Source organism: Mytilus trossulus, chromosome 3, assembly GCF_036588685.1.
Source record: "Mytilus trossulus isolate FHL-02 chromosome 3, PNRI_Mtr1.1.1.hap1, whole genome shotgun sequence".
Lineage (NCBI taxonomy): Eukaryota > Metazoa > Mollusca > Bivalvia > Mytilida > Mytilidae > Mytilus > Mytilus trossulus.
Genome location: NC_086375.1, coordinates 72,507,356 through 72,579,444, shown reverse-complemented (window position 1 = coordinate 72,579,444; position 72,089 = coordinate 72,507,356). Strand labels below are relative to the sequence as shown.

General features: G+C 31.9%; 2 protein-coding genes across 2 annotated transcripts; one reads left to right on the top strand and one right to left on the bottom strand.

Moving 5' to 3' along the window:
- Positions 1-48,948: 48,948 nt before the first annotated feature.
- Positions 48,949-59,309, top strand: LOC134712330 (cobalamin binding intrinsic factor-like). Its single transcript, XM_063573772.1, has 11 exons — positions 48,949-49,088; positions 49,742-49,814; positions 50,499-50,534; positions 52,660-52,858; positions 53,498-53,772; positions 54,140-54,288; positions 55,901-55,976; positions 56,826-56,933; positions 57,893-58,052; positions 58,496-58,617; positions 59,124-59,309. Exons 1-11 carry the CDS (start codon positions 49,071-49,073, stop codon positions 59,183-59,185), a joined length of 1,278 nt encoding a protein of 425 aa, XP_063429842.1. The 5' UTR covers positions 48,949-49,070; the 3' UTR covers positions 59,186-59,309.
- A 2,181-nt stretch (positions 59,310-61,490) lies between these two features.
- LOC134712329 (uncharacterized) lies at positions 61,491-71,088 on the bottom strand. The gene is made up of 6 exons (XM_063573771.1): positions 70,969-71,088; positions 70,693-70,749; positions 65,665-65,715; positions 64,789-64,839; positions 64,458-64,523; positions 61,491-63,572 (listed from the first exon to the last, which is right to left on the bottom strand). Exons 2-6 carry the CDS (start codon positions 70,739-70,741, stop codon positions 61,579-61,581), a joined length of 2,211 nt encoding a protein of 736 aa, XP_063429841.1. The 5' UTR covers positions 70,742-70,749; positions 70,969-71,088; the 3' UTR covers positions 61,491-61,578.
- Between the last annotated feature and the right edge of the window lie 1,001 nt (positions 71,089-72,089).

Sequence of the window (72,089 nt, the reverse complement as noted above, 5' to 3'; positions counted from 1 at the left end):
AACTATATAGTTAAAATGAACCAGAATGACTCTATGAATTAAGCAAACATCCATAAAATATGATAGAGACATTAAAATTTAATATAAAAACACAAAAAAATGCATTTTATTCTGAGCGAGATTCGAACCCTATTATCAAAACCATCAGTTTATAGTAGTTCTGCGCTTTACGGAATGAGCTACGGCGATTCATACATATATTCCAGTTATTAAGAAGCTATATCGGTACAATCTATCGATGTTACAAATTTTTCTTTAAAAAGTTGTTTTTTATGTAATAAGGACACACTAAACCAATTTCATTTTAAAGTGAAAAAGTAGTATAAATAACAACAGTCTTAATAAACATAACTTTTTTTTGGTTTGAAATGACCTTCTGGGGGGATTCCCTGTTTTTCTTACCTAAAAACACCCGAAAATCCGTATATTGGACTTTCATTCTTTTTTAGGGTTAAATTAACTATTGATCACACATATCATAGTATATGTAAATCGATATATTGATCAAAAAGCATTATTATGTTTGGTTTTTATTGTAAATTTTATTCTGTCGCCACTTTTTGAAATTGGCCCTTCTGTGAAAAAAATCCTTACCTCTTTCGTTAAATTAATTTAGATATATATCACTGACTACATATTTATATTCACCGTATATATTCTTTACGGTTACATTCAAATCAGAGCGAGTAAGATTCAATTTTTTTCCGAAGATTAAAAGAGATTGCATTTTCATTTTCAAATTAGCACACCGAAAGTTATTTTTGTGTAAACGATAGATGCAGTCTATACGCTTTTGAATTGACCTTGTTTAACCGACCACTTTTCTTTGTAAGAATTCTCTTCCTGAACACTGTTTTCTTATTATGAGATCTCCTTCGCTACCGTATTAGAAAGCGACAAATTTATTTTCTACAAATTGTTTTTGACCGAAGTTATGCGGAGACTCCACATGAGAGTTATGTTTCCCCATTTGTATTTAAAATATTAAAGTAAAATGTAATTGTAACTGGTAAACCATAAGTGATAGAGAACGATCGTCTGCAAGATTAAGTTACGTTTATCTTTACAAAATAATAATAGTCGCTATCATCATGCTAAATTTATGAATTTAGCTTCTTTTTTTTTTATATACGAGTCCTCAATTCATTGACAATGAAGCAAATAATCCAATTACATTTTATCCGTTACATTAAATTAAGAAAATACTATAATGGTTTACTTTTATAAATTTTGACTTGGATGGAGAGTTGTCTCATTGGCACTCATACCTCGTCTTCTTATATCTATATAGTCAACACATTTCTTCGTCTTCCAGGTTTAGTTGCTGATAATTTGTAAGTAAATCGCATCTGATTCCCAACAGAAACCATTGCAATCAAGAAATCAAGAAAATATTCTTTCTTCTTTAGCTAGATTATTTTAATATGATTTCTCAACTCACAGGTTATATATATAGATATATTAAAATGTATAAATTGAAAAAAGTGTTCATTTTGTAATAAAAAATGATAATTAAATATAAGTTCGACCATTTACTTTTTTTTTTTTTTATCACTGACGTTCTGAAATAACCAGCTGCTAAATACATTCATCAGATGAATCAAAAAATTATAAACTCAGAGTGAAATGATCTGACAATATCCAAAATTAAAACCGATATTAGAATCACAGTGCATCTGGAGATATTCATCCCATTTACATTGGAAATATTAAAATATTCGCAAAATGGTGTCTTCTTTTTGCATACATTAATAAAAAATTCACTCTGTTCAAATGTCTTTGGAGATTTACTTTATTTTTAGAAAGGATACTACACAGACATTAATTGATGAAGTTACTACAGCATTATAATTTTACGTTTGAAAACATAATTCTTGAGGGAAGCAAGTCTTTGATTCTTGAATATGTATACAGAGATAGCAGAAGTAACATCTAATCGCTTACACTATTATTTCTTAATTAATTGACCACTTAACTTTATAAAGATGACAACACCTTTAACAAGTGTTATGCACGATTCAGTATAATTCAGATGATGAGGTACATGCTATTTAGTCTTTAGTGTTTTTGTAGTGTTTGTCGTTATAATTTTTTGCCATATCTTTCTTCAAATTATGATTGTTTATAGTCACCTCGTTTTTTCTGCTTTATCTTATGAATTCATTGTTTCAAAAATTGGCATGCAATAGTTAATTCGTCACGTCATGAAGCAGTATAGAAAAAGAAGTATGGAAAATCTTAATAAATAAAAAAAAAAAAAGAAAAAGAAGAATGAAAACCAATATATAAAAAGGAAAAAAACCATATTACATGCTTTATTATTTGTCTATCGCCTCTTTCCGTTGTACAATATTCTTGAGTTATTTACAACTTTGATGTGATTTCAGTTTATGTTGAAACGTATAATTTTCACAATAATGAAATGAACGTCTACCATAGATAAAAGCATACAGTCAACACGTCAATCATTGATACATCAACAGACTAGACTTCAGTAAAATTAGGTTGTCCATTGATGTAAAGAACAATTACAGAACGCGTTGAAATGATTAAGAAGGACATTGAAACTAATAAATGGGCTTTTATTCATCAGCATATATGAATAATACGGGATGAATAAGAACGAGATTTTCTAGGTTAAGTACCACTCCCAACTTCATAAGAAATATTATAGGTAAAGTACAAAATACCAATCTGAAAGTAGGTTAAATACCACTCCCGACAACTTCAGAATCAAACAATATGTATAAAAAACAATGCAACTGATATGCGCAAAAGTGAAACAATTGAATTAACTACAACATTCTAGGGGGAAACGTTAGCAAAACTTCGGGGCAAAAAAAGGTCATATGCACTTAAAGCGAGTTGTTAAAAACGGTAATTTACATATATTGTTAAGTTGAATTCAAACAGACATAGAAAAGTCAATTGCACGTGTTCGTTATCTAATTATATCTAATTGTATCTATGTTTACATATTTAGCGGGTTATATCACCGTTGCCAGTCTTCGGAAGACACTTGGATGGTTATTTAGATGGAATCTAGACAAAAATACACACCAAACGCTTTGACACATTTAATTTAAACATATTTATTTGAAGAGGATTGATGAATAATTTTTGAAACTTATGTCACACATTATTTTGATACTAAATTTTATATTTCAAACTATTTATTTATATTGATTTCTATGATGTACATTTCGTATACAGCATGCATATTTTATTTATTCAATACTAAGGATGATCTCGAAAGTCGCTTTGAATTTACATGTCCGAAATATTTGTTTACATCTGAAACATGTAAGATTATAAATTTCTGTTTGTCAATAACCTTTTAAACTTTAAGCTAATGCAAACATATTACAAGTTTGTTATGCAACTTTTATACGGTCATATCAAATACATGTATACACATAATTTAATTCACCGATAGATTGATCACCTATCGTAATTCTCTTTGATAAACGTAATCAGTCTATAATTATATAATTTCTGTTGACGAAATGACCATTACAAACTTTGTTATTAGCAATGCTATTTGGTATTTAAGGAAAGATAAATTTATATACTAGGACTCCGTTTGGATATGCCAACGAGAGCACATGGACTGCGTTCGGATTTTCCATCGCATTCATATACATTGTTTTTGATTTAAAATAACTAAGTTGTAACACTGATACTTTATATTTGGACTTAATTAAATGAATTTGGACTTTACCAATTTGTTTATGTTAACTGTATTGAACTGCCGACTTGTGTGTGAATAAAGAGCTAGTACCCCGCATTGTGGATCGTTCCCAAAGACGGAATCCCACCCGAAGCCGATCTGGCAATATTTATCTAGAAAGACATCAAAACCTTTCTTCATAATTTGGTGGAGAATCAAACCGATCAAAGGAACCTCTTGTAATACAACAAGCGAGTAGCATAATAGGTTCGGGCGCCTACTCATTGTAATAATGGACTATCTATATCAGTTTTCAAGACCAATATGTTCACATTACATGCACACGTCGGCGTGCAACTGGATGCATATTCCATTGCAACAACACTACCAGGGAATTCACAACCGAATACCTTCGGAATACAGTGTAAATCATATCAATCAAGTTACATTGAACCGTTCAGCTAGAGTAAGGAGACACAATCTCAAAAACGATTACACTCCGGAAAAAGACATATTTACTATACGCAAACGACGGAAACGACAACTTAAATCGAGTTCTACAAAACGGAGAGACATGCAACGACTGCATTGCTTTAAAGAGAGAAAACATTTTGTGTCAGTTTTACCTTTCAACGAAATTAGTAACGATGAGCTTAGAAACGTTTATCCCTCAAAATTTTACCAGACCTTGGAAATTCAAAGGATCAAACAAGAAAATATCAACTTAAAACAACTGATTAAAGACAAGAAAAAGGATTCAGACTTACAAGACTTGGAAGTAAAACGAATTACGAATGAGCTGCAGCATTATAAAGATAACGTAAATCAATACAATGTTTATGCTTCGGACATGGACAAATTTACTTCCAGCTTACAGGATCAAAATCAAGAACTATTTTTATTTTCGGAACATTCTCCATACCAAAATCAGCAGATTCAAAATGAACTAGAGACTTTAAAAATGGAACTTGATGATTCAAATCGTATGAAAAACTATTGGGAAGATCAAACACACAGAAATTTTAGAGAATGCAATGAAAAGTACGCTGAAATAGATGGATTAGAACAACAAATCAAACAATTACAGAGTGATAATTTTGGATTGATCAATACTATCAGGGAAATTGAAAACAACCAAAACCAGATGGTATTACAACAGCAAAGACGCACCAATCACAGAACTTTTTACACAAGAAACAGACATTCTCGGCGATATTGAACATTTATTATTAATTGTTGTTTTAACTTCAATTCAATGCTGTTGTATTTTTTTAAATTCGGGACGAATTTTTCTTAAAAAGGGAATAGTTGTCACACATTATTTTGATACTAAATTTTATATTTCAAACTATTTATTTATATTGATTTCTATGATGTACATTTCGTATACAGCATGCATATTTTATTTATTCAATACTAAGGATGATCTCGAAAGTCGCTTTGAATTTACATGTCCGAAATATTTGTTTACATCTGAAACATGTAAGATTATAAATTTCTGTTTGTCAATAACCTTTTAAACTTTAAGCTAATGCAAACATGTTACAAGTTTGTTATGCAACTTTTATACGGTCATATCAAATACATGTATACACATAATTTAATTCACCGATAGATTGATCACCTATCGTAATTCTCTTTGATAAACGTAATCAGTCTATAATTATATAATTTCTGTTGACGAAATGACCATTACAAACTTTGTTATTAGCAATGCTATTTGGTATTTAAGGAAAGATAAATTTATATACTAGGACTCCGTTTGGATATGCCAACGAGAGCACATGGACTGCGTTCGGATTTTCCATCGCATTCATATACATTGTTTTTGATTTAAAATAACTAAGTTGTAACACTGATACTTTATATTTGGACTTAATTAAATGAATTTGGACTTTACCAATTTGTTTATGTTAACTGTATTGAACTGCCGACTTGTGTGTGAATAAAGAGCTAGTACCCCGCATTGTGGATCGTTCCCAAAGACGGAATCCCACCCGAAGCCGATCTGGCAATATTTATCTAGAAAGACATCAAAACCTTTCTTCATACTTATATTCATCCCTTTCCACTTTGCGGGTGTCTTTTACGTGCAAGAGATATGACTCTCTCTTAACACGGATCAGCCATTTATCGTACCCATCCGACGGACTATCATCGTTTCCTCGAGATCATACTCGCAAATGGTGTCAAGGGAGAGCCAAAAATTCAGTCCCTGAAATTTTCATCCCAGAACAGGAATCGAATCAGGAATCTTTGTGTTAGTAGTTCGATGCAACATTTTCGAGACCATGCACTGTAAATTGTTTATATTAGACTTTTTTATCATTTGAATACGTTGTATCATGTTACGAAGCAAATATGAGAATTTGAGTTAAGTCGGTGAACATGAATATGACAGCTAATACCCATTCAAAATACCACCCCTTTTCTAAAATGATATATACAATAGACTTATTAAGAAGGGATACAATTACGATACTGTTGTCAAGTCATTAAAGATTGCATATTTTGGCGTTAATATTGAGTCACTGATAAGGTCTTTGCGTCGGAACTAAACACATTTATTCTAAAAACAGTTGTTGGCATGACACGGGTTATGTTCTTCTCATATATGTTATGATGGTATGATACTAAACCCCTAACGGGAAGGATTGTGTCTGATGTTCATATGATGAAATCATAATCTTTCAGTCAGTTTAATTGAAGTCTGGAGCTGGCATGTCAGTTAACTGCTAGTAGTCTGTTGTTATTTATGTTTTATTGTCATTTTGTTTATTTTCTTTGGTTATATCTTCTGACATCAGACTCGGACTTCTCTTGAACTGAATTTTAATGAGCGTATTGTTATGCGTTTACTTTTCTACATTGGTTAGAGGTATAGGGGGAGGGTTGAGATCTCACAAACATGTTTAATCCCGCCGCATTTTTGCGCCTGTCCCAAGTCAGGAGCCTCTGGCCTTTGTTAGTCTTGTATTATTTTAATTTTAGTTTCTTGTGTACAATTTGGAAATTAGTATGGCGTTCATTATCACTGAACTAGTATATATTTGTTTAGGGGCCAGCTGAAGGACGCCTCCGGGTGCGGGAATTTCTCGCTACATTGAAGACCTGTTGGTGACCTTCTGCTGTTGTTTTTTTATTTGGTCGGGTTGTTGTCTCTTTGACACATTCCCCATTTCCATTCTCAATTTTAAGTTTCATGTAAATTTCAGACAAATACAACTGGCGGATCTAGAAATTTTCATAAGAGAGTGCCCACTGACTGCCCAAGAGAGGGCCCGCTCCAGTCCAGCTCCAGTGATTCCCTATATAAGCAACCAATATAAGCCCCCCTCTAAATCCGCCTTTGAAGACTGCATTTAAAGTTAAATTAAATTTTATGTTACCTTTTACTTGTCATTGTAAAAATCATAGGGCCCAACAGCTGTAAGAAGTATCCTAAATACAAAATTGTTGAAGAAGAAACGCAAACTTATGCATTCATATTGGAATAGGACATACGCATACCAACCCTTATTTCAATATGCAAAAACAATCTAAGAGAATTGTTGCAAACAAGGATGGCAACAATAGAGAGTAAACGGATAATTTTATATTTGCTTCAGGTATTTTTGATATAAAATATAATTAAAATTCTTTGTATTATCTTTATTTTAAATAATGACGATGATTTGCAATAAGAAATCTACAAAATGTCGTTTGGTCTTTTTAGGTAATAATGTTTTTCTTTCAAGACCTGTTTTGGGCTATTATAATAATTTGATTTTAAACAATATAAAAGAGAAAGGCGATACAATATAACGAAGTATAAGTATCACAAACACCCATCCAAAACACTGATATACTAAGTAAGCGTAAAAGTGTTAAGATAGAAAGTAAACTAATCATAATCACCAAAATAAAGAAATAATTAAGAAATTCAGTAATACAGGATCCTGATCTGGTATCGGCTGGTGTTCAATGCATAACTCAAAGACAACATAATGCATCTTTATCTCTCATTAGATTATTCTGAGAATAGCATAATTGGTGCATGGGTTTAAAGGACGTGCTCTAAATCGTTTTTGGACTCTGAGGCCAGGTTTCACATCGCGGTTAGCCGACAATAAATTCTTGTCTATTTCAGGTAGTATGTGGTTCTGCGTTTGCTGAAGGGAGATCTGATAAAAAAATAGAGAAATACAAAAAGAACCGGGCATTATACTAATATTTAGATAACAACCTGGAACAAGAAATAGCATGTATGGATTTCCGTAAAACTGTCAATGAGAAAATAAATACTGCAAAGGTGACATCCAATGTGAAAGAAAATGTATCTACCGAAGTGGTCGGAAAGACCAATTTTTTTTCTGCAAAAAGATGAGATAAACGAACACGAATTCAGAGAGAAGAAAATAATTCTTTATGATGTAAAAGAAGCAAACTTAAAAGATAACAGATATGGTCGTGACTTTTAAAAGTTGAATTTTTAAGCTAGTTTTTCAAATTTTAAGTTGAAGAAAACGATACACATAAAGTAATCAGAGTGGGCAAATTCGACATAGATAAAAAGAAAAGACAATATCAAGTGAAATTTGAGTCAGCCGAAAAAAGGAATAAAGAAAGGAGGGACGAAAGATACCAAAGGGACAGTCAAACTCGTAAATCTAAAACAAACTGACAACGCCATGGCTAAAAATGAAAAAGACAAACAGAAAAACAATAGCACACATCACACAACATAGAAAACTAAAGAACAAACAACAAGAACCCTTCACAGTTAAAAGACTGAGAAAACGTGAAGAATGTGCAAGTCAGCAGCGACTTGACAAAAGAAGAAAGAAAAATGAAAATAAAATGTAAATGTCCAAAAAGGAAGTAAAGAAAGCTAAGAAAGCAAGCTGTATATAATTCTGATAAGGTTAAGGACCAAAATACACACTAACGCAGATCAAATTAGGATTACACAACGTTAATTAAGGGTTCGAGCTAAAATGGTATCAATTACAGAATTTAAACCAAAGAACAGTACATACAAACCAAGCACAGTGGAATATTCACTGGAATAAGTATCAGACAACAACACGTCTTTGCTAAACATAGACAATGGTATTATTTGGTCATAAATGTCTTTCAGCAGTTTAAATCAAATTACATACAAAATATGACGAGAATATATTTGTTAAAATTGAATTAGACAAAAAGAAAAAAAACCCTGTTGATTGGCCTTGTACAAAGATCACCGATTGTTAGTGGAAACAACATCAATAACGAAAATTAACCGAATACACTTTGAAAAAAATCAATAATATTGACTAATCACATATAGATGGTATGGAAAAACATATTGGAAAGAAGAACACTGAAGCTGAACTCTATCGTATATCTCTCAGACAAGTGGTGAGAGGTTTCGCTAGCTATAAAATCAGGTTGGATGCATAATGTTCTACTTATGAAAATGCATATACCAAGTCAGGAATATTGCTGTTGTTATCCATTCGTTTGAACTGTTTGAGCTTTTAATTTTGCCATTTGAATACGAACTTGTCGTTTTCAATTTTCAACGGACTTCAGTGTTTTTGTTATTATACTTTTAGATAAAGTAACTGACGAGAAGAACATTGAAGTTGTTATAGTCTCATACCTATCCTTTGACAACCACATTAACGAGAATGAGAATACAGCTTACAGGATGTTTGCAATTTTCAGGATAAGGATACTTTTATTCCTTTATTTAAGACACATATAATGATTTAGCTAGACTATACAAACTCTAGCTACACTTCTCACTTGTATGGCGGTCACATTAAATTCCATTATATTGACAACGATGCGTGAACAAAACAAATAGACACAATAGACAACGATGTGTGAACAAAACAAATAGACACAATAGGTAAAAGTGTCAAAAAAGGGGAACAGCAGTCAACATAGTGTTATCATCTAAATCACTATGCGCATAAAAAAATTTGACAAAGAAGCACACAAAGACATACATCTAATTTAACATCTTCATTTTGCTTTTTTATTATACGATTCAATTTATCTATGTAAAATCCACCCATAAAGGATAGAATGATTTTAATTACTGGCGTAAAATCGCGCGTTTGACGTCACACAGGAAGATAGAAAATAATTGTGTCGTTCAAAAAAGGACAGGATACATAAACACAGAGTTACGTCAAATGGATATCACCAAAACAGAATTAACAGTATCACTAATATTAATAAAATAAAATAATTTTGTCGTTCAAAGTATGAAGGGATACATCAGAACAGAATCACGTATAATGAATATCACAAATCTAACAGTAAAAGTAATATTAATAGAGAAAAATCAAATACTTTAACACGTTATTAAGTTATAAACAAAGTCAGTAACTAAAGGTTACTCTAAAATTTTCTACATTTGATTATGGAATGTCCATTTTGAATTTTCCTCCAAGTTCGGTATTTTTGTGATTTTACTTTTTTCGATGATTAATTATTACACAATTGAAAATTAGACTTGTAATAAGGAGCACTACTTCTGTATTTGACAGTTTCATTATCTTGTCAAACTTTTTTAAAATAACATTGCATGCATGAAAATCTGAAATGACTACTGCGTTTAAAACAGTTAATTACAAGACAATCGTCAAGTTGTCAATTAAACAAGCAATGACGATTAATTCACCAATCATCACCACTATATTGTTTGATTAAAACAGGATATTGAGTTACATGTATGTTTCATAAGAATTCGCACTTTTGATTTGCAGAAAACAATCGCGAGGCATTTCAAAATCAAATTGTGGTTCTTAATACAATCGAACATTTATGACCAATGCATAGCTAAACAAAGGGAACATTTGCTATGACTCCTAATTTTATGGTAAGAGCATATAAATGTAAAATGTAAAAACTGAATGCTCCTTTTCATGTCTTTAAGTCATGAGTATGACAGTTGTCATCTAAAAGTTCTTGTCTATGTATGTTGCATTTCTGTTTTATTTTTGTTGCACTTTTGTTCTGTGTTTTTTTTTATTTCGTTGTTTTCTTCTTAAAGTTGACGTGTTCCCCTCGGTTTTAGTTTGTAACCCGGGTTTGTTTTTTCTCAATTGATTTATGACATTTGCACACTACTGTTACCTTCATTTCAAGGGCTGTTAAAGCTGAATTTGACTGTTTAAGGATGTTTGCGTGTATTGTTTTGGAATTTTTGTCAGATTTTCGGAATCCTCTGGTTTTATCCATTTGAATGCCTTAATAATTTTGCCTATTGACCACCATTTTCTTTTTATAATCTTTTACATGGCTTATTATAAGCCATCTGTAAAAGTCTTATAAAATCCTTGTTTTTTTATTAGTTTTTGAGCACTTTTAGAACATGTCAATGGTAAAGCTATTAAATTGGAAAAATAGTATTTTCCCGCCAAAATTTCAATGGCTAATATCTCAAAAACAAGCACATTGACCTATATTTTGTTTTGCCCTTTTGGTTCCTATTATAATCCCTTATCAATGTATACTGGTCTTATGAAAAGCTTGCTAATTTGAAACTGAGTAGCAAACCTCCTTAACCCTCTTGCTGCCGGAGGGACACATATGTCCAAACCGGCAGTGCCGGAGGGACACATATGTCCATAGCTAAATTTTTGCAAGCTTCTCATCAATGCTGTATCTCTTCCAATTAAAAGACCGAATATTAAACAGTGTTATGTTTTTCTCTGTTTAGTCCCAAATGTAACGGTCATTATGTCGTGACGTCATATATCGAGTGACGTCGTTGTTTGGCATGTTACGTCACAGACGTTGAGCTGTCGTATTTTCCGGCATATGAAATGCAACCTTGAAAAACGGTCGGCAGCAAGAGGGTTAAGATATAAATCTTAAATGTTGTCATTGAATCCAAAAACTGTGTTAACAAGATATTGACATCAGTATTTAATTCAGAATTTTTTTAACGTAGAGAACTTTGAATTTAAATGTATCTGTACGACCATTTGTTTGAAATGAACAGCAACAAGATGGCATCTGTCACATCATGTGAAGTTATCCGTCGTAGACGCCTTCTTTCGTTACATCACAATCGCAAGATAAGAAGAAAGACGTCATCATCAAATTGTAGTGTAAACAATATTTTTATCATAAAATTGAACACATCTTTTATTAGATAAATTCACACAATGGCAAATAGGATTCAGAAACAAGCAAAAAATGCTTATATCAATCTGCTTCCTACTAGTTGAATAGGATACAACATTCACAAATAATCAAAATTTCGTGCAAAATCAAAATGACCAATGAATAAATGATGAAACGAATCATATGTTGTGTTGTATAAACAAAATAATATAAAAAGTATAAATCGGGTTAGAAATTAAAGAATTTTTAGAATCGATACAACACAAGGTGACAAAGGGACAGTCAAACTCATAAATCTAAAATAAACTGACAACGCCATGGCTAAAAATGAAAAAAAAACAGACAAACAATAGTACACATGACACAACATAGAAAACTAAAGAGTAAACAACACGAACCCCACCAAAAACTATGGGTGATCTCAGGTGCTACGGAAGGGTAAGCAGATCCTGCTCCACATGTGGCACCCGTCGTGTTGCTTATGTGATAATATTCGGTAAATAGTCTAATTCGATAGGTCACATTCATGAAAGGGAAGGGGATTGTAGTTACGACGTAAGGAACATATCCAATATCATTTGTGAAACGGTTATTCCATAACGGTCAACCAACTCGTGATGGCGTCCGTAAAATTTACGAAGGGGTGAACTTCGAGACAAAAATTGCCGAGGGATAATTTACGCGAAACCATTAGGAGCTATATGAACCATAATTTTACTGCGTAAACCAGAGCGACAAATGAGATAAATAGCTACTAATGCATTCAACAATAAGTAAAACCCATACCATAGTCAGCTATAAAAGACCCGACATGACAAATGTAAAACAATACGAACGAGATAACTAAAAACTTGATTAACGCTAAAACCATGAACGAAAGACAAATATGACGAACAGCAACAAACGACAACCACTTAATTACAGGCTCCTTTTTTATGCATTGCTATATTAGATATAAGTATTTCATATCTTTATATCTACATGAAATGAAAATATATATATTGCCGGACAACGAATGACATGATGTGTAGGCAGTGCTGTGCTTTTACATTTATTGCTTAACCAATTTTCTTTAAACTGTATTGTACCACCGTAGAGGAAAAACAGAATAAATCATAAGTTGAGTTTAATGCTTCCTGATTAATACGTTATTGTCGTAGAAAGTTCTTTGTTCGGTGATTTTTGAAGGAAGACGACGTCAAATCTTAAGCTTCATTAAGCTTATGATCAATGAACGCGTAGTTCTCGTTTATTTTCACATAAACTTGGTAAAGAAAGTCTTTTGTTTTAATTATTTCTTCTGATGCAATTCAGTAAAGCTCATTGTTTGATTTATTATAATTCATTGTTGTTACGAATTATTACATACAAATCTGTTATGTCGAAAATATACAGTTTTATTGCTTTCTTTACAAAATGAATAATATTCTTGATTGTAATGTTCTTTGTTCATTATATGTCTAAGTCACAGTGTTTTGCTCAATTGGAGTTATACTCAATCAATGTTATAGATAATGAACATATATCTCGTTTTAATAGATTTTGAATGTGCACATATATCATAACACTAATAATATTATTTATAAAACTGGTTTTCTTTTCAATTTAGGTGTCACCTTTTTCCCTTTTCCCAAATACGAAAACAAAGTAAGGAGTTCTATATGTAATGGGGAAAAAGAATTAAAAAGTAGGTCACGTCTTATTCATAGATCAATCCAGAAACTTTTTAGACTCAATTAACGTTATTTAAATGTCTCATTCTCATAAAATTTAGAAGAGTACTTTCTGTAATATTTCATAGTGAAAATGTTCACCATTACAGAGGACCAACATACATAATAGAAGATTTTTACTTTGATGAAGTCATTTGAAAAAGGAATCTCTAATTAGTTATCAAAAGTACCAGGATTACAATTTTATACGCCAGACGCGCGTTTCGTCTACATAAGACTCATCAGTGACGCTCATATCAAAATAGTTGAAAAGCCAAATAAATACAAAGTTGAAGAGCATTGAGGACCAAAAATTCCAAAAAGTTGTGCCAAATACGGCTAAGGTAATCTACTCCTGGGGTAAGAAAATCCTTAGTTTTTCGAAAAATTCTAAGTTTTGTAAACAGAAAATTTATAAAATGACCATATAATTGATATTCATGCCAACACCGAAGTGCTGACTACTTGGCTGGTGATACCCTCGGGGACGAAACGTCCACCAGCAGTGGCATCGACCCAGTGGTGTAAATAGTTATCAAAAGTACCAGGATTACAATTTTATACGCCAGACGCGCGTTTCGTCTACATAAGACTCATCAGTGACGCTCATATCAAAATAGTTGAAAAGCCAAATAAATACAAAGTTGAAGAGCATTGAGGACCAAAAATTCCAAACAGTTGTGCCAAATACGGCTAAGGTAATCTACTCCATCTAAGTGGCTATATGTAAGAAAGTATCTAATGACCAAGGACAGTAAATATGAACAATAGTATAATATGCAATCAACACGAACGTGCTAAACTAGGACTGCGTAGTGCCAAATCAGATAAAATAGTACATTATAAAGCTTATCAAGAGTCTGTTATAATGGATTCAGAAAGTAAAGAGAACTGGAAGAGAAATATAAGTAAAACTAATTCTATTCGATTTATTAACTTGATTATTTATTCCAAACGTCATGTTCATTTTATTATATTATCACAAAAACTCTCAATATAAATAAGAAGTTGTCTCTAACCTATGTTTAACAAATTTTCTTTTTGTTGTTTTTAATAATGATATAAAAAAGGACCCCAAAGTTGAAACTAGGTCGGGACATTCTAAAGATTGTAAAACATTCTAAATATGAAAAAAGTCATTTTCAGTAATATAGGTTAAATTCAGGCATAAGTGAAACTGAATTTTTTAATTCCATATGACTATTTCATTTTATACAATTATAAAAAAAACTCTCTTCCCTATATCTAACAAAATTTGGCTGAAAACGATTGGTAACAAACAGTTCTTCTAAGTTTAAACCAAGTTAAGGAAACATAGATTTTTTTTTGTATTATTAAAAAACGTACTAATTTTTAATAAGAAAGTTTGTGATCGAAGTGGAATTCATATTGCTGGTTGTATTTGGTTTTTTCTCTCTCTCCAGTATAGTATATGCAGTTCTCTTTTTTATATATATATATATATAATAAGAAGAAAATTTTTTCCATAATAAAAAGTAAAATCACAAAAATACTGAACTTAGAGGAAAATCAATTCGGAAAGTCTATAATCATATGGCAAAATCAAATACCAAAACGCATAAAAAACGAATGGACAAGAACTGTCATATCCCTGACTTGGTACAGACATTTTCAAATGTAGAAAATGGTGGATTAAACCTGGGTTCATAGCGCTAACCCTCTCACTTTGATGACAGTCTCAACAAATTCCGTTATATTTACATTGATGCGTTAACTAAACAGACACAATAAAAAAAAATAGTCAAATATGGGTACATCAGTCATCATCGTATAACAATTTTAAAAGGAACAATTTAAAAGAACAAAAAACATATCTACACACATTTGATTCATTGTTCATTTATTAATTTGATTTTCTGTCCATTTATTAATTTAATAAAAGTTGTCATGTTGTTTTATTATTCCATGCCTTATTAGAAAGTTAATGTATTTTGTTTGGATTGACTCCTTACTTTTCATTGCAGTAGAGTTTGATGTGATTATTATTTGTTCTGAGACAGAATTAACTAATTGTGCAAAGGCTTCGTGTTGAAGACCGTATTTTGACTTATTGATTGATTGTTGGTTGCTTAACGTCCAGTGGAATATTTTGACTTATAATGGTTTAATTGTACAAATTGTGCCTTCAACAAATGGAAATTTTTAAGAATTTTTCGATCATTGATGACAAAGAAGTTGATATAATATGCTTTATAGAGAAAAAATCCCAAATTTACAAAATTGACAGCATGGTAAATGTGACACTGAAAAGCAACAACATTTTATAAAACTTTTTTAATTGAACACCATCAATAGTTTTTTTAATTGAATTTATTAAGATTAGTCCACTTCATCTTTTGTTGAAACTGTCTGTTTAATACGAAATGGTATTTTAAAAATTCTGCATCTATTTATACTTGAAATAAACAAAGTTCGAAATAATTAATTTAATATGCGACAGATAATATATGTTGTATATCACATTGTTGTTCATATATTACCTAATAGTATACATAATCGAAAAATTTCCGCAATACAGAGCAAATACCGAAATGTGCATGACCTTTTACGTTTTTCAGTGTCAGGCATGGAATAACATGAACATGAATAAGTTTTACCAAAGCTAAGCTCCGCCTTCTTGCCTTTGGAATCTAATATCTATATCTATATCTAATTATCAAAGTATGGTACAACATCAAATTGCAGATCATATTCCATGGTTTCTCTGAACACTCTTTTTGAGCAAATTATTATTTTTAAAACATAAAAAAAAAAAAAAATGGAATTTATATAAAAATTTTTTTTTTAATTCAAAATGGCAAATGAAGCAAAGTATTCTTGTTTCCTGCAGGCTCCAGATAGTCTTTTTCTTACTTTTTATTTTTAATCCCAAACAACTTCGTGTCTTCTGGGTTGATCACGTCGTTTAAACAACCAGTTATGTTTCATTTAATTTTGGTCAGTGCTTACATTTAACAGATATTAAAAGGAATACTCATTATTTTTTATGATAGATTCAGGAATTTGTTTATCAATGAAATCTTTTATACCATTTTCTAAATAAGAAAATGTCTATTCCAAGTAAAGAATATGACAGTTGTTTTGATTCGTTTGATATACTTGACCTTTTTATTTTGCTTTTGAATAAATTTTCCTTCGAGTTTGGTATTTTCTCGCTTGAACAATTTCTTTTATATGCAGCGAGACAGCGATAAATCTTTTTCCATTATTTTGAAAATTAAAACTGAACAGAGTGAAATTCTAAAGAATAAGATATGTATATTTTTCAATTTAATCATTTTTGTTGTTAATATATGATACAACATTTGTTGAACTTCTCTCTCCTTTGAAAAAGCTTATAATCGTCCTTATGGTCTAGTGAATAAATATTTAAAATGTTGAAAGAATTCTGGAGTTTTGTCTGAAAATATTTTTACAGATATTAAAATTCTGTAGACATGTTTAACCAGGCGATTTCAACTTGATAATGCCATTCACTGACTGGTTTAATATCTAGCCTTTTTTTTTTTTACAGATTTTGGGGCGAGCTTTTTGTACACCACTGTTTATAACGTTAGCAAAATAAATATGTTTAGAAAGATGGATCCATAGCTATCAAAGGTACCAGGATTATAATTTAATACGCCACACGCGCGTTTCGTCTACATAAAACTCACCAGTGACGTTTAGATCTAAATATTATAAAGCCAAAAAAGTAAAAAGTTGAAGAGCATTGAGGATCCAAACTAGGTTTAAAATATATTTAAACTAAATGAATTTTGAATGGGTTTGAGTATTTTCACTACAGGGTAGAAGTGTTATGGGGACAGTGACGGAATTTAGCGCAAATTTAAAGTTATTTTTTTTTAAACCAAGACTATTTAATGGACAGTTTTTGAAAACAAGGTTGTGTGAGTGACCAAAAATGCCGCATGACCCTAGATTGTTAGAATTGCAAAACATGTAGCAATATTTGTACTTTAATGAAGGATATACTAAAGCTTCTGATTTGTAAAGGTTTAATATGTATACAATTAGAAAAGGTTTGCACTAAATTCAATGGGAGATTAATTACTAAATTTACCGATACAACAGTTGTGAAAATATACCAGAGGAACATTCAAACTCATAGATCGAAAATAAAATGACAATGCCATAGCTAAAAAAAGATAGACAAACAGACAAATAATAGTACACAAGACACAACATAGAAAATTAACGAAGGGATGAGTTTTTCACCAATGGATCTCTTAATTTCATAGCGTCCTTGCGAGAAGCAACCCTCTATCAAGGAAATCATGATAGGGAATATCGTATTGATTTGGAGATTTATACATGTACTCTCTATGCAAGCGCTGCTGGATTGTTGCCACATAGAAATGGAAAATACACAATTCGGCAGCTGAAATCATCTTTTTTGTTGAAATGTTTTATTTTCTACCTTCCCTCATGGTCTACTGCCAGATGTAGATCAAGATATGAGGCAGACACATCTTCCTATATCTATTAGCTGTATCTTTTGTATCCTTTATCTCTAGTTATATGGTATAGATGCGTTCAAAATAGTCACCAATTTTGAATTATTTAGTGAGAGATCATCATCTATATAGCAGAAAGTAAAGTTAACGGATATTGCTAACTTCTCATTTTTTTTCATAAAAAGTTCCAGTATGAAGTCAGCCTCGTAACAAAAAAAGTCGACAAGAAGATGGGCACTGGAATGTCGACAGAGATGTTTTGTTTGAATCAGAGCGATGCAACTGTTTGTATGCATTCTTTTATAGATTTTTAACCCTTACATCATTCATTGTTTGTTCTTTCGCAATTTCTAAACTCACCATAGGACAAAAGCCCTTTATATCAATATCGATTTAATTTTTACCTGTCATTTTCGAATACGTTGATTTGCGACACGCATAACAATTATCTGAATTTCCTACAGTATTGTTTTTTTTATATTATTGTGATGATTAAAACAACTAAAATGTTCTTAAATTTCTAGTTTTAGTTTGTTTCATACCGACTTAAAAAAATATTAGAACGACCAAATCGAATGAGATAAAAACATCCTTATTATCAATTTACGAAGCTGATTGCTTGCACTGTCAATTTTGTTTACTTTATATGACGCTTGATGAATATAAGGTCATTTCATTTCGATGCTGTAATGATTGAGTTGCTACAATGGAAACTTTAACGTTATCTTGGAAAAATCAAGAAATTTAATAAGTAATTTTTGCGCTGAAATAGACACATTTGGTATTAAAACCTATATTAAATTCGGAGTGTTATCTTCCTTATTATTTTTGTGGTTTGATGAACATGATGAATGAAATATTTTGATATGCGAACTTGAGAATAATTCTCATTAAAAAATACTCGAATCGCCGGTTTGTCTACTCACTAGATAGATTAATCAGAAATTGTAATTAAGGAAAGGCAAAGAGGATAAAAACTTACCTAATTATTTGTCCTTCGAAATTGCAGAAATAGGTATGTTTATTATATTGTTATTGATATTTTCTCATGGACAACAATTCAATATTTTTTAGTCTTTGTAAATATGGTAACAACTTTTAAGTTAGTCATCGCCTTTTTGTAGCCATTTTATATAAAAGTGTTGTAAGGTGAACTCGACTTAGATACTTCAAATGTTACGGTATTTTCATAACCATCTCCATCATCAGTTCATAAATGATGATCTAGTGTCCTACTTTTTTCTGATTTCTAAATGTATCTATTGTATTTTCTTCTAAGTTATCCATGCAAACCTCCCTCCAGCTACTTCAGTGAAGAATATTAAGTATTAATAAGGGCTTAAAACTCTGATTTATGAATTATGTTTAGAAAATATGATATCATTTTGCCAGAGTTAAAAAAAAATAAAAATTTAAATTTAAAATATTTTCGTTTTTATTCTTAAGCTAGTCTCCACTTCACTTTAATCTATCTATTAAATAGTCATTTTATAAAATTTACTGTTTGCAAAGGTATGTATTATTCTGAATAATAATGATGTTTTTGTCCAAGTCGGATAACACTGGCCTCACAACTTTTTGGAACTTTTGGTCACGGCGATCTTCAACTTTGTAGTTGTTATGGCTTTCAAACTTTTTTCATCTGAGCATAGTTTTGGGTGGATGTAGCGAGCGTCAGGCGTATAAAATATATTTTTAACCTGTTAGCTTTTGATGGCTATTATTCGTTTGATTCTCTGTCCTATATTTTCTCCCATTTATTAATTGTAGCCTGTCGTGTAATGTTGTCATTTTAATATCATAATTAACACTACGGGAGGTTTGGCATGTCACAAAACCAGGTTCAACCCACCCTTTTTTCATAAAATGCCCTTTACCAAGTCAGGAAAATGGTCATTGCTACATTATATATATAGTTCGTTTGTGTGTGTTTTACATTTCGGTGTTGTGTTTCTGTTGTGTCGTAGTTCTCTTATAGTTGATACGTTTCCATTGGTTGTGGTTTGTAACCCGGATTTTTTTTTCCTCTATCGATTAATGAGTTTTGAACAGCTGTATATTACTGTTGCCATTATTTATTCAACCAAGACCAGCTTTTCAACTCTTGACATATATTTTCATTTGTTCCACTCTCTTTTGAATTGAACATTGACAATTCTCTATTAAATTGAACATCGATATCTCTCTATTAAATTGAACATCGATAATTCTATATTAATTTGAACATCGAAATCTCTCTATTTAATTAAACATCGATAACTTTTTAGTCAAGAAAAATATTAGTTCTTATGAAATTGTAATAAAAAAAATTGCTCTGATATGTACAAGGAAAGTTCTAAGAGCAGGTTTTGAAACATGACTCAAACAAAACTAGTTCACAGAAAATACGGTTCTCTGCAAAACAAATAGCAGTAATTAATGATGGCTTTATTGTTGCATTTAACAACTACTGCCTTCCTGATATAAACTCATATCACGTATGAGATGGAGTCATTGCAAAATCAAAACATATGGAAATATTTAGTGAAAACATGTTAAACTGTTAAATATGATACAAATTTCATACAGTTAATTTTCTAAATCTTATCACTGTTTCAGACAAGGTATGGTTGTTACTCATGTGCATCTTATATTGGAAATCACTTTTAGACTACAAACATATAATTATGTTCGTTATTATGTGGTTATTATAATTAAAGAAACAGTAGTTTACCGATGTTCAAATCTTATCAATCAATTAAAAAGATACAATTTAAGATAAAACTATAAATTCAGAATTATTGAGAGATTTTTTATTACGGCGAAAACACCACCGGTTGTGTATTGTTATTAAGAACTTGTATAATGATTTCTGATTCATTTATCTGTGTGCATTGTGTCCTTAAATTGTAAAAAAAGTAAAAGCACAAAAATACTGAACTCAGAGGAAAATTCAAAAAGGAAAGTCCCAAATCAATTGGCAAAATCAAAAGTTCAAACACATCAAACGAATAGATAATTCTTCAAAATCTCAACAACTTCTGAAATTACAGTTAACAAAAAATAGAAACTAAAAGAAACAGAATACACGAAAAGGACAAGCTTCTGATGAGCAATGATCACCAGTTATGTGAATAAAAACACACAATTAAAGTTACGTTATAGAAAATAGGTCATAAACAGTAACAAAAGTATAAACCGGACGACTCTTCACTGGTATCTACCATTCGCAAATACAATTAAAGTCTGCTATTTACGACTTTGAAACTTTGAATTTTGATTTGTAATGCGATAGATTATATTAAGAATGTGCTGGTTTTCTGTAAATGAATACAAAATGATCTCTTTTAGTGTTGGATAGACTATTCTAGTATCTAGATAGACTCTTCTAGTATTTAAGATAATGTACACTGTTGTATCACTAGTGGATATGAGTCTTGTGCAAACAATGTTGTTCTAGTACAAGAATAAACGAGATGATATTATATTCTTGCTATATTTTATAATTTCAATTCAATCTAAAAAAATACTTTTGTTCTAAATAAATCTAATGAATTAAATGAAAAACATTTTAATGAGTGAGAAAATACGAAAACAACACTACTTGAATTTCATGCGTCCGAAGAGCTATTCTAGGTTTACCTTGATCTCAATCCGAATATTTGTAAGGCAAGGATGTAAACGAATTTAAACAGTTGTAAGGCTGAGAAATTGCAAATCTTTCTGTGCGGTTGTCCAATTAGTTTTAATTGATTAAGCATCATCATGTTTTACATCGTTGCTTGAACATTTTTAAAAGCAGATATTCTAGATTCTCATTGCGTTGCAATGTTCATCAAACTTTCTTTTCTCCAATTCTTGTCAATGATTAATCATACTATTGTTTAATAGTGATATTTGATGAAAATTTCCAACAATGTTGACGTTATGAAAGAAACGAATTAATGTTAAACAAGTGAAACGTTTTAGGTATTACATGCACAAATAGCAACAAAGAAGGACTCGTTATTTCAGTTAATGTTATTAAACAAAATACAATATAAGAAAACATACGTGTAATAAAAAAATCAATTTGAGAAAAATATTTTATTACAGATATGGCACAACTTTTTGGAATTTTAGATGTACTTTTGATAACTATATTCATCATGATAGATAAATATCATTTTAGACACAAAAAAAGGAAAAAGAAAACAAGATTGATTGTTGGTGTTTGGACGCCACTTCATAAGCGCAACTTTTAAGCTTTTTCGTTGCTATAAGTTTTTATGGCTGGAGAAAACCCGGAGTGCGGAAAAAATGACCGACCTTCGATTGGAAAACTGACAATCCTAATTAATTTTCATAAAAGAAAACAATATCAATGTCGGCTGTGGCTTTGGTAGCAATACTATATTTGAAAAAGAAGTGAAACATGCAGGTCTTTGAATATTGAATCAGCAATAACCATTCAACATGTTTTGTAATTGTCAATGTAGCTGTCTGTAAAATGAAAACAAACTAGGATTACAACATCTAGCCAGAGACATCAGTTATCCTTTTGTTTGCACCCCTTGGTTCTTCTTTAAAAATATTCGAAAAATTAAAATTGACAAAGTATCAAATAAAAATGTTGTTACTATTAATTTAATGAAATTTGTTTAGCCAGAAATATATGTGTACATCGAAGGATACTTGGTGAATATCGGGACATTCCATGTGGCTACGTATATGACGACAGTGGCGTGATTTAAACTTATGAATAACATATTGATGATATGTTCCTGTTTACCAAACTTTGAATTTTTGAAAAACTAAGGATTTTCTTATCCCAGGCATAGATTACCTTAGTCGTATTTGGCACAACTTTTTGAAATTTTGGATCCTCATTGCTCTTCAACTTTTTACCTGTTTGGCTTTATAAATATTTTGATATAAGCGTCACTGATGAGTCTTATGTAGACGAAACGCGCGTCTGGCGTCCTAAATTATAAATCTGGTACATTTGATAACTAATTAAAGTCTACAAAAACCATTTTGAATATATCTATACTCACAATATTTTACCCATTCTTAATGTTTGTTTTGTTTTCATCTAAATGCAAAATTTAATAAGATGCACCAATTTTCATTTACGATGTATGTGCATACAACTTTTTTTTAATAGAAAACTAAACTATTTGATGGAAGATAAGAAAAACTGCATGATTGAGTGAAATGATTCCAGACATTTGAATAAAGGAGTAAGTTCGGTAAGGGCCATATTTGGCCCCAATTATAAAGTTCATAGTTACAAGACAATAAATGTTTTAAGTTGCCTTAAAGACATGTTAGGAAGTTAAACCGAACTGTTTTTGTCAAAGTTTAATTCTAACATGTTAATTTTTACATCTAAAAAAGGTCAAGATAAGGGATTTTGGTGAAATTTGACAAAATCAGCTAGGTTTTAACCAAATAAAGGACCAGGAAACATAGAGCGCAGGCGTCGACAAGCTTTAGATTCAAATAAGACATGTGAAACGTCTGCACAAACATTTTTTTTAAAAGATCTTTGTTGTCGACGTATGCGCTCTATGTTTCTTGTCCAATAATCTATGGAAATTTACCCATTTTCATTGATTTTTTTCGTGAAAAATCAATATGAGTACAACTTGTGACGTCAAAATGAAACGCAGAAATGTAAAATTATCAACAAAATGGTTTATATCGTAGCTAGTCAATGTATTAGCTATACTTTATCGTGATATTGGTCGATAAATCCGAATTTGACATTTACTCTAAAAAGGGGGGCAATTTTAGGACCTTATCGAACTTACTCCTTTCGGAAACAAGTTTTCGGATAAACATCTTACTCCTAAAACCTATAATTGCTTGATCCGTGGATGTTTTTTAACGATAGTACCATATATTTCTTTAATTAAACAAAAGAAGTAAAGTTTCTGCGAACTGAGACGATAGAAATATTAGAAGACATAGGTGAAAGAAGAATTTAATGTAGCCTTGAATAGAGTCAACATAAATTACTCAAAGAGTTGTAACTTGATGCTAACACAAAACAGACGTTTTAAACAAGGTTGTGATACTGACACAAACACGAACAACACTTCACAGATATAGTTATGTCATATATTTGAAGGTCAACAACCTTAGTCGGTTGACCGATTATATCTCATAACACTAGCAGCCTGTGTTCGCCGTCTAAGATAATTTAATAACAGAATAGTTGTATGATCGGATTCTTTTTTAAAACTAAATAAGTTCCATCACGATTGTGACATTTTGATATTGAGTGTAGATTTTGATGATGCGTTCATGACATGAAACGTTTACTAAGTAGACGCATCCGCTCTGTCCCACAGTTTTTTGATTTAACTACTGGATTTGAACATTCTTTATTGATTTCTAAGATTTGAACATAGGTAAACAACTGTTGCCTATGGACACATGAGCAGTTTTTTTAACAAACTATAATGAAAATATCAGATAATAATGTAAGATACGAATTTATACCCGATCTTATTCTTAATTAGCAAATGCAACGTTGAAGCCACTTTCTTTCAATTTAAATAAATAAAATAGAGTTGGTACACCCATACAGGTAGTAAAATAATAGCTGTTTTAATCTATAGACAGATGAACCAAAATAAACTAAATTTGCGTTCAATATCACAAGCGTTACGTCATTCACAGATTGACGTCTATGTGTGTAATTTACCAAACTCTTGCAGTCGTTTCGTTCACCGTTTACGTGGCATCCAAAATGATATATTTACTAAACATAACTACTAATGATCGCCATAATAAGATAAAATCGTTATTGGATGGTACCTATTTAATGATAGACATGAAGGATAATATACAGTATTTCATGCGCTTGGAGTTATCTGGGGGTTATAGGTAACAAAGACCGGATAGAAGAACTAATTCTCCACTAAACTGTGCCGGAGGTTATAGGTAATTAAGACAGGATAGAAGAACTAATTCTCCACTAAACTGTGCCGGGGGTTATAGGTAACAAAGACCGGATAGAAGAACTAATTTCCCCCTTAACTGTGCCGGGGGTTATAGGTTACAAAGACCGGATAGAAGAACTAATTCTCCCCTAATTTATACCGTTAAATGAGACAAAAGAGGTGAACAAAAACAGAGTATATGTTGCATAGATTGATCATAAATGAAAGTTTAGAGGCAGTTTTTCGATAATATAATGTTATTATAGAACAATGTTAAACAATTTAGATATAGTAAACACATTTTTTCGTCGTCCGAGGCAGCAGAAGATACAAATAGGCTATTCAAACTCAAAGTCGAAAGGAAACTGACAACGCCTTGATAACAAGTGAAAACCGACGAAAAGACAACATCAGTATACAGCTTTATAAATATAAAAAAATGTACGACAAATGAGTTCAAACAAAAACTGCGTCCTCCGAATTCAATATTCTCCATGGGTCAACAAATAATATGTATCGATTTTGGAAGGTCGGTACAACAGAATCCAAGACTTTCTTTGAAATAGAAAGCAGACCTTGGCATTGTCAGATTCTTATAAGGGAAGAAGGATATCAGTGTCTGTATTTCGTTCATTTCAGCACTTAATAAAAGCTTCAAACTCGAAGCACTTAACATGTATTAAGAGTTTGATTTTTATTATAGAAATATGAGTCATACTAACCTTTATGTTCTTATTAAAGTAAATTTTACATGCGATAATCCACGATATCCAGATATTTAAGGAAAAAAAGGAACTGAGTAACCCATTTGAAGAATACGTGATGTCTACAATTTTAATTAAACATACATGAAAAGTGTAAAATAAGTACGATGAATAACTTGTTGATTGCGGTTCACCAAAGGTACCACCAGCCAAGTTGTCAGCACTGTGTTGACATGGTCATATGATTATTGTTGCCTATGGAAGATTTAATACTACCGTTTACTTATACATTTACTGTGTACAAATTTTTTAATTATTTGAAATACTATGGCTTTTCTGCCTTAGGTATAGATTACGTTAGTTGTATTTGGCAAAACTTTTATGAATTTTGGTACTCAATGCTCTTCAACGTCGTACTTAATTTGTCCTTTTCAACCTTTTTTGGATTCGAGCGTCACTAATGAGTTTTTTGTAGACGAAACGCGCGTCTGGCGTATATACCAAATTTAGTCATGGTATCTATGATGAGTTAATTAACAACCACGGGGTCGATTCCACTGCTGGTGGAGATTTATTTCCCCGATGTTATCACAACCCCAGTAGTCAGCACTTGTTGTGCTGACATGAAATGTCATGGATATGGTTATATTTATAAATTTACTGTTATAAATTTTTGAATTTTTTGAAATACTTAGGCTTTTCTGCCTTAGGCATAGATTACGTTAGTTATATTTGGCAAAACTTTTATGAATTTTGGTCCTCAATGCTCTTCATCGTCGTACTTTATTTGGTCTTTTTAACTTTTGTGGATTCGAGCATCACCGATGAGTCTTTTGTAGACGAAGCGCGCGTCTGGCGTATATACTAAATTTAGTCCTGGTATCTATGATGAGTTTATTTACAACCACTGGGTTGATGCCACTGCTGGTGGAGATTTATTTCCCCCGAGGGTATCACAACCCCAGTAGTCAGCACTTGTTGTGCTGACATGAATTGTCGTTGATATGGTTATATTTATCAATTTACTGTTAACAAATTTTTGAATTATTTGAATACTAAATTTAGTCCTGGTATCTATGATGAGTTTATTCACCCTTTAAGTATCTATTAGAAGCTTGTTGCAGGGGAAACGGGCGTCTGTAATACAAAATTTCAATTATGATGTCTATGATGAGTTAATTGGTAATATAATTGTACCAAATTCAAAATAATGCGCTCCAAGCTCACATTTCAGTTTATATTCTTTATATTACAACAAATTAACAAAATGAAATAAAAACTCTATAAGATTTATCATTAATATAGATGCAGCTATGTTTTTCAATAATAAACACCTAATCATTAATGATGAGTCTCGATGAAACACCTGTATCCCATTATAGTAACATTAACCTTTGTAGTTATGATTTAATGACATTACTCGAGACTTGAATATTACACTAGTTACGTATCATTTCATACAATGAATGAGGCATGTAATGTTTAAAAGCTTAAAGACGCAAAACAACCGAGTGACTGCTTTGAAGATTTTTTATATCTAGGAAGTGCACTGCATGTAGTATGTATAATACATATAATAATAGCAGATTTATGTAATTGTTCTCAGTCTACATGTACTTTTGCTAAATGTGACTTGGATGAACAGAGAAGAAAGACGCCTGTAAATCGGTCATACAGTATATGTGAGTCTGAAACACCTTATTACGTCAGTATATTTATGACATACACGTCACTGTTATTACAAGTTATGCTACAAGACAAGGATTCCTAGATTAAAATAGATTCTAACATGCTGACTACTTATCAGGTGTTTTTGAAATTGAAATGATTAAATTGTATCTTTTGAAAGTAACACAACTTTACATTTATTCAAATTTAATACATCTGAATTAAAGACGGAATTAAAAGACAGAAATTGAATCGGAATTTAACCCCTCACAGATATATCAGGATTAAAATTATTATTTGCACCAGATGCCAGCCGAAAAGGGGTAAATCGGGTGTGCGACAGGATAAACATTTCCTGCTATGCAGGTTTCACCCGTTGTGTACATCCATGCTCTGTCCGAATATCTCAATAAGGAATAGGACACTCCAATTAATTTAACTATAAGACACAAAGAACTAGTCGTTTCGATCAACTAATTCCTAATTCTGACTTAAATCTTAACAGGTGACGGTTTCAGTAAATTTTCATATACCATAAAAACCGTGTGCATTGCTTTTACACGAACCAGCAATATGCGCTTATATTAACATATGTATTGTAACATGAAGAAATATACAATCAATAAGGAAAACGGTACTATTTATTCTGCCATAGGCGACAACATTAACATTTTCTAAATTTACCACTTTTTAAGATAAAAACCTGGATTAAACAGTTATATGTTGTGTTAGTACTTTATTATTCTGTTTCAAAAATTAAAGCCAAATAGTATCATGACCAACTTCCTACAGAGCTTGTTTAGGTTATCCCATGCCAACCTACATTTTTCATTTTCTACATTTGAAAATGCCTGTACCAAGTCAGGAAGATGACAGTTCTTGTCCATTCGTTTTTGATGCTTTTTGTTATTTGATTTTGCCATTTGATTGTGGACTTTCCAAATTGATTTTCCTCTGAGTTCAGTATTTTTGTGATTTTACTTTTTGCGCCAAATTAATGAAATTTTGTAAGTCTTTTCATATAGTTCTCTAGAAAATACTTCAATAGGTTTCAAAATTTATATTGTAAATATACACACTGCAGTTATTCATAGATAAATAAAAAAAAATATTGTACCCTTACATCTTATCACAGCGCTCCTAATTAGACTTCCTTCACCTGCCTTGGGTACACAAAAGTCCAACCTAATTCTGGGAAAATTTAATACTACCGTTTTCCTAACATATACTATCTTTGTTTGACTTTATTCAATCAAAATCTAGTTAAACAAAAATAGACAAATAGAAATAAACTTTTTGCCAAAAAAAAATTTGTATAGCTTAGTTAAAATAAAATTAAAGTCACAAGAAACCTCAAATTAAAAAAAAAATATGCATATATTTTTTATCACTAAATGGATCGTTTTCATTATACAACTCATGTACACATACTTTTTTTCTGAGGAAAATTCTTTTATTTGTCCACATTTAGAAGAAGTTTACTTATTTTTAATTGCTTGCTTGCAGGAAGCAAGTCGCCGACATATTTTCCGTATGCATAGTGACCCGAGCGTAACCCTCCTCGTAAAAATCCGGTGATCGCAATACGCATGGATCTGTCATTGAAATAAACAAATATCTGATTATACATGTTTAACACGTGCTCAATACCCATGCTTTTTGTGATTTGTTTACTATAAAGTGACAATCGGTAAAACTCGGCTTTAAAACACGGCATTTAATGAGCAGCCATATTTGTTAAATCATAACAAACAGAGAGAAAAAAAAATGACTACCATATGATATATTTGCGAAAATAATGATAAAATCGTGCACAGAGGACTAATTTTATGATGTATACATGCATTGGTTTAAGAATAGGATAAACATTATTTTTCACCAATCACTCGTTTCATATGACTTTAATTAAGAAAGTGTTGCAGTTTACCGATGGAACAAATCTGTAATTCTAATACGTTTTAATATGTTTCATTTTAATATGCACTGATAACTTACTCTACTATTAATCAGATTTGCAACTGTTAAATGCCTGTTAAAAGTCTTGCCATGAAACACGAGAAAGTGTTATATTCAAGCGGCACATCCTTGTCATGTATTCTATTTAAGAAACGAAATGTACCCTTCACTTGAGGGTGGTGTTCATTAGCCAATATAAAATGTAAACATTTTTCATGCTCGTATCTTTCATACTTTTTGCGTTTAAAGCAATATATATTCAGATGGAAAAGAAAATATACAATCATTGTAAGGTGTATTAAACATGCATTTTTGAAACGGTTTTACATGAAATGCTCTAAACAGATTTTTGTTTACCATTTTATCCAAGTTCGGAACTAAAACAATATACATATTATGTTCACCAGACTGAAAAGCCATCAGACTGTTTATATATAGTTTGATGCTGCATCATTATTTGTATGACATATTGAATAGACTATTACTTAACACATTAAACATCAAAAAGGTAATAATGGGATAACCAGAAACGGCTTTAGGCTTCACATATGTGAATCACTGCATCTAGTATTTTTTCAGATGATCAATCAATTAAACTATAAAATGTAAATTTCAGTCTTACACTAATGTATTCCTATATTTGCCTTGACTAATATTTAAAAAAAAAGTTCAGTATTTTTGTGGTTTTACTTTTTACAGAATCCTAAATAAAGAACAATTTAACTTGCTGCTACATGTAGCTAGAACACGTTTCTGGTTAATAGATATAAGACGTGGTAAGAGTGCTAATGAGACAACTCTAAGTAAAGTTAACCATTATAGGTCAAAGTACGGTCTTCCCTTGGCTCACAACGAACAGGAAGATATGAAGGACCCCCTTCCCCCAAAAAAAACCCCAAAACAACGGTCTAATCTATATAAAAAAACAAGAAACGAGAAAGATTTATGCACCACATCAACAAACAAAAACCACTGAACAAAAGGTTCCAAGCTGGTTTCCTGTAGATCATTTTAGACTCTTTACCGGATTTTTTTCACATAAGCAACACGACGGGTGCCACATGTGGAGCGGGATCTGCTTACCCTCCCGGAGCACCTGACTTCAAACCAAGTTTTCAGTGGGGTTTGTGTTGCTTATTCTTTATTTTTCTATGTTTTGTCATGTGTACTATTGTTTGTCTGTTTGACTTTTTCATTTATTGCCATGGCGTTGTCAGTTTATTTTCGATTTATGAGTTTGACTGTCCCTCTGGTATCTTTCGTCCCTCTTTTATGTCCAGCATTAACGGTAGATTCAAAGTGTTTACAGAAGTCTAAATAAAGTACACATAAAACTTGCAGAAATAAAGGAAAATGATTCAAATGTACATCTTAAAAAACGGAACAAACATAGAAAAAATATTAAAAAAAACCCAACTGTTACTAGTATACTAAAATAAAAAAAGATTATAATTACATATTAGAACTCATCAAAGATACAAAGCTTAGTTAAGTACGCTAGACATGTGTTTTAAAGACTAAACATTAATATTAAAAGTAAAGTTGGACTATCCTTGTAGAAAGCAACATGCATTGTAACAAATATGTCTAACCCTTCCCTAGCATTAAATCGTATCTTTATATATAAAGTCTATAGTAAATACAAAACACCTAGAAGAATATTTAACATTAATTTAACCCCTTGTTGTAACTATTTTGCATCGTGATACGGGAGTTCCTCGAAGATTGCTATTGATATAACATGAAACGTTGCCGCCTTGAGCTTTCTATATTGTAAAATTATATCGTGATCAATGTAGAATATGATTTCAGATTTAGGATTTTTTTTTTCTAATGGAATAATGAGAGTGATTCAAAATGAAAAGAAAACATCGTAAAATATAGCTCAGAGATACGAAACGAAGGACATATTCACAAAGAAGATTTACAATACAATAGTTAGCTACAGACATGTAGATTCTTTTCATTCTTTGAAATAATGGAAAGTTTTATCATGTGTTTCGAATAGAAAATAAGAAAATGTCTTTTACAAAAAAAAGAAAATAACGCTCCTAAAACTATCATGATATTAACAATGTTATAGTATTTTGACCTCCGCAAAGAAAAATATGTCTATAAAATGCAAACGTGGACAACAAATAGACTATATAATTGTCAAGATTTTCTATCACAAATTATTTAGAAATTATTTAGAAATTCATGTGTTCAAACTATTATTTGTATTGGATATAATACATATCGTGCATTTCGATTTTGTAGATATCACTAGATAGATAGTATTGTATAGAACCAAGGAGCAGTTGTTATTCCTGTGACCTTAAAACTATATAAGTCTACACATGAACCTGTTATAAAATACCAGTAAATATTTTTGAATTCATTTAAAAATATTGTCTTGATAAAAAAAAAGGCCTAAATGCCCCTTACTGTTATAAGTGATTATAATTCAAAGAAAATAGTTTATAGATATAGGAAGATGTGGTGTGAGTGCCAATGAGACAACTCTCCATCCAAATAACAATTTAAAAATTAAACCATTATAGGTTAAAGTACGGCCTTCAACACGGAGCCTTGGCTCACACCGAACAACAAGCTATAAAGGGCCCCAGAATTACTAGTGTAAAACCATTCAAACGGGAAAACCAACGGTCTAATCTATATAAACAAATAGAGAAACGAGAAACACGTATATATTACATAAACAAACGACAACTACTGTACATCAGATTCCTGACTTAGGACAGGTGCAAACATTTGCAGCGGGATTAAACGTTTTAATGGGCCCGAACCTTCTCCCTTTTTCTGAAACAATAGCATAACATCACAACATATAAAAACATACGATAAAATATCAATTGGCAGACTTAACTCAATCAAAAAACGTATGATTACACAATGAACGAATAAATTTGATCTGCGATATCTGAATACAAATGCACAGTTAATTAAATATTAGAGACAAACATTCATGACCAAAAGGCTAACAAACAAATTCAAACACACTGAGAAATATTTAACCAATCAATGTTCACTTTAGAAAAAAACCGGTTTTTTATAATCTTGAAGTTTAAATGTTGTATGAATAAGTGAAAAATTGAAGATATTACAAATAATCAAAGCTGGTATACAACCAAGATCCATATAAATAAAAAATGACAAAAAAGCATTATAAACAGTATCAACAGGTCCAATTAACAAATTATACCTACATAGACTTGTACTTCCTAATAATTACATTAGATGTAAGTTTCATTATAATACGTTATTCTGATTGGCTAACATGTTATTCCGTAAACAATTGCATCAGACAATAACATTTATCATGCATGATGACACGAGGTCCCACAAAAAAGTCCACAGGTGAATTAAATAAAACTGGATAAAAATCGTGTTTTCATGATTTTAGCTAAAAAAATGTAATTATAAGTATTGAATACTTCTTTTTGAAACTTTATAGGGTTGAAAAAGCGTTGACCGTGCGTACATTTTTAGAATGAAGCGCTTCCGCGCTTCATACAAAATGTACTTCGGTCAACGCTTTTACCACCCAATAAATTTACAAAAAGAAGCATTCAATTCTTAAATAAGTACTGAATTATATACCCTAACTACTGTCAAATTTGGCACCTGTCGTAACCTATGTAAGAGATAAGGTATTCCTGATTTTTTTTAAAAGTAAAGTCTTGTAATTGTGTACACTATTTGTCTAGATTATACTTATTATTGAAGAATATATACCAAGCTCGTTTAACAGCATCGATAAGTTCAAACATTGTTTGTAATTGATAGAAATAAACTATATTGATATTGCTTTATCAGCCTAAGGAAGACGAACTATTAAAAGTGTTTAATTTTAGTTTCATGTGAACTATCCTGAATAAAATAAAGTAGAAGGCTTCGCATTAGAATGACACATTTATCAAAATTATGCTATATATTAGTATTTAAGCAGTAATTCGAACCAAAATAAAGTCTACAATTGTAAAAAGTAAATCACAAAAATACTGAAAAGTCCCTTATCAAATCAAAAGCTGAAAAATATCAAATGAATGGATAACAACTGTAATATTCTTACTTGGTACAGTCATTTTCCTTTTTCCCTCTGGCGTATCAAACTATAAGCCTGGTACCTTTGATAATTTTTTGCATCACTGGGTAGATGCCACTGAGGGTTCTACCAGTTCTACTTCAGTGTTGACATGAATGTTAATTATATGGTAATTTAATTTTTTTTTAAAATGTTTTGCAAAGTATAAATTATTCGAAATACTAAGGATTTTCTTATCCCAGGAATAGATTACCTTAGCTGTATATGGCTTAGCTTTTTGGAATTAAAGGTCCGCAAAGCTCATCAGCTCATAAAGGTTAAAAAGAAATAACTTGGGATAACACTAAGCGTCTGTTATTTTTCTTCAAAGTGTGAATGCAATCATACAATTTCTCCTAAAATAACATTTAAACAAGCTTGTAAATGCACTTTTACAGCAGCTGCTAATTCCTTTTATTTTCTGTATATAGTATAAATTCGATAGAACTTTGCATTTTATTTTCGTCTTCACCACCTGCCTTTATTTAATCAACATATCAACACTTTAAAGATACCAGTCAGTACGAAATATGTTTCGCGTGTTGTCTTATTAATAACAAATAGCATTCGTGCACTAAAATACAATTTAAACTGTATAATTTCATTTGATTGATTTAGAAAGGACCTTGTTATAAGATATACATCACGAATCGTTAAGGAATGATTCATGTGACAAGTAATGAATATGCATGAGCTGAATCATAGAATAAATTCACTGTAAATTCTCTTTAACTGAATTGTTCATAAGAAGATCGGCATTAAAACATTAGTGTAGCATAAATGGTAAAATAGTATGACCACTCTGCTGTGCTAATTTTCAGTATATATTTAATTACAAATATATTGAAACCGAATGAAACTATGCAAACGACAGTGTTTACAAATGGGTAATAATTTGGGACCTTTTATAGCTGACTATGCGGTATGGTTTTGCTCATTGTTGAAGGCCGTACAGTGACCTAAAGATGTTAATGTCTGTGTCATTTTGTTTTATTGTGGATAGTTGTCTCATTGGCAATCATATCACATATTCTTTTTTATAATACCAAGATATCTACTGTGTATCATCATTGTTTATATATAGGCAATACACAAATATCTACTGTTTATAGTCATAGTTTAAACATGGGCTATACCAAGATATCTACTGTATAAAGTCATAGTTTAAACAAGAGCTATACAGATATATCTACTGTTTACAGTCATAGTTTAAACATGGGCTATACCAAGATATCTACTGTATAAAGTCATAGTTTAAAAATGGGCTATTCAAAGATATTTACTGCATTGTTTAAACGCCTCACCTCACAAATACATTTTATATTTTTTTGCTGGTATTGTTGCTATGATAAGGCCTTGTTTCTATGTGACCAAGTATAACATACGCTTAATCAGACTCCTCTGTGCAATAGAAGCATTTGAGGATTGTTCTTGACTTCGATTTCTTGAACAATAAAGCATATTATCAAGAATAAAAAGTAACAGAACAAATAGTGTTGGATATTTGCCTAGTTTTTTCGTGTTTTTTTTTTAAATGGTCTTGGGTTTTTTTAAGAATAAGAATAAGAAAGAAGACAATCTTGGAATAAAAACTTATTTGTTTAGTTTGTATCTGTTATTTAGCGACGAATATTATTTTATGTGTGTAAAATATAACCCAAACTCACAAAAATAATAATCTAGAAATTTCTGCTGGAAATGAAGCTACCGGTATTTTGTTTCTATGTGACCAAGTGTAACACACGCTTGATCCACAATACACAGTACATATTTACTGTATAAAATGCATACAGGTACACTAAAATGAAGATATCTAAAAAAACAAATGAACGATGTCTGTTTATGAAATTCAAAAATTTATACTAAATTATCAAACTGGTTTAACGTATTGTTTGGTGCTTTTTTGAACTTTTCTATTGTCTTTCAAACGTGACAGCTTGGAATAATTCATTTAAAACAAATGATTTTTTCGAAAAAAAACTAAGGATTTTCTTATCTCAGGCATGGTTTACCTTAGCCGTATTTGGCACCACTTTTTGAAAGTTAGGGTGCTAAATGCTTTTCAAGTTTGTTTTTATCTGAGCGTCACTGATGAGGCTTATATAGACGAAACGCGCGTCTGGCGTAATAAATTATAATCCTGGCATCTTTGATAACTAATTAAGTCTAAGGAATACATCTTCGCCCCTTAAATAAAGACAACAGTAGTAAACGCCTGTTCGAAATTCATAACTCGATTGACAAAAAATATAAGGGTTACAAACTAAAACTGAGGGAAACACATCAAGTATAAGAGATCTACGACACAACAGAAATACGACACTAAAAGGTAACACGTACAGAAACGAACTATAATAAACCATTGACGATTTTCCTGATTTAATACTTGACATTTTAAGAAAAGCATGGTGGGTTGAACCTGGTTTTGTAGCTAGACAAACCTCCCGCTTTTATGGCAATGTAAAAAACATTAAAATGACAACATTACATAATAAGACTGCAATACAAATGAATGGGAGAATGTATAGGACAGAGAACCACACACATAAAAGCTTACCAAGTTTATAATGTGGAACGCCAGACGCGCGTTTTGTCCACACAAGACTTGTCAGTGACGCTTAGAACAAAATAGTTAGAAAGCCTAAACAGGCTTAAGAAGGCACTCGGAAAAAAACCGGACTGCTCTCGAAAAACACAGACACATAAAAATAAATTTACTATCCCAAATATCCTTTTCAACGTAAAAACCAGATTTGTTTGCAAAATGTCTGTATATCTTAGTATGTATAGATTCTATTTATATATTTCCGTTGACATTATCGTTTGTAAATCCATAAAAATGGCTATAATTCATATTTTGAAATAAAGCATTGTAAGGCTAATTTAACGCTTATAATACAAAACATTTTAAGTTTGATAATTTATTTTGATCACAAATTCAAATCTATCTTCTATGATACTCAGTATAAGGTTATTGCATCTCTTGTTTGACGTCATACAGGAAAGTAAGTATGTTTGTTATAAATTTTTATCATATAACTCGAAAAATTGCGATTCAGCAAAACACTATAGCTATCGTGTCTATAATATCAGTGTATTTCTATTATCCGTTCTATATTTTATTGCCAAATAACAATTAGTATATTTTTACAAGTAAGAATTAAACAACTAGATATTGAAAGTTCAAAATGTTTGTCTACTATAGAGCCTAATAATATGTTACGTTTAACGTTATACAAGAGATGGTAGGACATTTTGGAATCTCTTAATTTTGAAATTAAAGTTCAATTTTAAAGCGGCATTAACTGTCAAATTCATGTTAACCGAGTTGACCAAAAGACTGCCGACTGTTATATATGCGATATAAAAATAAATAAAGATATAAATGGAGAACGAACTTGTGCCGTTGGACTTTTGTAGATCTGTTAAATTTCATATTGTAGTTTGAAAATATAAGTTATTAGTATTAGTATTAGTCCCCGAGGGTATCACCAGCCCAGTAGCCAGTACTTCGGTACTGGCATGAAAATACGGATTTTTTTGTGTTATTAAAATTTGCTGATACAAAATATTAGAAATTATTATAAATTAAGGAATGTATCTCCCTCATGCAAAGCTCTGATTCCTTTCACGAATTTGGTTATACTTTTTGGACCTTTTGGATTATAGCTCTTCATCTTTTATATATGCTTTGGATTTCAATATATTTTGGCCACGAGCATCACTGAAGAGACATGTATTGTCGAAATGCGCATCTGGTGCAACAAAATTGGTACCGTTGATTTTATTAATCATGGTTTTTACTTATATAAGGAGTGTTCTTGTGGATTTCAGTCTATTAAATGATTTACCTTTGTTTAACTTTCAATGTTTACATTCTTTCACTTTCAATAACTAAAAACACATAAATCATGCTTAATCCATCTCTAGCGTAGGGGTTAAATTATAGGTCACCTGGATACGGATTCAAAAGGTGGAATAATTACTTGCAAGTGAATAATCCGTCAACGATGTGTTTTTTTACAGAATTGAAGCAAAAACGCTAAAAGCGATTTATAATTTAAGTATTTCACTTTCATTAATGATTTTACGTGTATCATATACAAAGTTGTTAACAGAACATACTAAATTTGGACAAGTTTATAACACATAAATAATGTTTGAAAATTCCAATGAAATACTATGACTTTTGTTTTACGAGAGAAATATTAGATACAATTACACACTTTAAAAATAATCTTCATACACATTTTTTTTTTAAAGTTCCAAATCAAAATGTTAGGAGCTTAAAATCATTATGGAACTCAGTTAGTGGTGAATAGTAAGCATCGAAAAAAACCAATTAACGATAAAGTGACATTTGTTTAATTACAGTCCTTGAATTTTGGTTCAATTGCATTTCATGTCAAAACAATTCTTCTGAAATTGACAGTATTTTAATTCAACTTTATTATCTCTTTGATTTGTTCACTGATTTGAATTCAATGTGAACATTTAATTGGATAAAGTGTTGTTAGATTTTAGTCAATAGTAATGCATTTTAAGGAAAATGTCTTTTCATCTTTAAAATATATATGGACGTAATCAAAGGAGTCGTAGGATTAGGACAAGTCTTAAGACCATCACGGGACATATATTTGTCTTAATTTGGATCATCAAACGTATCGTAATTTAGGATTTTATCCTATGAATTGTCCTAACAACATTAACGGTATCAATTTGACTTGATCAGATATGAATTTCGACAATTCGTGTTGTTACGGCCAGAAATCGCCTTTAAATTGTAGCCAACAAAAGACACAAATCAATAGTAAAATTTAACAATATTTATTATACAAAAGTTTACAAGAAGTATTTTACAAATATAACTGTTAACTTAACTGTCAAAATATGAGTCCACTCTTTTATCTGTATCCGGAAATCTTTCGGAATCCAATCTGAATATTATGTTCACTACTAAGGTCACAATCTAGTATGATGTTGTTTGCAGAATAAAAGTGTCAATCCAAAGGCTGTGTATACTAATGTCTATCAATGTCTATGTCCAAGTTTAATTCTGAGACTTTAACTTTAGTGTCTGTATATATATAGTGTTGTCATGTAAAATTCTAGAACACTCTATAATGGAACATTGTGGAAAATCCTGGAAAGTTACAACGGAAGTTTCTGGAATAACGTAGAAGTTTAAATTACGCATCTTTTATAAGGATCATTCTAGAAAGTTCCAATCATTCTGTGAATGTTCCAGTGATTCCTAAACTGCACAGTTATAAGATTATTTGGTAAACAACTATCAGGCCACACAACACAAATTAGGCCAACATAAATAAATATAATAATTACAATATCATAACACCTCCCCCCTTAAAAGAAGTTTTAGTGTAACAAAAACTTATCATGAATGATATGAACAAAAAAACATAATATATACAAAGTGATTTAATAAGCTCTAGATAAAGCATCTGCTATTACATTATCTTTACCCTTAATATGTTTTACAATTACATCATATTCTTGTAACAATAAACTCCACATAGTCAACCTCTGATTCTTGTTTCTCATTTTATGCATGAAGGTGAGAGGAGTATGATCAATATAAACAAGAATATGCACAGTTGGATTCAAATATACATCAAAATGCTGAAGTGCTGACAACATTGCAAAACACTCTTTTTCAATAGTTGAATAATTTTTCTGATGTTTATCTAATTTCTTAGAAAAGTATGATATAGGTTTCTCAACATTGTCATCTGTCTCTTGATATAAAACAGCTCCAATTCCTACATCGCTTGCATCAACTGCAAGTTTAAATTGTTTTTCAAAGTCTGGAGTAATCAGAACTGGGCTATTAATTAAAAGTGATTTGCTATTTTCAAAAGCTTTTTGACAATTTTCACTCCAGATAAACTTAGAATCTTTTCGTAAAAGATGAGTCAATGGTTGAACAACAGTAGCAAAATTTGAACAAAATTTTCTGTAAAATCCAATCATGCCTAAATATCTCATAAGTTGTTTTCTATTTGTAGGAGGTGGAAATTTGGAAATAGCTTCCACTTTAGCCATTATAGGTTTTACTTGACCTTGGCCAACTGTATGCCCTAAATTATCAACAGTGGCCTGACAAAATTCACTTTTACCAAGATTAACAGTCAAATTTGATTTTGACAATCTATCAAAAGTATCATACAAATGTGTTAAATGCTGTTCCAAGCTATCACTACATACAATTAGATCATCAATATAAGCATAACAACAGTCTAAATCTTTTATAACATTATTGATCATTCTTTGAAATGTAGCTGGAGCACTTTTCATACCAAACGGCATTACAGTATATTGAAATAAGCCATCTGGTGTAACAAAAGCTGATATTTCACGAGCTCTCTGTGTCAATGGAACTTGCCAATAACCTTTCAATAAATCAAATTTGCTCACAAATTTTGCTTGACCAATATTGTCAATACAATCGTCTATCCTTGGAATCGGACAGGAATCAGATTTTGAGACTGAATTTACTTTTCTGAAATCAGTCACGAAACGAAAGGTTTTATCTGGTTTTGGCACAAGGAGACAAGGAGAGCTCCATTCACGGTTACTCGCCTCAATAATATCATTGTCAAGCATATATTTAATTTCTTTTCTCATAACTTCAAGTTTGAGTGGATTGAGCCGGTAAGGATGTTGCTTAATTGGAGAAGCATCTCCTACATCAACATCATGACAAACAGCAGTTGTTTTGTTAGGCACATCTGGAAACAGATTTTTAAAGGAAAATACCAAAGCTTTTATTTCTTCTCTACGATCGAAAGACAGATGTGCAAGTTTTGAATCTAAATTTGACAAAATTTCTGAATTTTTCAATCTAACTGTCTCGTCCATAGTTTTACAACTAAAAGGTGGTTCAGTTACATCTGGTTTGTCATGATTGTTCTCAAATTTAACCATGCCTAAAGTGGCAACTGGTTAACTCTCACATACATTAGTACGCTCAAAATATGGTTTTAACATATTTTAAATAAAATGTGACACACTCTATTTTGTTTGCGCCGACCTGGAGTCTTTACAATATAATTCAAATCATTAATTTTACTCTCTATTGCATAAGGACCACAATATTTAGCCTGTAAAGGATGTCCAGGGACTGGCAAAAATACAAGTACCTTATCACCAGGCTCAAAAACTCTGTCCCTGGCATCTTTATCATACCATATTTTCATCTTGTTCTGTACATTTTTTAAGTTTTTCTGAGCAATTTGACAGCAGTAAACAATTTTTCTTTAAATCTAGATACATAGTCTAAAAGATTCAAGTCAGTATGTTCAGTAAGCCACTTTTCCTTAATCAATTTTAACGGTCCCCTTACAGTATGACCAAATACCAACTCAAATGGACTAAATCCAAGGGATTCTTGAACAGCCTCTCGGACTGCAAAAAGTAGAAAGTGAACTCCATCATCCCAGTCTCTGTCAAATTGAAGACAAAAAGGTCTAATCATGTTCTTCAATGTTTGATGAAAACGTACTAAGGCACCTTGAGATTCTGGATGATAAGCACTTGATCTGTACTGAGCAATCCCTAACTGGTATACGATTTGCTGAAATAAACCTGACATGAAATTTGATCCCTGGTCTGACTGTATAGACTTAGCAAGTCCTACTAATGTGAAAAATTTGATCAAAGCTTTGACGATAGTAGGTGTCTTGATATTTCTGAGCGGAATAGCTTCAGGAAAGCGAGTAGATGTACACATGATTGTCAATAAATACGCATTTCCAGTCTTGGTCTTTGGTAAAGGTCCAACGCAGTCAATTAGAACTCTGCTGAAAGGTTCGTCGAAGGCTGGAATAGGCAGAAGTGGTGCTGGTGGTATTTTCTGGTTAGGCTTACCAACAACCTGGCATATATGGCATGATTTGCAGTATTCTGCAACATCGTTTCTAAGTCTGGGCCAGTAGAAATGTTGCAATATTTTTAGGCAAGTCTTCCTTATACCTAAGTGCCCAGCCAAGGGGGTGTCATGGGCAAGACCAATAATTTCTTGCCGATAAACTTTAGGCACCACCACTTGGTATACCACTCTCCATTCCTCCTCTGGGGTAGCATCAGGAGGCCTCCACTTCCTCATTAAAATGCCGTCCTGATGGAAATAGCATTCAGACACTTTTTCTGCTTCCTCCTGTGGTTGAGCCCTCTTGCGGAGCTGAAGAACTTCAATGTCTTTATTTTGTTCTTCGAAAAGGTTCTTTCTGTTTAATGAATGGCTGTTTACGTCCGGCCATGGCATAATAACATTCTTGTTATCACTAGGTGGTCTTACTAGGGCCTTTTCTGAGCTACCAGGACCTTCAATGTCAGCTATGAAAGTGTCAGAAAGGTCCATGTAATCAAACTTGTCTGTTTGCAAAATCTCATCTTGTTGTTTTCTAGCCGTCGCCCTAGTAACAACACAAGCTGGATATAATTCAGCATCATCTTCAAGTGATTTAACATCCACCACCGGTTCACTGGTAACAATTGGTTCAGCAACCACTTTGTTCCTAGCTAGATCATTTCCTAGAAATAACGTAACACCCTCAACAGGGAGATTAGGACGAACACCTACAACAACTGGTCCAGTTATTAAATCTGACTTCAGATAAATACGATGGAGAGGAACATCTATACAACCCAACTCTAAACCTTGTAACAAAACGGAGGCACCAACAGAAGTCTTCTCGGACAAAGGCAACACACCTTCTAACAATAAAGACTGAGAAGCTCCAGTGTCCCGTAAAATCTTAATAGGCTGAAGAGTGGTATCATCAACAATAGAAACAAACCCATCAGACATATAGGGTTTGTATTCCTCCATGTAATCACAAAAACTGGACTTAAAAGCCTGACGCGCAGGGCATTCCAATGTGCTGGTAATATAAGGTGTCGTACAAGCACTGGTCTTCGGCTTATTATCTCGTTCATTCTTCTTCTGGAGTCTAAAACAATCAGCCATCAGCTGACCAATCTTCTTACAATAAGCACAAGTCAGTGACCTCTTCTCAAAAGTATCAAATTTTGGACTAGACATATTATAACTGGACTGACTCTTATTCTGTGGAACAGGCTTACTATCAGTATGCTCAGTGCTTTGATTCTTGTAATTTCCACTGGAAGTATTAACATTTTGACCCTTGAAACTTCTTTTATGTGAAAGAGTATAATTATCTGAAATAACAGCTGCATCATGTATTGACTCAACAGTTTTGTCGTCTAAATGTGTTTTTAAGTCTAAATGAACACATTGTTTGAACTCTTCTAATAACATCAATTGTCTTAGGTTATCAAAATTGTTATCTGTTTTCTTTTACGTAAGCCATTTATCAAATAGATCTTCTTTTTCCCGAGCAAATTCCACATATGTTTGTGAATCAAACTTTTTATAAGATCTAAATTTCTGTCTATATGCTTCTGGTACTAGTTCATAAGCTTTTAAAACTTCCTGTTTTACCATATCATAATCAGAACTTTTTTCTGATGGAAGTGCGGAATAAATTTCAGCGGCCTTACCCTCAAAAACACTTTGTAGCATTGTAGTCCAATACGGCTTTGGCCATTTCAAATTGTTAGCAATTTTCTCAAACTGTGGAAAATATTTATCAACTGTTTTTTCACAAAATTTTGGAACCAAACGTATGTTTTTTGCTGCATCAAAATAATCTGATTGTGACTGGACGTTAGTGTTGCTTTCTTCTTTAACCATTTCAATTTTCAATTTTTCCATCTCTAACCTTTCTCTCATTTCAAGTTCTTTTAATTTAAATTCATATTCTTTTTCTTTTTTCTCCATTTCTAACCTTTCCTTCATTTCCAGTTCTGCCTGTTTTAATTTAAATTCATCTTCTTTTCTTTTCTCCATCTCCTTCATTTCCATTTCTTTTAATTTAAGTTCATGTTCTAATTCAAGCTGTTTTAACTTAAAGGCGTCAACATTTTCAACCTTAAGATCAAGAGCCTCTTCACCTAAAATTTCTGCGTCAACTATTTTGTCTATAACCAAATTTTTTATAATTTGTTTTCTCATAGATACTTTAAAAACTAATTTCAGTTGTTTAGCAAGCAACACTAGTTCCTCTTTCTTTAAATTATCAAAACTCTCCAGGTCTGGCGTTTTCAAAAATTTACCAGCATCAAATGCCATTTTGTAGAATTTTGTTGGCTAGTTATAATAAAAATATTAAACAAATTTTGAATAAAATATGTTCAGTTTCCCGGACGAGCCCCCAATTTCTGTTACGGCCAGAAATCGCCTTTAAATTGTAGCCAACAAAAGACACAAATCAATAGTAAAATTTAACAATATTTATTATACAAAAGTTTACAATAAGTATTTTACAAATATAACTGTTAACTTAACTGTCAAAATATGAGTCCACTCTTTTATCTGTATCCGGAAATCTTTCTCATTAGAGTTATTTGAATATCTGACAGTTGATAGCTGATAAAACTAAAATGGAAAGGTGTATACCCAACGTCAGGATAGGAATGAGAACTTTGCACGAGGATGATACATTTCTTAATTCAAGATTATTTTCAAAATTTTGTAACATTAAATTTAAATAATTTCTCATTTTTTCCATATTTTCATGCAAGTGCTTTACTGGGATGGTGATACCCTCTGGAACTAAAAGTATTTAGACAGAGACATCGACCCAATGGTAATAATTGTATTAAAAATACAAATTTTACTGCACCAACTGGACTAGTGGAACCCTCGGTGACTGAAATTCTACCAGTAGATGTATGAACCCAGTGTCTTTTTAAGTCACCAATTTGGATGTCTCAAGATAATTCTAACTTATGCCTATACATTATGATAATTAAATGGTTAATCAATCTCAAACCCTCTTTTAGCACTTTTGATTATTGGAATATTGGAGATTTCACTGAAAAGTAAAGATTTATGCTTTCAAGAGATTCCTCCTTTTGTTCTTATGTACTTGTATGCTTTTAGCAGTTCTGAAATAGTTGAAGAACTCTGTATTCAAATGAAAGATGCACGATATTTGCCTTTAAACATGTTATGTATCAAACTTTGAGACTTCATACTCTCATTCAAAAATGATTAATTATTTTCACCGTTATACATTTTTACTTAAATTGGTTAATTTTCATTGCATTAATATTTTGTTTTGTTTTGCTGTTTCGTTACAGACTTAATGGACTTAATGTACACTCGTTATTTAACTTTTATACGTTATTATAATACTATTCATAGGATTTGGGTTTTGTCATTTTTATGAGCTGACCCTTTTGAATTTGGCTTGCAGTTCGGTATTTTTGTTATTATTCAGGTATCATTATATTCATTACTTCTACAGATTTTCATCCTCATATATAGTTTTCTTTCTTTGGTTATTCTTTTCTTATGCCCCGACTCTTAAACCAGCGGTTTGGACATCGTTTTCAAGATAATATTTAGAAAGCATCAATGTACATACTCATATTTGTCGCAAGACAGTTCTAAATCGACCCTAAATCATGTCCTAATATATGTCTTAACTTATGTGCTGGTTCTAGAACTACTTCGATATCAGTTTTAATGCATGCACAATCTATCATAAATTCAAATTTTAGTTTGATTCTTATTGCGTATTCGTGTTTTGTATTAATTTCTTTTCGACGTTTGTTTTTGTTTGACAATGATACTTTCTTGGACGTTTTTTCAAATTTACTATGTTGTATAACCCTAGTGACTTTTCTGTCTGTTCCGTTTTCTCTCTCTTAGACTATATATATATCATTACAGTAAATTGAATTAAATATAGGATAGGTTTTTAATTATCTTCACAAACTTGATTACAAGTCCTCTGAAATAGGCCAAATAATAGATTACAGTCAAACCATTGATAAATCCGGATGGGAAATGAGTTTTATTCTATCTCAAATAGATTAACCAGTGGTGTAAACTATTGTCATTGACAATTAAGTTTTCAGGAAACCTTTACTCGTGATAAATAATTTTCAGCAAACAAGATCTTTCGTCTTATAAAAAATTCAATTTACTTACCCAGGAATTTATTAATTAGCTTCAAGAACAGGCTTCATTAAACACCATGTACAGTCTGTATGTAAATAGAATATATCGTATTGCGATGAAAAGCCTACATTATATGTATATCTTGTAAAAAATATAGTGTAATTACAAGTAGGAAGAATCGTGTTAGAGAAGGTGAAGATTTTTCTTTATTCGATTCTTTAATTACTAAGCCAGATTTATTTAAAGCAAACGTTAATGCAACGTATCTGGCAAACTTAACCCAACTTAATCCAAAAGTTTGGAAGTACCCCTGACGCATAAAACAATCGGTTTTGTGGTTATATTTTCCTGTTAAAACTGCTGAAGAGATAATACTTGACAAGTATGCACAAAATAACATGTACTATAGCCAGCAGAATTGTTTAGGAATATCAATCTACACACAAAAAAAATATCTAACATTATATTTCACAGTTATACAAAATGTAGAAGACGGAACCATGTCATACGTTATTATGATATGCCTGCTCATATATTAATGTGCAATGTCGTTTTATTTCCAGTGTGCATTTAGCGGTCTCTCAGTGATCGAAATATTTAAGATACATATTGATGACAAAAGAATAAAATACTTCAATGCTTAAACTTCACCGAAAGGCCTTAGATAAAACTACAAGGGCGACGGGAAGATGGGTCTTAGGAAGGTAGTCTGTCTAGGAGAAGGAAAACTTAAATACCGTTTGGTGGTAACTGTTAGTCCTTTCAAGACAACCACTCCAGCTATTGGACAAATAGTGGGAGATCACTGCCCCGACAGAAGATTGCTATAAAGCGACAACGGCAAAGGGAGTAGGAGGGCAGACAATGTCCCACCGGTCAGTGACCAGTATGGGGAAGGCTGCATTACAGATGCCTTCACAAAACCACCCCGAACCTTTAGGTAGGCTTATCTCCTGGTTAGACGTTAAAGCAGATAACAGAAACACGAAAAGAAAATTAACGAATGGCGTTGTATTGTCAAAACTGAAAGCAAGCTACATAACTGCAAAAGAGATGGGAACATGCAATTTGAGATCTATGTACATTCCAGGAAAAGCACAAACCATCGCAAATGAAATGAAAGCATATGAAATAGGTATACTAGGAATAGCAGAAGCAAGATGGAATTATGCAGGACAATAAAAACTAACATCAGGAGAACTGATTATATAATCCGGACATATGGAGTAGAACGCCCATCGTTCCAAACGAGTTGCCATTATGCTCTCAAAATAAGCTCAGAAAATAGTAATTGGCATGGATTCAATAAGTGCCAGAATCATCATTGCGAAATTTAAGACCACACATTAAAGGATATCATGAAACATGATCCAACGAAATGTCCCTACAAATGGCACAGAGAACGACATCAAAGAAGGTTTCTATCGACTGCTTGAAAAAGCCACCAAGAAATGTAGCTCCAAAGATATCACCTTCTTAAAGGGAGACCTTAATCATAAGGTAGGAAGTGACAAAACCGGTTAGTGACGGTAAGACATGGGCTTGGAGAAATGCATGAAAATGAGAGCTTTTTGCCAACCTCTGTGCAAATCAAAATCATCTAGCAACATGGGTATCTCCAGACATAAACACTCATCTCCAAGAGGTTTGGGAAGGGTTTACGAGATGTCCGAGTTAAAAGAGGAGCCGACGCTGCCACTGACCACAACCTTATTGCAGCAAAAGTCAAATTAAAGCTTAAGAAATACTTAAGTATTGACTCAACAGGAAAATGTTTTAACATATCTATGTTGGCAACAAAACAAAGAAATCAGAATTCTAAGTAGAGTTAAAAAAAATCGCCTCTCAACATTGCAGAATAAACAATTGAAATAGTTTCAATAGAAGATCTCTGGCAAGATATTAAAAAGTTTTCAAAAAAACTTTCTAAACATCAGTTGGTTTCAAAAATAGGAAACGTAAGGAATGTATAACACCAGAAACACTTGTAGAGGTGGAAGAAAGGAAAAATATTAAAAAAATATACTGAAGGAACAACATCACAACAAGATCAGCAAAACAATCAGCCTCAAGAAAGTAAACTATAGCTAACAAGGATGTCAGGAATAGTGCTAAGAAAGATAAGAGGGCATTGGTAGACAAACTGACAGCAGAAGCAGAAGCAGCTAGAGCAAACAGCATCAAAGCTCTGTATGGCAACATTTAAGTACCAACGGGAAAAAGCAGAAAGGAAATAGACCAGTCAAAAGCAAAAAAGAAAAAAAAAACTCAATACACATCAGAGCAAATAAAAAGATGGGCTGAGCATTTCAAGAATGTGCTAAACCAGGACCAACCTGTAAATAAAGCTGACATTCCAACCTCTGAAGAGCTATTGACAGTGGACAGTAAAAGACCATCAACACGAGAGAACAAAAAGCCATAAAATGCTGAAGAACAACAAAGCTCCAGGTTCTGACAACATACCTGCAGAAGCACTGAAAAAAGACATTGCCACATCAACACAATGAGCTGTTTGGAAAGATCTGGGAAGAAGAAGAGTTACCTCTATAATGGAAAGAAGGACACATGGTAAAGCTTTCAAAAAAGGGCAATTTAAGCATTTGTGGCAACTAAAGGGGAATAATGCTACTATCAGTTTCAGGGAAAGTTTAAGATAGAGTTATATTAAACCGACTCAAAAATGCAATAGACGAAAAGCTTCGGGACAAACCAGCTGGATTTAGACAAAACAGGTCATGTGCAGACCGAATAGTAACCTAATGTATTAACCTCTAGTTCAATTCAGATCAGACTTGGCAAAGCCAGAAGTGAATTAAACATGATGGTATCAATTTGGAAAGCAAGAAACATCACTCTTCAGACCAAAATACGCTTGTTCAATTCAAACGTAAAATCCATATTCTTATATGGAGCTGAGACTTAATAAGAGGAAAATAACAAAAAGCCTGCTTCATCAACTTCATTTCTTAATCAACAATTGCCTCAAGTGCATTCTTAACATCAGATGACCTGAGAATATATCAAACAAAGATCTTTGGGAAACGATCAATAGATCCCCAGTTAAAAAAGGAAAAATGGCGATGGATAGGGCATACACTGAGGAAGCCAAAGACTAATATTACAAGGCAAGCCTCACAGTTTGAAAATAAACTGACAACGTCATGGCAGTATAGACAAACTATCAAAATAAATTAGAATAATAAAAAGTGTTTACAAATTATATTCCTCCGGAGCGCTTTTCTGAAGTTATCTTCATCATTAACTTTTCAAGCCAACATATGGAAGACTAGGATATATAAAATACAAAACACGTGAAGACCAAAACGGAACATAAAACTACATGCAAACTTTTTGCAGGGTATATTTTGTCTGAGGGAGTTTGAACCCTAGTTTCTTCTTAATTTATATAAGACAATTGAATGAACTTTTATGTATATTATAAAACATGTCAGTACTGCAACACTGACTACTGAGCTGATGATACCCTCAAGGACGTTGAGTCCCCCAGTAGCACTAGAAAATATAAATAGCAATTTTTGTACATCCGAAACTTGGACCCTGAAATCGTTCAAGTTATACAGTTGTGATGTCCTCTATTTCAGACAAAGCGTAGATAGATGGCTGCATCACAGGAAATATAACAAGGTTAAACATAAACTTAAAAGATAAACAGGATGTTATGTACATATAACATATCTATACTTATCTACTTATTGTTTTTAAGAAGACACATAGTAACTGTTTCCTTGCATATACATCATGATGTTGTTCACAAAGGTAAGTATGAACTTTTGTTCTGAAATAAGTTTTGGCAAAATGAAAATAGAGTTTGCATCGTTTCATATTATTGTATACAATACTGAAATCTTAAAATATTTACTATGAAAAAAAGGCAAAGAACCTTTTTTGAAATTATCTTACTTATTTTCTTTTCTTGGTTTAATTGAAAAAACGGCACTTTCAGTGCTATTTGCTATTTCGTGGCCATAGTTATGAAAGCCGGTTAGCGGTCAGAGAATATGAATATAGTTTCAAATGAGAAAAATCATTGACTTGTAAGCCAATCAGTTATGTTTTAAAGTCTTGCGCATTACTTTAAAACTGGTGTGCACGACTTTCACTTCCGTGCGCAAGACATTTTAAAACTCGTGTGCAAGACTTTTTGAATATATATAGCAACAGTTTTTGAAAGACGTGTGAACCAATTTTAAATTGTTGTACGCACGAATTTGAAGACGTGAGCAAAAAATTTAAAAGTCTTGCACACGATAGTTTTTATAATGGGGCGAACCAGATTAAATCTCAGGAAATCTAAGATAAACACTTTATGACTGTAAAGTTGCTCCGGAGTATTTATTACTTTCCATCCCTTTAAAAAATGTGTTATTTAAAATTAAAATATGTATAAATAATCCGTCTCAATTTTGCAGCTTCTGGGTTTAATAATCTTAGCAGCTGATGTTTTGGGAGACGTTCATCCTGTGATCAGGGATCGCAGACAAGGTATTTATATGCATACACAGAACGTGTCTATATTGAATAAATACTACGCTCTATATATTAATGAAAAAATTTCATGTAATTTGAAATTGGTTTTTTTTCGAGAGACAAAACAAAGATAAAGATAGCCAAATTGGTATCCAAATATTAAAATAAATAAGAGCGATTTGAATTGAATTATTTTAAATGTTCTTTAAAGATATTAAAATAACTTTCATGCTCTCATCATTTTTTTCTCCTCAAATACATTTTTCAATACAATAGTTTATCTACACACATGCCTGACATGGATTTTACCCATTTTAAACTCACCATTCACCAATTATATATATATAAGCAGACCTGCATCAATTAAAACCTAAATAAAAGTAAGTTCGAAGAGTGAGGGTTTGAAATGAAATCGTTAAAGTAGTATATGTTAACTTTGAAGAGTATACCTTCTATATTATGTCCAAAGTTGTATCATTTATTAAAACAGAACACATCGTTTACTAATGACAATATCTATGAAAAAAATTGTTTCAATATATATACTTTTATGCGTCACTATTAAACAAAATGTAATTTTGGTTCCAAAAAATAACAGACAGCCCATTATCATATACCAGACAAACAAAAATTATATAATCATTTTGAACTTGTTCTGTCGGCTTTTCAGTTACTTGTATCATATGTTATCCATTTCAGTTGATAGCTGCAGCGAAATGCCAACTTTTGGAGAAAGTGAGTACGACAATACAGAAATTGAAATGATCATTGTACTTGATGTTATTTTCTTCAATGTTTAAAAGCCTCAGCTTTTCAAATCTATTATAATTAAACTATAACGTACTTGCAATTATGAAAAGATTTTAAAGAAACTAAATCATCAATCACGGGCATTAAATGAAAATAAACGCTTTTTTATGCAAATAACAAATATAACATAAAAACTAAATACATGCATGTGGGACAGAGAAGTACCGTGACACGTCTTAATAATGTGAATTCACACTCAAATATAAGAGGAAACAAACGACACAAAAGAAACACAATGTGAAAATGTAACACACACAGAAACGAACTATAATATATAACAATGACCATATTCCTGACATGGTACAGGACATTTTTTAAAGACTAAATTGGTGGGTTGAACCTGGTTGTGTGGCATGCTAAACCTCCCTCTTTTATGGCCATGTTATATATAACATTAAAATGACAACAGAACATTACAGGACAACAATACAAATAAATAGGAGAACACAATTGACAAAGAAACACACGAATAATAGCCAACAAAAGGCACCAGGTTTAAAATTTAATACACCAGAAGTGCGTTTTGCCCACACAAGACTTACTAGTGACGCCCAGATACAAAAGTTTGAAAGCCAAAACAAGAACAAAGTTGAACAGCATCAAGTACCATAATTTCAAAAAAGTTGTGCCAAAAACGGCCAGGGTTTTCTGTTAGGTACCAGAACATCCCTATTATTTAGAATAATTTATACTTTTCAAACAGTAAATTTTATAAAATGACTAGTATAAAGATATAAAAGATATACATGATAAAATTGAAGTAACAACTAATTACAGAAAACAACCTGATACATTCCATAACCCGACAAAATCCCACACAAAAATAGACACACCCAAATTAATCAAGACATCAACGCAAAGTGACGTCACATTTGAAATTGTAAAAAATGTCAAAAGAAAGACGTCACATTTGAATTTGTAAAACAGCACATTAAAAATGAAAAATGACGTCACATTTGAATAAATAAAACTATCTGTCAAAATAAGATAGAATTAGGATTTATTTAATATAATTGTAATGTGTTTTTCAGACACATTCGTGTTCAATGCGATGTAAGTGTAGTGTTAACTCGATATATTTATGTCCAATGAAGTATAAATGTAGGGGTTTACTCGACACATTCTTTTTCAATGAATCATATTTGTAACGTTTTCTTCTTGACACATTCGTGTTCAATGCGATGTAAATGTAGTGTGTTTACTCGATACATTTGTGTTCAACGAAGTATATAATTGTAATGTTATTGTTGACACATTCTTGTTCAATGAAATATATATGTAGTGTGTTTACTCAATACATTCATGTTCAATGAAATATACACATCGGGTGATTACTCGATACATATGTGTTTGGGGGTAGATGGGGTGTTTAAATTCTAATCCATTGAATTTTGAAATAATTTGCCAAAATGTAGTTTATATCCTGCTTGTTAAAAAAATAAAATAAATAATGGGTTACGGGACTTATTTTCATACTACAGGTGGTGCAAAATTGTCAGATTTTGTATAGATTTTGCATGGAAACCCCAATTTTCCACCATAAAACGAAAACTACACCATAGGATTTTGAAATAAAATATGAGAAGAATGCTCCAATATTATGCTTTCAGATAAGAAAAATAATAAAACGGGGTCACCGGACTCGTTTTCTTGCTACATAATAAAATGGGTAAATTACTAACACATTCTACTGTAAAAGTAACACTTAATGAATTATCTTCCCTTACATTTGAGTTGTCTCCCCTTGTTTGGAATGTTGGAAAAAGTTGAATCAAACAAAATTATTAGTTTTTTTTAAAAATACAACCATACATATGATAAAAAATTGCATTTTCTATATTATAATAAAACTTATTACACATGAACTACCAACTAAGCTTAAAATTTGTACATTTTATCAATGATCTAGACCTTGTTTTCTGGTATTTCAAAAATCCAAGGTGGAGGAAGACACCCTGTCTACCTTAATCGGTTTATTATTGCAAACAAGACAACAAATATATGAATTTTAGAAAAATCAGCTCAAAATGTGACTGGAATATATTTGAAGGACGACGCTGTGCGGTTAAAGACGGCGTTAACCAATTGTTAAAGAAAAGAGATGAAGATTGGTCCTGGGGAGAACTTGTACAAGCCGAGGCAATAATTGCACTTCACTTAGCAAAGTACAGAGTATTCAAGAAGACAAAGGCATTTTTATACATCAGTGTAAAACAGATGAATATAGATCTGTTATCCGCTTTATCCAAGTAAACTTTAATTTTTATAGATATCATTTTCCTTTTTACATTTATATTTATAGCCTAACCCCTTCCCAACCTCGTCCTTGCGTGTACTGTCAAATAGTGGGTTAAGATTCAATTCATATACATACCAATAAGATTCCCAGAAGTTACACAAAATGAGTCTTAACTGCATGGAATAGAATTATAAAAAAAAAACTAAATCAATAACGGGTGCAAACCATATAAGATGTCAGTTGTATAGATTGAAAAAATGAGATCAAATAAGCATCATATCTTAAAACTGCTGCATCATTTTCTTTGTATACGATGTCAATATGTCAGGAGACTCTGTCCCTTGTTAGTCATGTAAGTTTTTTTTAATTTTAGTTCATTTAAATGTTTTTGGAGTTAAGTATTCCTTAAATTTTCTCTAAACTAGCTATAAACAGTTGATGGGCCAGCTGAAATCCGCCTCCGAGTGTGGGATTTTCACACTCTGTTGATAATTCATTTTTTTTGGTGGACTTCGGCTTTTTATTGTCCTTTTGGTTATGTTGTTGTCCCTATGACACATTCCCGATGTCCATTCTGAATTTAATTAATATGGCCTATATTATGACAATTTTTGAGATTGATCTGTAATATAAGCTCTTTTTTCTGTAGAGACAATTCTTTGGCCAGTAAGGTGTGGGGACGTGGCAAGCTTGCATATTATGTATTAGGAATGAAAGCGACTTGTCAGGACCCAAGAGATTTTTATGGCCATGACCTGATAGACAAACTCAAAAGCCATTTAACAGTGTCATCCAGTTACCTTGAAAGTAATAAATTTGCCTATTCGTTGATTCTTATAGCTTTGTGTAAAGCTGGGGAGTCTATAGATACTCAAAACTTAGACGCCATATCAACAACCCCAGGATATTACACATTTGGTGTTGGTAAGTTGTTCCGATCTGTTATACAGAATTTTGCCATCTTTATTGAGCATAGTAATACAATATGCAATTCATTGTATTGAGATTTAAAATTTTTGTATAACAGCTAGTTTCAAAGATCATTTTTCAAAATTTTATAAAAATCTTGTCATGTTTTCATACTTTTCAATAGTTTTTATCTAAAAAATAAATAAGAACATGAGTTTTTCATTTTATCTGCTTTTTTTTAGTTTTTTCATTTATGTACTGTCGATTTATAGCATTATCATAAATTGCTTGTTTATTTTTGGAAACATAGCAGCCAACATAATTAATTTATATTCTGTTTCAACAAAATGATAATTTAAGCTCTTCAATTAAAACTTCTCAGATGAAGCCTCTTTGGTATACATGGCCTATCATTGTGTTGGTAATCCATCATACAAGAATGCAGAAAACGCAGCGTTCAATTTTATTCTCCAAGCCAAGAATGAAAATGGAACCTTTGGAAATGAGTACTCAACTGCTCTAGCTGTGCAGGTATATAACTGAATTTACCACATATATAATCAACTTCTTTCTAAAAACAGAATATTTCTGCAAGTATTCGGGACAGTCGCACTGCTGGTGTGTTTGATGAGATATAAAAAAAAAACAGGTGAATACGGGGTACCTGAACCTTACATCCAAACCTTCTAAGATCAGCTTTGCTCAAGAGAGATGTATCTTATCATTCATTTAGTAGAACTTCATTTTTTTTCTAAATCAAAATGTCAAAAACATAATGGTTGATGCAGGTATCAAAGGACTTCAAATTATCAAATTTACAACCTATATACTTCGAACAGTTTCATACCAGGTGAAGATTTAATACAAAGGACTTTAAATTGCGGATTCATTTGCGGTATGATTTTTGTTTAATGTTAAAGACCATACGGCGAACTTTTGTTGCTAACATCTTCGTCATTTTCGTCTCTGGGTATAGTTGTCTCATTGGTCATCATACCGCGTCTTCTTATTATACATATGACATATTGATGGGTATATTAGGTACCAGTCTTGTATTACAACTCCAGTTTCCGGTGCATGTCAAAACATGGAAGGAAACAAAATAGTGCATTTTTTCTGAATTTTTTTCTGAACTCAAATTTTTCTGTTTGATTATAGGTTTATGCTGAATTGAAACAAATATATAGACTTTAAAAAAAATCTTGCATCTTTTGGGGATATCAATCCAGGAAAGTGGAAGGATATCATGTTTACTGGAAGTGGTGCGGCCTAATAAAAATAGCAAACAGAAAGTAGAAAATAAATGTTTTGACTTCAGGATTGCGTAACTTTTTTTTCTTCGTGGCAACACCCCCTTTTTTCGATTAAATCACAATTTCACATTATTACATACATGATACGAACTTGAAATTTATTTTCTATGTAGCATTTTTTATTTTTTTATTTTCAAAGACCAGCTAATTTGCATGTAAGCCTATGGAGCAGTCAATAGACCACTTTCGAGTTCATCCGTCACGGGAAAAAACTCGTCAATTATACGCGCCTTTATCACCGTCATTTGTGCGTTTAGGGGCGTCGTCACTTCCATTCCAATGTTGAGCGAGTGGTTGGAAAACTATAATTCTATATTGTACGAATTATTCGGCAAATTGAATTCTCAAAATTGACAACCAGCACTGCTGTCATTAGGGAATTGTCATTAAGTACCTACAGAACAACCATTATTTCTAGTTTATCCTACACAGTGACGAGACGCTTGATGAACGTAAATAGTGCAGGGATACAGGCGAGCCCCTCGATCTGGTAAATGACGTCATAAAGGCGTGTATAATTGACGAGTTTTTTCCGGTGACGGATGAACTCGAAAGTGGTCTATTACAAGACTGCAACCATTATAAGGACACTTTCTTTATTCTACTTAACACTTTTCTGACGGTTGAAAAATGTTAAAATATTGGATTTTCTACCTTTAAAGGTATACCGTACCAAATGCTTTGCCACAAACTTTTTATTTTCATAATACTTATTAAGCATTTAGGGACTATTTTGACTCACTACTTTTAATCATTCTTGAAATTACCGATATATTTTGAACTTTTATTATCATATAATAATCAAACAGTATTAACTTTTCAATTTTAAGGCAATATTTGCAAGTGGAAATAGGACATTAAGACGACAGGCTAAGACTGGAATAGAGTATATGATTGATTCAATAGGTAATGTTACCATATTTTATAAAAGAGGGATAAAAGATACCAGAGGGAGAGTCAAACTCATAGATTGAAAATAAACTGACAACGCCATGGCAAAAAAGTAAAAAAAACAAACAGACAAACAACAGTACAGAAGACATAATATATTAAACTAAAGACTAAGCTACTCGATCCCCCCTCAAATCTGGGGGTGATCTCAGGTGCTCCGGAAGGGTAGGCAGATCCTGCTCCACATGTTACACGCAATGTGTTGCTTATGTTATTACAAATCTGGTCATCAGTCTAATTCGGTAGGTCACATTCGTGAAAAGGGAAGGGTATGGTAATTACGACATAAGGAACATATTCGATATCATTTGTGAAACTGTTATTCCATAACGGTCAACCAACTTGTGATGGCGTCCGTAAAATTTATGAAGGGATAAAACTATTGAAATAGATAATTCACTGTCAATTACAACATATGGTTTATCACAATTGAAATGTTAAGACAAAAGAAACTGCACCAATTAAGATAAAGCAATTGACAATGGAGGCGATATGTTAAGAGCTATTGAATAAACCAAAAAATAAACCTATTTAATTCTTTCTAAATTATGTATTAAGTTGTATTGATGAGCGAACCAGTTGTTTATATTTTGAAACTTTCGAACTAAAAGGTCATTTATCATGTCACTATGATGTATAAACATGTTTGAAATTTACAAATTTTACATAAACTTGCCATTTCACGTTAAGTTTTGGTCAAAATATATATGTACAAGAGTTTAAACCAAATAGAAATTTTACACACATTATGATCTTTGAAAAATACATATCTTTTTAGTAAAGATATTTTTCTATATATTGTAGAAGGGAGCAAGGGTCCATTTACGTCTCTACTGCTATCAGTGTTACCAGCGATAGCAAGAAAATCTCTTCTAGATATTGGATTATGGCAATGTCCATCAACAGGACAAGGTGAAGCATTGTGATACAAGTACTTTTTAGTTTATTGAGTGATTCATTCACTTTTGACATTTAATCGTCTCTTGAGAAAACATATAGGAGGAAATTTTCTTTATTCTACTTTTACACTAATTATCTGTCGGTTGAAATGTTCATATATTGGATTTTGTACCTTTATTTTCTTTATTGACATGATAGTGTACGAATGTATGGAATTCGAAAATTTACATTTTCAAAGTCATATAATGCGGCCAAATCAATTGTGTTGCCTTAACGGATTAAAATTCGGATTGTCTTTCTTTGTATATGTCTGATGTAACGTGTAATTTCATTTCCTAGTTTCATTCAACTTGAAACGTTTTTTGACAACTATTCACACCACTGGGTCGATGCCACTGCTGGTGGACGTTTCGTCCCCAAGGGTATCACCAGCTCAGTATTCAGCACTTTTGTGATGACATAAATATCAATTATATGGTCATTTACTTAGGATTTTCTTATCCTAGGCATAGATTACCTTAGCCGTATTTGGCATAACGTTTTTGAATATGGGGTCTCAATGCTCTTCAACTTTGTACTTCTTTGACTGTATAACTGTTTTGAACTGAGCGTCGCTGATGAATCTTATGTAGACAAAACGCGCGTCTGGCCTATTAAATTGTAAGCATGGTACCTTTGAAAACTAACTATATCTTAAGTAAAAAATGTGTTTATATTTATCTATTATTACCTGTCTGCATCATTAATGCTTTGAAAAAAATAGTTTTTGTTTGACATAGACATAATAAAAATAAATAACAAAATTCTCAAGCTGTACATTTAATGATCTACCCTTTATAATATGATTAGACAAGTATTTATACGAACTTTGAGTTCATGATAAAATTGATAAAAAACATATCTGTAAACTTGTTTGTATTGATATAGAAAATCGAAAATTTTCTTTTTTAAACCATTACCTTTTGTTTTAGGCACTACAACTCCTTCGACGCCAACCTTTCTTATTGGAATAACTGTATTCAATAACATAACCGCCAATGACTACGATCAAACTTGGTCAGCTCCTCTACAACAAGGACAAACTTTGTTTGATGCTCTTGTTAATCTTAACAATACAGATATGACATTTAGGTACGTTTCATCGCGTTATGTTAGTTTTTTTAATACTTTTTTTCTACGTTGTCTAATCTACAAGCATCAACATCATTATAATCAGTTAATGATAATTATTATCATTTCAGTATCCTTCGAATGTTCACATTGTTAATCCGATGCCTGAAATATACATTATTTGTTCATTTGTTAAATAAAACAGTCAATGAAAATCACATGACAAACGTTACATTAATAATATAAAGTTGGTAAAAACTTCCCGTCTGTGTAAATGTATATAACTACGATATTTGAAGTTTCTTGTATTCATATGGATGCTTTATTCAATTTTCTGTATGCATCATAAACTTGTATGTCTTAATGTTTAAAGTTCACTTTGCTGTTAGGAAATTATATTACTATGATTTATGTATATTTATCAGTCGATACTTGATTTTTCTTCTTTTTTCTCCCGCTTAAAGTTTCAAAAGCAAAACTACAACATGGGGTCAATATATCACTACTATCAACCTAATGACAGCGTCAACTGACAACAGACAGTACTGGCAAATATTAGGAACAGACGGTAATCCGTTGCAGTATGGTAATTCTAACTTTTTATTTCAAATGTTGAAACACATGATTTATTTCATGACAATAGTGATCATACTGTCGTGAATAAAGAAGTAGGTCCGGAGTAGATCATACGTAATGGCAACACACAACATGACCAATCATTGATGCTTTTCTAAAATAATCTTCAGCAGAAGCCTTGTCGCCTCTTTTTCTTTAGTTTCGTCAATGTAGTATAAAAAGAATTTATCAAATGGAAGAGTCAAACAAATAATTTTGAAAATATGAAATATAAAAAAAAAATTGTCTTATTACAGAAAATTGATAGCCCTGAATGCATATTTAAAAGGTTATAAAAAGTAGTTTCATATTCTTAAGTATTAATTTCATTTTAAAGACTTGTATTTTCATGATTAGATAGTGATAATCATTGTTATTAGAAGAACAATAATAATAATAATACCTGATGATTACTCATCAGTGATAATCATTATCATATATAATGCAAATTACTTACATATATCTTTGTCTTTTTAGGAGCAAGTCAAACATTTCCAAGCCAGGGTGATAGATACACCTTCAAATTTACCATATGGTGAAAAAAATGTGACAGAATTGCTTTCCATGCATTTTCTGGCACAACTGTTTAAGAAGGTGTTGTCAAATATGAAGGTCTATATTTGGATGTTTATTTACCATCCTAATAAATAATGCAACACTTAATTCTCTTATTATTATAGACTTTCGAGGGAAAAAAATATTTAAAAAAATCTAAGGTAAGTACAGCGAGAAAAATCCATAAAACCTGACATAATAAAACGCTGGACTATATTAACTAACAACGAAACGAATTAAAAAAAAAACCGTCAAAGTCCTGACTGGATTCCGAAAAAATAGTGGGTTAAACCTGGTTCATTCCAACCTCAACCGCCGTCTTGCATGACAGTAGTTGACAGTTCCATTTTATGGACAAAATTTTGAAAGCGACCCAGACAAACGTAATTAAAATTCAGCAGAGAAAACTATGCTCACGTATATCACAGGAATACAACTCAACTGACTTTAACAAAAATCAAAACTAAAATTTTGTAAAAAAAAAAGATATAATCTTACTACATGTACTCCTTCCGACAAAGTCATTATAATTACCTGACTATGCGTTATTTTATTCATTGACATTTTGTCCAAGGTTATAATTTTCTTTCTGATATTGTTCTACATCTCCCCTCCTATTTTAAAATATTGAATTCATGTCATGTCATAGATTAAATTTATTCATTCAGTGTATATTTTTTCGTGTTTTCGTTTATATGTCTTTTAGATTGAGTTACACCATTTCAATAAATATTTATATAGTGCATCTTTCTATATTGTAATGTAAAATCAATATTTCAAGTTAGGGTGAAGGTTGTCGGCTGTTTGAATTTTTAAACCTGCTGCATTTGTTTACGCCTGTAATAAGTAGGGAACCTAGTTTTCAGTGGTTGCCGTTTATTGGTGTGGTTCATTAGTGCTTCTCGTTTCCCTTTTTTTATATAGATTACACCGTTGTGTTTTTTCTGTTTGAATTGTTTTACACTAATCATTTTTGGGGCCATTTATAGCTTGTTATTTGATGTGAGCCAATGCTCTGTGTTGAACGTCGTACTTTAACCTTTAATTGTTTGCTTTTTACACATCGAGACTTCGAAATAGAGTTGTCTCATACCACATCTTCTAACTTCTATATACAAATAATACATACAGTCAAACTTAATAACAAGATGTATACAATTTACCAATAAAGTACAAATTAAGTAAAATATATATGCAACATGAAAACAAGACTATAAAAACCTCATGTGTCCGACCCGCCTCTACGGATCCAATTGCATCAGGAACGCCAAAAGGAAAAAAATCGAGTTGGATGCACAAATACCAAGTCACATTAAAAAGTCATGTCAACAAAAGGAACATAACAGTACAGCAATTATTAAAAGGACGGGACGTTCTGGAGAAAATCCTGCCTCATTATTGTTTTGCTCAGACACCGGTGACTCGTTCCAAAGAATGCGTAACAGCTGCTAGCCCTTCAATATCTTATTAATCTTTAGAACAGAAGTGCATATTAATGCGATCCAAGCACTAATGTTTGGCAGAAAGGGTTGGATTGTAAATGGGAAGAACATTATCAATATACATGTGTGTGAAATTAAATGATCTAGCTTCGTTAATCTTTTTTATTTTTCGTAAGTATCTGAAGGAACTCCGACACATATGAAAAAGATGTGATCATTTAATTCCAATAGGAGTGCCGACAACCTGCTGAAATGTTAACCACCAAATTCCAAAAAATATTGTCAAAGAAAAACTCCAGTATACTGATCACTTGTTCTTCAACGTAGCATGTTAACAAAATATGCCGAATTGAATGAAACGCAATATAATATGTAGCGTTTGTTCCCAGAAATGTGGATTATCTTTTTTATACGGGTTCCAGTTTTCCATGTGGTATTAGTTATCAAAGGTACCAGAATTATAATTCAATAGGTATGCTTGTGCAAAGGGTGTTAACAATTTATCATAGACGATTCCTTATTAGAACATGCAGATAGGCTAGCAATGTACCGATGTGTCTGTACGGAGCTTTGTGTATCGAACACAAACAAGGTGAGTCATTAGACGTGTTATTCAATGGGGCCACGAAGGACTTGTCAAGATATCATCCTTAATATATAAATGATAACAATTGCATGTAGAAAAAGTTTCTAACTTTATTCTTATTCTGTAGGACTTTGCTCATTGACGAAGGCCGTACGATGACCTATAGTAATTAATTTCTGTGTTATTTTGGTCTGTTGTGGAGAGTGGTCTCATTAGCTATCATGCCACATCTTCTTTTCTATATCAATAATTATATACGCATTTAACAATATAGAAATAAAGATTTTATTTTGATAATGATGTTGAAACAATATTCCTTTAAGGAATCAAATGTAAATAGTGTGGATTTTTAAAGATGTTTGCATTCACATCCGGTAGGACCACAATATGAAGCAGCTTGGTTTGGTTCCCAGTTTGGATCTAGCTGATTTAAAATTTGTTCTACCTTTGCCACTGTTACTTGGTTTGTACTTGCCACTTGCGTCAAACAAGGACAAAAAGAGTAATCCTTACAGGTTTTTAAACTATTTTGTATTCCGGAAGCAAGCTCTTTCAGTTTTATAGCGTCGGTAATCAACTTACTGTAATCAGATGATGTAACAAGAGAACAGTCGGGTCGGAAGGGTTCTAAGTTTATAAAATCGTATGTTTGTTTGGATGGATATTCTTCCGATATCATACATATGACATCTCTATCAGTAACTGAACTTCCAAATGCTGCAACATCTGAATCGCTTACACCAAGATAAGCATTATGGACAGCATCTAAAAGTCCCGTAAGAGACTCTTCTGTTATTCCATTCACAGATTTGATGACAATTTGTCGCATTAGTGTAGATTTTCTTTTCAACAATGCGTCAGACGAAAGGTCTTGAAATGCTGTATTATTTACCTCACATCGTGGACGAAATGAATCTAAAGGGAAATAATCGTATTCTGATATATCAGCACGTAAAATAGATACGGTGCATACCAAATCTTTTGATGTCAACCGATTGCCAAAGTTTTTCATAGTCTGTGATGAACTGAATTGCAAGATGTTTTTAACATCAGCAAAAATGTCTGAAACAGGTTCACTGTTTTCTGATTTAGATAGCGTATTGTTATACAATACCAGACGGGCCCTCATCTCGTCTTCAATGACAGTCATATTATTGTCTACATCTTTAAGAAAATCTAAGACGGCAAGCTGGTTTGAGGCTAGTGACGTTTGAACCAGTTTATTAAAGTCAATGTTAAACAATGGACCATTTGCATCCACTGGAAGTTTTGCTAGTCCTACAACGTCAGAAAAGTTACTGTTTTGTGACGCATTTATCATTAAAACTTTAAATGGTAAAGTGATATTCTTAAAAATATCAATCGTGTCATTCCATATTATAGCTGTTTCCTCTTTTTCATTGCGAAGTTGAGTTAAGTTGCTTTTCAAGTTGTCATGGTACATTTGATAATTTGCACGGGCCTTTTCCATTTCAATGGCAACATTGCTCCATTCCTTGACTGTGACATATTGCATAATGCCATCACCAAGCATACCTATTCCGGTCATTATACCTTGTGACCATGAAAGCTTATAATTTTTTACAAACTTTGACCTTACAGCTGGATTCGTTATGAACTGTTTTATGCCATTCATCTTTGCAATGGGCTTTCTAAAGGTATGGGCAAGTTTACCTTTAAAGCCTTTCCAGTTATTAATTCTTTTCCATTTTTTTATGCTTGCTCCAAAATCACGTACATTCTGCCCAAAGTTTTTTGCCATTTGTTTAAAAGCTTTTGGCACAAGTTTTAATTTCTGAATAGTTCCTCTCTTTGTCGCCACGTCAATTTCATTGTTCCCCATTCGGTCCCATAATGATGCTTGTGTTGTTGCAAGAATGTCTTCGTTACTAACCATGTTATATGCATTTTGAAATGATTTAGTAAACTTACTGACGGCTGCTTCCACTAGATAATGAACTGCTAAGCCTATAAGAGCGTTTTGTTTATGAGTTGCCAACATTTGGCTGAGGTCGGCAAGTGTGTATTCAAGTTGTCCCATTACGCTATTTAGGTATAGATCGAATGTAAGATTATTGATTGACGACGAGGCGGGTAACTTAAATTCAAGTTGTGCTACCAAAGATTCCTCGATATCTTGCAGAGATTCAACAATCTGAATAGTATGGTTTATATAATATGATATATAAGCGTTATTTGTTGTTGCTGTTTTCAAATCGAAGTAGTTCTTCTTGGCCAGTATATACTCCTGTTCGTATTGACTAACCATACCCTTTATTATATTGTCAAGACGTTTGATTTCATCTCTGTTAGTGCAGATACTTTTGTAGTATATACACCCATCTGGAATCAAACATATGAACATTGAATTTAGATGTATAAAATCTAATGACTTTTGTTATGATGCATATAAAACAGTAAAAAAACGAAAACTGCAAAGTTATTCAAAACGACGAAAGCATACACATCAAAGAAAGGAAAGAGCCAATGACGACCATATTTGGTTCATAATTTACTGTATAATGGGCAGGTTTTTGTTCAAACTAAAGGTCTAATATGGTCATATATTATGTTCTTATTTATTTTCTGGTAAAAGAAAAATTGTAGCAATTACGAAAAATGTTCAATCCCCTATCATACATATCCTTATGATTGGTAGGTGCATTAAAAAGGTTTTTAGTTGTTTACTCCGAACACGTCTAATGTTTTTTTTTTTTTAATGTTAATAATCAAATATTAATAGCTTCTTTAGTATTTGTATTGTACTGTATGGCATTGAAAATAAAAAAAAGCTATAGAAGGGTACGTTTGTTGTTTGTGTCACTGGGTTACTGTCTCTTGGCAAATTTCAAGTTTCATCTATTTATTCTTATCAATAAGCTCTCTATGTGATAATTATTATTGATATTTATCGCTAGTTTATCATTTTTCCTTTGATCTTTTTTGTGATAATTTTTCATGTAACTCGCTTGAGATGAAATATTATCGCTAAGGAGGCACGTGGCGTTGCTAATAAAATTTACATAAAATTGACAACGTCGTCATATGTAAAACAGAGATAAACAGATTAGCATTGGTCATCTCAACTCGATTGCTTTTCTAGCTTTCGCCGTTCAGGCTCAAGCGAGAAACCCAATCTGGTTGAGATGATCAACGATAATTAAACAAGTTTTTAGCACTAATATACAGGCGAATAAATGCCACTTCAGGGATAATGAATGAATTTACCTGATATTGCAGCTCCGAGCACAAGTCCTAGGCTTGTTGTTCTAAGCAACATTGATGTGCCTGTAACTAAAATAAAAATATACATGTTAAATTTACGTGAATTAGAGACTCTGAAGAGCCTCTGTCGAAATAGTCCTGTAATTTCAAAAAGACATTTGTCTGAACGCGAATCATTTAATACATTGTTTTATATTAGTCTTCCAATATTGAGCATCATGAGCCATACAAAAATCCTGGAGTAGGAACCCAACAGTTCTTGAATAGAAATAACTTGAAGGAGTGCAAAAACTTATAAACACTATAATTCAAAAAATATGATTGTAATACTTACATAATAGGGCACCCCATCCTCTTCTATAACGATGTAAGAGGACTTGGTTATCTGAAACATTATGAAAAGTTTATATTATTATGTTTGGAAGTAAAAGCGATTTCTGAAAAAAGCTGTTAGTTCTTGAAGATTATCTTTAACTATGGTGAAACAATGATTGCATATATATATATATATATATATACAACTCGTCTAAACATCAACCCAACAATGTTAGATCTGTAAATTTGCTTTCGCAAATTTTTGGTTCTTCCCTCGCCGGGATTCGAACCCATGCTACTGTGATATCGTGACACCAAATCGCCTGCACTGCAGTCGTCCCGCTAGACCACACGACCACCTGGGCTCTCAAAAAAAGAGCTTCGGTGGCCATATGTTACCTTTCCACGTCAGTTTTAATCTAGCGGCGTACTACAGTACATGATATATTAGGCATGAAGATGTTATTGTTACAGATCAGCTAAATTATCTATAGTAAAGGATCCTACAAATTAATGTAAGATACAGTCACAGAAAATAATTATATTCATAAGTACGTCTGAGTCAGTGACAACCCTACAACAGATGTGTCCATCGGATCGCCATCAATGATGGTGATACATGGCTGTGTACATAATGTATATACAACTCGTCTAAACATCAACCCAACAATGTTAGATCTGTAAATTTGTTTCCTACTCCAGGAAATTCAATATATATATTGTATATATTACATTGATAATTACAACCTTTATAATATCTATATCGTTACGAAATCCGTCATGTGTTTTTTTAATTCCTGTTACAAATCATTGTTTACTCTTGCGTTACAATATACCAGTCATGCCAGTTTGAACTTTAAATATTCTCGTACTTAAAATGTTTCCTGTCACCTACCTTGGCTATCAGCAATCCTCACGTCAGAAACTTTCTTTTGTAAAGCATTTGCTGTTGATGAAAAATAAATTAGATATTTTATATATTATTATAAGTTTTGTCATTTTCAGCAAAAGGTTCAGATTTGGGCAATTAAGGTGGCTCGGGCCTATTCGAAATTTCTATCAGAAGTGCTGTATTTTTTGTTATTTTATTCTTTACAGAAAGTGAATCAAATTGGTTGAAAAAATAGGGGGTCACGGACCATTTAAGCTCAAAATTTTACTTTCAAACAGCCTTTAACAGGTATGTAAAGGGACTTTTTTCAATGTCATTTTGACCCTTTATTAAATACGGATAACAACGAAAATATTCTATTAGTCACATAACTACAATGATTTAACATTTCTAATCAATCAAAATATTTAAAAAAAATAATCATCGAATTAAGACAAATTCTTTGGTAATTCATGCGTGAAATTATGCGCAGTCGAATAGTCCCGATCCACCTTAAACATAAAAAGGACAAGATATTACAGCGATTTGTATTGTCATATAAAAGCAGGGTTGAGGTAAAAAATTAATAGTGACAGCCAAAAATAGACGCAATTAAGGTTTCATTCTAAATTCACAACTACAAAACATCATCTAAAAATGTTTCTACATCTGTACAATTTAAGATAATGCAGACTTGTTTATCAAAATTAATTGCTCTTTTTAGAACAATTAAAAGAATAAAATGTTTTATTCATAACTTCTACGTTATTTAAACAGATATAGCCGTCTTCGGAGCTGACGTCTCGCAGGTAGGAGAAGCCTACATCTAATTTATTCATTATAATGGCAATTAGGCGAGTGATATTCAGACCTAAAAAATATTTTTAATGCACCTATCTAACACACAGCTATATTATATATCATTCGAAAGGAAAAAATGTGTAGATTCCATTTTTCCCGGTCGTAAAAACGAAATATGGTGCACTTTTTTTTAAATTGGGATAAAAGGTCATTCATAAAAAAATGAAAGACAATCACTTTTGTAGAATTATTGTTCTACAAATAATAACTAATTCAAATTTTACTTTACATGATACTATGATAACGTCTCTCTGATTCTTAGTTGCATATCGTTCATGGTTTGGCGATATTTGACGTCATTTTGACGTTTTCACTCTGCTATAGGTAAAACGGTACTTTCTACAAAAACGACGTATAATTACAAATATTTGACCTTAAATGTGTTAATATTTGCTATAATTGATGGTGTGCCATGCTAAATAAAAAAATATGATGAAATATTTGGAAGTTGGACGAGTAAAAGGGGAGAAAACAACGCAATAAAGAAAGTAAAAAGTAGACGTCTTTGTCACATCAATAGTGACAGTAGTCTCTTGTTTGTTAACAGCCTACAAACCGTGTCAAGATAGGAAATAACTATCTTACATGTTTAATACAACCACAAGCAAAGTTTAAAAGGATATGTGAATCACATTTTAAGTCTGTCCGTCCGTCAGTCCCCTAACTTAAACATGTATATAGATATACAGTTGATCCAAAAACCAATGATTTCAAATATGAAATGCATTGCCTTGAACTATAGAACTGATGTTTACCACACTTAGTTCAGAGATGTATTATGGGATAGCACGTGGTTCTTCATAAATTAAATCAGTTCATTTTAACAGTGGCATTGACATTTGAGCCGTCAAGTTTTCAAACATTGTTTGATTCGTTCTTGTCTAGTTTGTGTCCGGTCCATATATTTTGAACCTTTGAACCAGGGTTTTCCAACTAAGTATGCATATACATCATATAAAAGGGGATGGTCATAAACTAAAATCAGGTCACTATGATATGGATCCAATCATAATGGAGTCCTATCCGCGACATATATAGCTGCACAAATAAGGTTTTTAAAATTGTCAAGGGCCTTTTATAGCCGACTATGCGGTATGGGTTTTTGTTGAAGGCCATACGGTGACCTACAGTTGTTAATGTCTGTGTCATTTTGGTCTCTTATGGACAGCTGTTTCATTGGCAATCATACCACATCTTCTTTTTTATATTTACCAAACTTCAGATACAGAAGTCGGTTTACAAAAAAACTGAAGACAAGATTTATCGCAAGTAAACTGAACTATTCATGACTTGCGACCAGCTTAAGTCGTAAGATTTGTTGTGAAACTGACCCTAGATGCAAAACTAGAATATGGTGATTTACAAACTAAACTTAGGCTTCACGATGACCCTTGTTTTGACACTTGGGATTATATACTTTACAAACACTTTAATTTCTTAAACTAAGATATATAGAGATATTTATCATCTAATATGAATTTGCGGGATATAGTTCGGCTTAACTTATATATTGGTTTTATTTGTCATTCTGGAGGATTTTCTGTGAATAATCTATTTCTTTAAAGAAACGAAATAAATCTAATTTATTACAAATAATGCAATTTTCTATTTTTTGATTTTTAACAATATAAGACAGTCGAAATTCATGTTTTAAAACTGAGCCTGTGAAGCTTTGGCTTTACTGGAACAATTTTTGATACTTCCCTGTTACTGACATAATTCTGTGTAACAGATGCTTACAATGATTTCAGTACATGTACAAGTTCCCTAATGCATATTTTTTTCCTTCACAAGAACAAATTTATTAAATCCTGAAGAAAGTATGAAGAATTAAGACCACTTTTGTCATCCGTACTCATACTTAAGTATTACTGCCATATTAGTTTGTTATGACGCCATGTCTTTGTATGCCAGCTTTCAGAACATGTAGTTTGATGATGATGCACTTGGTTGTAGGCGTGACACAATGACAATCTTTTTGGTTTGAAGTCTGATATCATGTAGCTTATTCAAATCGTGATTAGACTTATACATACGTATTTTTGGTTTCGGACACTTTAGAGCTTTCTTTCAGCACCGATCTACATGTCAATATGAATTTTGATTAACTTGTGATAGACCCGCTATCTATTGATGATTTCGAAAGCGTTAAAAGAGAGTTTTCTTAGAAACACAGATAGATGATGAGCTATATAACTTGTAAGAGCATGAACTGCTGGCAAAGGTACATATGTTTTAATAAAAGAAAACTATACATGCACAAGAAACATGGTGCATCGCCAACCACAATTTACACTGGTTATAGAACTCGTAAACAGCACACAATTGTTCCATGTCTACAATATAACGAAGTGTCAGATCATCGTTGACCCTCTGACATTACTCCTTTTAAATTGTTAATCTGTATTTAGAATAAAAAGCCTGATGATATCACTTTATAAGCCCGGTACCTTTGATAAGTATGGTTAAAATGACACTATGATCTCTGTATACCAGAGACTAAATGCTTTGAGGTAAACAACAATAGCTTATCGTATGGCATAAAACAAGACGCAATAGCAACACCGTATAAGCTATAAAGGTTCTAAAACAATTTTAATAAGATACCCAAAAGCTTGATTCATGCTCAAAACTACAAACAAAAGCAAAAATCAAAAAAGGACTACTAACGACAACCCTAATGAATAACAAATCAATTTGAAAGATATTAGGCATATGATCGCTTGTTTATGTTAGACACATGTTTCGTCGACATAAAACTCATCGGTGACGCTCGAACCAAGTAAAACTTCGAAGAATATCTAAAAACACGTAACCCTATTTGAAATACAGCTTAAGTAATATATATACCCCCTGAGGTAGAACATTTATTGTATTTCAAATATCTACGAAGAATTCAAAATTGTCAACTGAATGAATAGATATCCCCATATATTAAAGTATTTATAGCATGTCAGCATACAGGTTCTTGGCGTGGCCCTAGCACATACACTATGCTTCCTCTAAAATACTGACCAAATTTGTACCATCGATAAGTCTACCGTATGCGATAGTTAAAACGGTAGGAAATTTAAAAGGTGGACATTTCTCACGTTCAAGTTCATGGTGAAAATATCAGATTTGACACCTTTTTACGTATTTTTAGTTGCAAAACTAAAATGTGCATTGATCCAATTGAAAAAGAAGTATTTTTCAATAGTTTTTCATAATCTCTGCTTTTTGTAAGTGCAAATTGACTAAGAAAAGTAAGATATTGGTTTTCTATACCAAGAAAAAAGCATTTGACATTTCATCTTCTATTGTCCTTTTAAATTTTTTTTATACTTTGCTTAATATAAGAACAAAAAATGCCTTCGTGGTTATTCATACTCTTTTTCGAAGCGTTTAGGTCCATTAACTTGAAGAAAATTAACAGAGAAAGCGATTTCGGAAATTTGATTGAAAAGGGGGAGTGTGTAAAAAATGTATAAAATCCAGAATAATACAGTGATAATGATATGTTTTCAACAAGTAATGAACTCTTGAATAATACGAACATCATTAATTTTGGTTTCGAGCTGAAAATATCTAAGAAATCCAAAAAAAAAATGAAAAATGGCACCATTTTTATGAAAAAATAAAAAATTGTTACAAATTGTTTTTTTTTCGCAAAGATTACTTCTTTTATTTTTGAAAAGTATTTTTTTATACATTGACATGTTAAACGTACATAATTTCTGCATTGTGACAACAGAAAATAAAGCTATATGTTAATTTTTTCACGCTTCAACACTGTTGGTCATTTTTCAATTTGAGATTATTTTTCGATTTTAATTCAATTTTTACAAAAATTGCACCGTACGATTTTTTTACGACCGACCAAAAAAGGATGTTCAGATATTATGCTATAACATATAAAAAATTCAGCTGTGTGTTAGGTGGGTGCATTAAAGTCACTAACTATGCGTCTTTTCTGGAAATGTCACTCGCCTAAATGCACATTTACATTTTTTTTAAATCATTTTTGGATTGACAACAAACAAGTAAAGTGAAAGTATTATAACAACGACTATTTGTTTATTTTACAATTTACTATACAAATGAGCGAAATGATGAGAACACCAATCACAGAAATATACTAAAATCTACTAAGTATTTTCATTAATAATTACAACCTGTCCTTTATAAAATTGATAAGAAAAAATACATTACCACTGCAGGCAATTATAATACATAGTAACCACACTACTTTCATCCACATTCCAAAGTCTACAATAGCAAAATGTAAAAGATAGTCAAAAATTAAAAAAAAGCAAATAAATAATATTAATAATAACACTAACTAACTGAAAATTTCAAGTGAAAGTAAGATTGTATTCCGCAAGTATTGTATGTGTTGAATCAAATTGTTATAAAATCTTTTGAATGTCATTCTTTATAAACTTCAAAATATTGGTAACTCAGTAAAGTATAAACTAGTTTGCTTACCTTTGTGTAGAAATTATTAAGTTAAAAATGAATGTTAAAAATATTGTATCATATTTATAGGGAAATAGTAATTGTAAATATAACAATATCCTTGATAAATATCTGTTATGACAAATGACCACACCAAATAAATATCTGTTATGACAAATGACCACACCAAATAAATATCTGTTATGACAAATGACCACACCAAATAAATATCCGTTTGACATCTATTTGACGTAAAAGGTCATTAAAAATTGGAAAATAAACCACAAATAAAAGTGCTTATAAAGATGTTTTCCTTGGATTGGAAGAAAACATTACTCATTGAATGTTTGTAAATAAAGATATCCGGTCATTGTAACATTGACGTAAATACATTCATGAGGGAATAATATTTTCCATGAGGTAAACAAATTTAGCTACAAGTTCACGAACCCCTGTAGACATTTTATAACAATGTCCACAACTTTTATGGATCCAGCTTCGGACTAGGACGGGACAATTTGACAACATTAGAATATATATATATCAGGTTATAGAGCAAATAAATATTAAACTTTGAATCAGTTAGTTTTTAAAAACACTTTGAGAACATTTTAGCATTTGAACTTTAATCATTCTGACTTTGTAATTCCATAACGAATTTTACTGATGGATTTATTGACTTTGTTACAGATTAAGTGTTTGTGAATTTGATCAGACTTTTTAATTTTACTTTTGTCCCGAGGATAAAAACGTGTGGTAGTATTTGGTAAGGTAGTAGAATCCGGCTTCGAAATCATCAAATTGATCTTTTATGTATATATAATGGACAGATCGGTCATATTTTGAATTCATTTAGTCATGATTTCGTTTGATTTAAATTTGAATGATATAAGCTTTTAAAACAAGACTACAAAATGATATATCCTGCTATGACACACAAGCTTTTTACCTTGCGCAGACATGCGTAAATGTATTTTCTATATTTGATAATTGTTTTCAAATGAATCAGTACATGTGATCTGTAGATTTTCTTAACATTCTAAGGAATGCACTATGTTTTGTTAATATTGTAAACAGTCTATGGAAGAAGCGATTCGATAAAAGCTTTTCTTATATCAACGAGCGATATTGTCTTGTATCAACGAGTTGCA

Coding starts and splice junctions, on each gene's coding strand:
- LOC134712330 (XM_063573772.1), top strand. Junction 49,815..50,498: donor GATCAGGGATCGCAGACAAG/GTATTTATATGC, acceptor TATCCATTTCAG/TTGATAGCTGCAGCGAAATG. Junction 53,773..54,139: donor ATATTACACATTTGGTGTTG/GTAAGTTGTTCC, acceptor AAAACTTCTCAG/ATGAAGCCTCTTTGGTATAC.
- LOC134712329 (XM_063573771.1), bottom strand. CDS start 70,741: ATGTGGATGAAAGTAGTGTGGTTACTATGTATTATAATTGCCTGCAGT. Junction 65,716..70,692: donor TATTATAATTGCCTGCAGTG/GTAATGTATTTT, acceptor TTTCATCAACAG/CAAATGCTTTACAAAAGAAA. Junction 63,573..64,457: donor GCTCGGAGCTGCAATATCAG/GTAAATTCATTC, acceptor GTTTGATTCCAG/ATGGGTGTATATACTACAAA.